At 38.8% G+C, this 72,089-nt stretch overlaps 2 protein-coding genes, 1 long non-coding RNA gene and 1 pseudogene across 9 annotated transcripts; all 4 read left to right on the top strand.

Annotated features, from left to right (window-relative positions):
• Positions 1 to 3,117: 3,117 nt before the first annotated feature.
• LOC110891133 lies at positions 3,118 to 6,789 on the top strand. 7 transcript variants are annotated; one of them, XR_004872996.1, is made up of 10 exons: positions 3,151 to 3,446; positions 3,534 to 3,625; positions 3,824 to 3,855; positions 3,924 to 5,247; positions 5,336 to 5,568; positions 5,656 to 5,839; positions 5,927 to 5,982; positions 6,060 to 6,104; positions 6,301 to 6,380; positions 6,532 to 6,789. It is a non-coding gene; the product is annotated as an uncharacterized LOC110891133 (long non-coding RNA). The 7 variants fall into 7 exon arrangements; XR_002565058.2 differs by having other exon boundaries at positions 3,154 to 3,446; positions 3,824 to 4,069; positions 4,158 to 5,247; XR_002565059.2 differs by having other exon boundaries at positions 3,163 to 3,446; positions 3,824 to 4,069; positions 4,722 to 5,247.
• A 6,208-nt stretch (positions 6,790 to 12,997) lies between these two features.
• LOC110888821 (FH protein interacting protein FIP2) lies at positions 12,998 to 15,766 on the top strand. Its single transcript, XM_022136326.2, has 6 exons — positions 12,998 to 13,056; positions 13,258 to 13,364; positions 13,575 to 13,715; positions 13,802 to 13,963; positions 15,484 to 15,567; positions 15,688 to 15,766. Exons 1-6 carry the CDS (start codon positions 13,008 to 13,010, stop codon positions 15,736 to 15,738), a joined length of 594 nt encoding a protein of 197 aa, XP_021992018.2. The 5' UTR covers positions 12,998 to 13,007; the 3' UTR covers positions 15,739 to 15,766.
• Positions 15,767 to 23,278: 7,512 nt separating this feature from the next.
• Positions 23,279 to 42,209, top strand: LOC110888822 (annotated as a pseudogene).
• Positions 42,210 to 45,276: 3,067 nt separating this feature from the next.
• On the top strand, positions 45,277 to 51,247 carry LOC110888823 (FH protein interacting protein FIP2). The gene is made up of 7 exons (XM_022136327.2): positions 45,277 to 45,319; positions 45,368 to 45,477; positions 49,131 to 49,271; positions 50,299 to 50,451; positions 50,775 to 50,858; positions 50,960 to 51,006; positions 51,166 to 51,247. Exons 1-7 carry the CDS (start codon positions 45,277 to 45,279, stop codon positions 51,245 to 51,247), a joined length of 660 nt encoding a protein of 219 aa, XP_021992019.2.
• The last annotated feature ends 20,842 nt before the right edge of the window (positions 51,248 to 72,089 follow it).

Raw genomic sequence — 72,089 nt, 5'->3', positions numbered from 1 at the left:
GTTGTAAGTGTCAATACTAAAGATTGAAAGGTAAAAAAAAATAAGTCAAAGTGCTATTCACAAAAGGTTGGTTATTATATTGTAACTAGGATTTCCCCACCACGTGTTGTGGCGAAAAATCCATGTACGAATAAAATGAAAAAAATCAGTTTTTAAAACAGTTATATTACATCATAATATATATTCAAAACCGACTTGTTCTAATTAATAAGAGTAAATTACAAGTTTTGTCCTTCATGTTTATACCAAATTGTGCGTTGTCCTTTACCTTTAAATTTGACGAGTTTTGTCCTTAACGTTTCAAAATCCTGCACGTTATGTCCTTTAGCCCTTAGTTAGATTTTATTGTTAAATATGGTCATGTGCCTTGCACATGAGGGTATTCTTGTCATTTAACATCCTTAGGGACTTTTTTATAAAATAACTTATAGAAAGGACTGTTGTGTAAAAGTGAAAAAATATTTACAAATTAGGGACATTTCACATCCTCTACACACACATCTCTCTCTCTAAATCCCCCCTTTCTCTTCTCTCTAGCCTTAAATGACCGCCCACCCTATTACCAGCCACCACCGCCTTCACCCTGCCACCACCGCCTGGTTCGCCTCCACCTGCTACCACCCTCTACCACTGTTATCACATCAAACCAATTGCAGTCATCGAAACCCTAACTCAAACGCCACACTCTTCGACGTCGTAATTCTCACATATCTCCAGCGACTCAAATGGGGTCCAATTGCAGGAGGAAACGGGGCGGGACGAGACAAGTGGGGTCGTCCTTCTCACATATCTCTGACGTCGTCCTTCTCACATATCTCCGGCGACTCGACCGGATACCTTGCATAGGTTTGGGTTGAAAGAGGAGTGGAAGTGATGGGGTTCATAGAAGCGGTGATGGGGTGGTGGTTAGGGAGATAAGAGTCAAGGAAGCTTGTGGTAGTGAGTGTTCTATCTAAGAAATTAGAACAGAGATATTATATAGAGTAGCAAATACTCACTGCAGTATACTGAACCAAATTCTTCAAATGCCCCATGGTGGTTTCTGCTTCTTCTTTTAGTTATTTCTAGGGAATTAGTTTTGATTCCAATCTAAACAATATAATAAACACATTAGGATCATGTGCAAATCAAATTCGACAAAATAGATGGCAAAACGGGTCAAAAGACTCAAAACATGTATTTTCTGGTACAAATCAGATTGAAAGGCTGAATTCTTAAAATACGCCATTTTAAATAAAAAACAATGATTTTATCATTGGATTTGTATGTAGTTGCAGCATTGGCGGTGGGTGGGTTGGGTAGGCGGTTTTGGTCTAGTTGCAATGGTGGTGGGTGGTTGGTGATGGTGGTTATGGTGGGGTTGCACTATTGCAGTGGTGGGGACTGGTTATGCGGGGTGAGGGTGGGGTGGTGGCGGCAGGTAATGGCAAGTGGTGGTTGGAGAGAGAGAGAGAGAGAGAGAGAGAGAGAGAGAGAGAGAGAGAGAGAGAGAGAGAGAGAGAGAGAGAGAAGTGAGAGAGAGAGAGAGAGAGTGGGTGTGTTTTGAGGGAGAAATTGCCGGATAGTTTTATTTGTTTTCTAAAATCATTTATAATTAGGATGTGAAAAGACAATACTACCCTCATGTGCAGTGCACATAACATAACTTAGGGGCTGTTTGGCAACATTTGAATCAATAAGTGCTGAATGAATAAGAGGTCTGAATGGATAAGAGGCTCTGAACCAGTAAGTGCTGAACCAGTAAAGTGCTGTTTGGTTGCACATCTGAATGACTGTGTAAAATGACATTTTTACCCCTTTTTCATTCATTTCTTTTCTAATTTGCTTCTTATATTTCAACTGCACCACCGATCTTCAACAACACCCATCACAACACCCACCACCGATCTTCAACAATTGTCCTTCTCATTCGGCCGCACACAAACACAGTGTCCCTTCTCTCTCTCATCCACTCCGGTGATCGGAGTTCGTAATTCCGGCGACTGCGCCGACCGATGATGGCTGCTCCTCCGACAAACCACCCCACTACAACCCTTATCACCCCTGGCTCCCCCCTCTCACTCTCTAACCAGAAACCGGAGGGAATTCTTGCGAGCCGAACATCACACACCCCCAGCTGATGGTAACTGTTGCTCTCACACACCCCATCTCGAAGAACAGGAGAGAAAGTGAGACAGAGTGACGGAGTGAGAAGGAAAGGGAAGCACGGCAGCGGCACCGCCGCTCACGGCGGCGACAGTGGAGGCGACGGTGGTGGTTTGTGGTGGTTTGAGGCTCCGACGACGAATTTCACCGGTAAAACTCCTCCTCGTCTTCTTTCGTCTCCTCATTTTTCTTGCGATTGATGACGATTTCTGTGTTATCGGTGATGATAAGGATTTGAAGGGTTGTTGTGGGGTGATGTGAGGGATATTGAAGTCTAATGTTCATTCAGTGATGAGTCAGACTTCACACAATGTATGATCCGGTCATAGGGTAATAAGAGGTTGGGTAAGTGTTAAGAGGCATGAAACAAACAATCTGAAATCTGACCCAGTCAGACATGACTTAATAAGAGGCTATTAAGTGCCAAACAAACAGGACCTTAATTGAAAATTATAACCCTAAAGAACATAACGTGCAACATTTTCAAACATTAAATACAAAAGTCATCAATTTTAAAGGTAAATGACAACGCCTGAAATTTGAGACAAACATAAATGACAAAACTTGTAATGCACTCAATTAATAATGACCGTTTAAAACATCAATTTATATAAAGTACTTTGAATTTCTTTAGTTTATTTGTTAAGAAAACTAAATAGTTAAACTAAATAGTTTGCTTTTCAGTTTGAAACGTCTAAAACTACAATGGGCTTATTTTAAGGCCCAGGTGATAAAGAGAAGGCGCATAAAACAAATAAAAAGAGCCCGTGTTCAAATGTATCTTTGTGCATATAAAAAGGGAGCTACATTTAAACTCACCTATCTATACTACTTTAATAAGCATATAGGAAGGGCAGAAATGGTCATTTGCCACTTTACAAGTCTTTAAAGCATATTGTATAACCAACTAAAGCACAAATGTTGAAACTGCTAAAGCAACAAAAGTTTGGGCGGCCAAACAAATTTTGGGCGGCCAAATGTGGATTCAAATTTTGAATCCCTTTACTCATCTCAACACGCTTTAATCGCCAGATCTGTCTGTTCCTATTCTTTCTTAGAGAAACCTAAAACACAAACCCTCCATCTACTCTCACTCTCTCTTGCGATTCTATACCTAGAATAAACTCATCTCTGGATCCACTTTCAAGTCGACCCCAATCACCGATTTCCTCTGGTTATGCTAAAAACGTCTAGGGATTTGCAGATCTTGAAAAGAGAAGAGAAATATAAAGAGAACGTTGCGGGCTATGACCTCCGACGACGATAAAGCAGGTCATCACCTAAGTTCAGCACATAAGCAGGTATTGACGGTCCGATAATGCAGACAACAACAGATGTATGTTCTTCCATGGCTTTTAACATTAAATCAGTTATTTTTGCCCATTTAGGGTTTGCTGTGTTAAGGGATGGCCAAAGAAGGGATTACATCATCATCCCAGCATCAGCAACTTTCTTTCTTTTCAAAACTGCAGCATACCAGGTAAAAGTTTGATTAATTGGGCTGCTTTTGTTAGTATTTTTATTGTAATTTGTTTACGGTCAGAAATTATTTTGATTATTTGTGATTGATGTGAGATTGTTTGGGTAGGGTTGGGGATTTAGGGTTTAGGATGTGAATTAGGGTTTGAACTGGTTTTATTCTGAGTTTAGAGCTAAAGTTGGTTTTTTGATATTGCAGGAGTATAATAAGACTAAACATCCACAACTTTTGTATGAAGCTAGGAGTACAATGTTCACTCTGAATGATATGATTTGTAATGTTTTAGTTTCACTTGTAGGTGGTATACCTTCCATAAGGTCCGGTGTAGATGGAGAGGATAATGTTTTAATTATTGATTTGCTAGGACCGAGTCTTGAGGACCCGTTTGTGTATTGTGGGAGGAACTTTCATTTGAAAACAGTCTTGATGTTGGCTGATTAAATGGTAAGTTGTGTATATACCATATTTGAACATTGTACCTCTTTTATATGGATGTCACCTTCCAGGTGGATTTATGGTTTTTCACAATCAGGTGCTAAAAACGCTCTGCACCAGCCTGAGTGGGCCTGAACCAGCCTTGTGGTTCCTTTGTTTGACTTAAATCCACTCTATAGTCATCTCTCTTGCCAAATTTCATTAAAACCACACTAAAAAATATAGTACACTTAAAAAATATATATGAGATCTATCATCTGTATGATCAGTATTTTACCCAGAGCGATCAGGAGAAGCTGCTTGCTAGGTACTCTTTTATAACTAAACTTGCATGGAATTTGTTTGATTGTCTGATTTTTCTGAATGCTATGGGGCTCTTTTTGTTTCTTTGTAAATATGGAGTATTTTTTAAGAACGGGTATCTGTAAGTTTGGAGCATCTTGTAAGTTTCACAATTCTAGACATACGGGTGGATCTTTGAGTGACGGTTTTAGTTTTTTATTTGAAGTTATTGGTCTAAATGATTACCTGGTAGCTAATGTTGTTATTTTTTACCATGTTGAGGTTAGTCAAAACTGTTTTTTCTATAATTATTTTTAATTTTTGAATTAAGTGATATTAACACTTGTATTGTGGAGGTTAAAATTGATCTAAGTTACAGGGTCTATGATGCTGGTCTTTATGGCGGATTTATGTGTGGCCGAGGGGTAGCCCGGTATACCCCTCAATTTTTTCCGCGAAGTGCAATTTTATGTTAGGTAAAGATAAAAATGAAAGGAAGTTTTGTGGTTGACGGAAACGAAAGTTTCCTATAGACTGCAGCGATGTTTTCCGATGGACTGCAGCAGCACTTGTTATTTATTGGAGAAGATGAAGTTATATGTTTATATTAATATATTTATATGGTCATGGGGAACATGAATGAAAATCAAACTGCAAAATCGAATTAATAAATTGGTCAAACTTGAATTATATTTATCCATGCAATATGGATTTGGGCTGGGTCGAAGTTGGGTATTATTTGAGTTCTTCTTTCAGTGTGAGGTGTGGTGGGTGACTTGGGTTTTGGGTTAGAAGATGACCCGACAGAAGAAGACGCTTGCGGTTGTCAATTTGGATAGTATTTATGTGAATTGCGTGCGTGTTTGATCCAATTGAAGATGACCCCACAGAAGAAGACGCTTGAGGTCGATAGTTTCTTAATTTTCTGTATTTTATTTCAATTAACTTTTTTTCTGGAATATAATTTTGTGAATTCTGTTTTTGAACCTGCAGGCGGGAATCCAGCCAATATAATTCAGTGCTTGAAACATGTGGACTTAAAGGATGTTGCAAGACCCGTTGCGTTTCTAGCCAAAATGACGGGTCATGGGCCACTGGTTGTACAACTCCTTGGCAAGGGTCTGCTGAATCCAAATTCAATGAGACGGTTACTTGATAATTCTTCACCAAGGGAAGTCAAACTGGATGTTCTAATGATAGTTTCAGATGTAGCTCGTATGCATAAGGTCTGTCACTCGGTCTTTATTGACTTGACTAAGTATGTTTTTGATATTGATTATTTATATATTATTAGGAATTTTAATCATACACAGGATTTTTATGAGCACATAAAGGGAGCAGACATCTTGGAACACTTGAAAGGCTTTCTTACACATGAAGATCCTAATATACGTGCTAAGTAGTGCAGTGCTCTAGGAAACATGTGCCGACATAACTCCTACTTCTATAGCTTGTTGTCTTTGACTAATACTCGGGCATTTTTTTCTTGGATTGTTGGTACTATCCTTTTGAATACCACAATTGCGTTTTAGTAGTCTTAACTTTCAATCGCACATGTGGTTAAAGCGTTTTGTGGTGGTGCAGAGCCTTCATTATTAATCTTGGGGATATGATGGAACGATGGACAAATTGTTGTTCAGGTAAGTTACTCTTTTTATGGTTGGAATTTTTCCCATTATAACACAAAATGAGCGTGTTCTGTATCTTTCTGTTGCAGATAACACTACGCCGAGTTATGCCAACTGGGAAAGAGCGATATTCTGTAATTACTTACTTATTAACCAATTACACTTACATCTGTTTTTGTGCTTTATTTAACCATTTTTTTTACATAAAAACCCACCCAATCTAAGGTTTTTCGTTTTGAAGTTATAGCATTTCATTCTATGGCTTGAAATAAACATGAGCTGGGCTATTGTTTTTTTCCAACTGTAAACAACTCACAATATGATATGCAGATGGCGTTGTTTTTGGATCCTAATCCCGATTGTATTGTTGAGTGCTTGAAAAGCTGCTGCAGCAACTCATCTCCTCCAAGGTATGTGTGTGCGCGCGCTACCATGAAAATGTGGCATTACTGAGTTACTGACCGCATTGTCATTTTATCTGTGCTTTAAAGCGGTAAACTTGAGTTCAATTCTTTGGTTAGTATGAAATTGTTGAAACATAAAGATCGGTTTGGTTTGTAGGTTTCCTCCAATACATAGTGGAGACCACCTGAGGGATCGTATCAATGCTGCCTATTCCTCTTCCTCATAGAATGTATTTGCAGTTGCTATCTTAAAAGTCTTGAGTTATTGTATAATCAAAGATATAACTTTATAAAAAATGTTTTATGTAGTATGGATACAAGATTTTTTACTACCCCAATGATTTTAGTTCTAGGTGTAACTAAATGTTCATTTTTATGTTTATTTATATAGTGATATCTATACGACTTTTTATCATCATAAATTACCATCATTTTTAGAGATGGTCTTTACTCTTCCGTAATCAAAACCATATGAACAACAAGATTCCAATTATTCAAACGTAGATGCCAAGAGATCTTAGAGTGCATGGCATACGACTTTTGTTTGTTGATATAATTTTAGTACATTGAAGTGCTATGTTCGTATTCACAATGAAGTCATCTGGGTTTTGTTGAAACCATTGATATCATCTACAAAGAGATTATTAACATCTTTTAAAGATGAATGAAGACTGAAGTTCATATTTGAGGATATGCTGGTACTGCATTACTCGGAGCACTTTATGAATGAAATGCGTTCACAACTTGGTGCACTTGATCTTGGAGTTTGGATTAATCATTACGTAAAAAGTCACAATCTTTCGTTAACTGTTGAGTTTGGATTAATCACTACGTAAAAAGTCACATTCTTTCTACAACTTGGTGCACCAGATATGCGAATTCCATATCTTGTGAATTAGAATCAAACATGGTTAATTAAACTCTCTCAAGCTTGACTTTGTTTTGTTAAACTCTCTCAAGTTTGACTTTGGTTTGTTGGAATTAATCCGAAAATGATTCAGTTGGTATTGCTGCGAGTTTGTCCATGTGTGATTGAACATATGCAAACGGAAAATACAATTCATGTTTAAGATTAATACATTGATTTTTACCTTATTTTTCTAATTTTCTGGGACAAACAAGTAACAAATTCGACTAAACATATTCGGTTGTTTATTAGCGTTTCTCAAAAAAAAAAAAAAAATCAGTTGTTTCTTTTTAGGTGAGCCTTTCAATTCAGTTGTTTAGGTGAGCTTTTAAAACGGGCCTTCAATGTTTTCTAGAAACCACATGACAAAATCAATGCAAAGTTGTTTGTGCTTTTTGGAGTCTAACCCAGTGCGAGTATTATAACATCGTCATTTGTTCTAATTATGTCAATAAAATCTTTTTTTTAATCTTTCTAAAGTCCCTAAAGTTTCGTTATAATACTATGTAATTATCGGGTTATTAGGTCATCAATGAAAGTGTGTCTGGTTTATTAAATTTTTTAATCTTAAGGCATTGTGTAGTCGTCATAAAGCCCTTTGGGGGGCGTTATGCGACAAGTGACGAAACGCGTAAGAGAGGGGCTTTATGAGACTTTGTATTACAAGAGGGTGTAGTGGTAAGGGAGTTATATAACCCCTTCAATTATACATACATATGTTTGTATATATATGTGTGTGAGTGGGGGATAAAGGGCAATGCCGCTATCACTATAACGGGAGATGCAAAAACCCATCCCATAGCGCCCGCCGTAGTGGTGTTGGTGGCACTATCGGGGTGCCATATTCAAATTTGGTGTGATATACTGCCCCATTACACATAGACTAAGAAGAAGCGGGTCGAATGCTTTTTTGCTTAAAAAGAAACAGGTCGAATGCCTTTTCAGTTAAAAATAAGCGGGTCAAATGCTTTTTCGGTTAAAAAGATACGGGTCGAATGCCTTTTCGATTAAAAAGAAATGGGTTGAATGCTTTTTCACTTAAAAAAACGTTCTTTCGCTTAAAAAGAAGCGGGTCAAATGCTTTTTCAAATGTATAAAATATGTAAGTTTTAGATTATTATTGAAATATATAACCTTTACCATACTACCTAACCAAGGATGGACCGATCGGTGATAAGAGCCATGTCTCGACTAGAGTCATGGGGACGTACGGATACACGGCTCCCGAGTATCTAGCCACCGGTATGCACATGGGGTTGTGTCAAAAAATCCAAAATTTATCTCTAATATTTTTTCGTGTTTTTCCCGTTATAGGTCATTTAACGTCTAAGAGTGATGTCTATAGCTTTGGGAAAATGGGCTGGTTGGGTCGATAGGTTTTGTGTGGACTTAAACATGCCTACTTACGTTGATTCAAGACACTTGTTCAACATATTTACCTTTTTAATAAATAATTACTCTTAGATATGATCAACACATATTCCCTAAACTAAATTTCCAAATAAAATAACTAAAAGAGGTTTTAGCATTAAAAGTATAAGTTGGACGGTTGTTGACGTTTTTCATTAAAATCAAGTTGTGAATATCCCATTTGGCATATCTTTTTGGATTGCTATACCGAATGTCGTACCAGTACTCTAAGGAGCCAAAACGACACAGGCGTACAATACAGTAAATTACGAAGTGATTGATAGACTAACTATAAACAACCTCCGTACATAGCCCAAAACTCACCAACCTAAGTGATATATGTCCCGCCGCATCGCGCGGGTAAATGACTAGTTCAATAATAGAAGGTTTTATATATTTCCTCATCTTAAGAGGGCTTATTACATATTTCTTCAAACAAAAAACTCAATTACATATTTCCCCTCCTAACCCACATGATTTACATATTTTCCTTTTTCATTAAAATTACTCTTAGGCTATAGGGTGTGGTTGGAGCCCCATGAGACTTTATCAAGTCCACGTAGGATCCACGTAGATCCACGTCAGCCATGGAGCCCCCCTTTAATTTGTAGGGTGTGGATGGAGCCCCCTATTAAATAAAATAAAAAAAAAATTTATTGGTTTACAAGTTATGGGCCCCACCTGATAAAGGCCTTCGAGCTCGTTACCATGGTGGCGAGACTTCAATGGCGCCCCGCCATAGCGCCTAGGGTGTGGTTCGATAGCACCTTGGGGCGCTATAGGTGCCCAGCTGGCGAGGGTGGCGCCCCCACACCCTCCAGCCTTATCAATTACTATTTTACCCTTAATAAACTTGTTAAGTGACTAATTACATATTTCTCTAATTCTTCTATTTTCTCAAAGGCTTTTCACATATGTCCCCGTTCTAAGACCCTTCCTAGTACGTCTATGTCGGTTTCAAATTACTGAATTAATTAATAGTTAGTCTCTGTAACTTGTTTCATGATATTGATGCATGTTGTGAATCATGCCTATTTAAAAAAAAAAAAAAGTATACACAATTAGAAAATAACCAAGTGCTATCAGCAATCATCCTGTCATCTTAACTTTTTATGTGATAATCATTCAGCGCAATAAATTATAAGTTCTACAATTCGTAGCTCTTGATCCAACAAAATAAAATAACAAAAAATTTAATCACAATGTAGCGTGTGTATTGTAAGAAAATAATATTATTACTTTCTAATACTCTTTTAAGTAGTAAGGTAAATTAGTTAGCATTGTTATTGTTAATCAAACAAAAGCATACTGTTACAAACAGTAATTATAAATTATATTTATATTTAAACGGTAGAAAGGGGAAATATGTAATTAGTCATTTAATAGGTTAATTAAGGGTAAAATAGTAAAAAGGGGAAATATGTAATACATATGGGTTACGAGGGGGAAATATATAAATGATTTTTTTGTTTAGGGAAATATGTAATAAGCCTTCTTAGGAGGGGGGAATATGTAAAAAACCTTTAATAATATTATCGAAACAGGTGGAATGAAATTCCGCACAACCGCTGATACACTACCTCACAGGGAGCCCCAATCAATGCTTGCTGCCATGTTCAGTGATCACCACACTGTTTGCAAGGATGACAAGGTAAGTATGTAATGCAGACACAACATGTTTGTTTGCGAGATCATGTGCGTTTCATATGTCTATTCTTGTTGACCTTGATATTTTCATATCTTGCTTTTGTCTGATGTGAGTAATACTTGCAGTGGCGTAGCTTAGTGGGAACCGGGGGTGCAACCCCCCATCCATCTCAATGTTCTAGTTCTTTTCATGATATTGTGAAATGTTTTCTATAAAAGAATCAGTTGGTGAAACCAAGACCCAAGTAATGATGAGATTGAGTTAGTGTTCGAATAGCTAGAAACTTGTTTGAAAAAAGCTTACTCCAAAATAACTCGAATATAGCTAGCTCGATCTTGACTAGGTTGTAAACAAGCCGAGTTCAAATTGACCCCACCTCGACTTAATTTGACTCGTTAAAGAGTTTATTTCCCCACATATATATCCACGTTATTTAGTTAATTTTCTCAAAATTTAAAATTTTGGAAAATTGTGAATTGACCACCACTTTAACCAACCCACTTTCTTTTTGCCTTTGATTTGTATCAATTGCGCTGAAAGTTTTAACTTTCTTTTATAAAGTTAACTAGGTTTATCATCATCGCCGCGTTGCGGCGAACTTTTTTTATTATTTAGTCTGTGTTTACATGTGTTTTGAAATTATTACGAGCGCGTTGAGTACGGAACCGCTGACAATAATGTAGAAAAAAAACACTAAAATATGACCAAAAGAAAATCAACCAAAAAAATTGTATGGTAATGTTGTTATTCATATTAAACCCGTGGTCAAAGATGAGCAAATGGTACTGGGTATCGATTCTGAATTTTCCAAACCGAAAGATCTTAAGTACCAATTCGGTACCGATTTTTGGCGTTCCTGGTACCGGTTCGCTACCAGTTTTTACCTTCATATACTAGTACCGTAACCGGTATTTTCGGTACCAGTATCGATTCGGTATCAGTTGGTACCGAGCTCATCCCTACCATTGAAACTAAAAAAAACATAAATCATTAAAAGTTGAAGTAAATCAACAAAAAAAAGTTGTACGACATAGTTGTTGTTCGTATGGTAGCCGTGATCAGTGATGAGCAAATGGTACCAGGTAGTAGTACCGAATTTCCCGAACTAAAAGATTTTCAATATCAATTCGATATCGACTTTTGGTGTTTTGTGTACCACGTTGGTGCCGTTTTTTTACTTTCATGTACAAATACCGAAAGGACCGTACCGGTATTTTTGATGTCGGTTGACCCCAAAGTTATCTCAACCCGTAATAAAAAAAATTATTAAAGTTAAGATAAAAATAAAAATGTATTTAACTTAAAAAGTAAAGAAAATAAATGTGTAAAAAACAATAACTTGTGATCAATTTGAAAAAAATAAAAAGCTAACTATTCCTAACCTTGATTTTTTAATAATATAGTAAAGTAATTTTTATAAAGGTTGGATTTAAGTAAACCATATATAATACGTTACGAATTTACATCGAGATAGTTGGTAAACGGGCAACAAGCTGCGCCGCTACCCCTTTTTGAACTCGACTAAGTAGGTCTACGGCCTCTGGCGCCAGAAAACCAAAAGTATAAAAAAATACTAAAAAAATAGTAAAATACAGTAGTATTAACAATTAGTGGTATTAATAAATAATATTTACAGATAAGTTTTCAATGGTTTGAGATTTTTTTTTCATGAAAAGTTCAAAAAAAAAATTAATTGAAATTTTCTAACTTTTCTTTAACCTTCAATAAATTTCCAATCTGTTCACTTTTGTAATTCCAACACCACCTACATGCAGAAAGACTCTTGAGTTTTCAATTTTGCCAACTTTTCACCTTCAATCTCATAGATGCTTTTCATTTCATCTTCAGTGTTCTTCAATTCCCTACTATTAGACCATGTGTAGTGGTGATCAACTATAATGCCCCCACCATGGGGCGTTTTGCGCCATGTGGCATCCTAGTCAGCATGGGGACATTATAGAAAAAGTGGTGTAGTGGTATAACGCCCCATAATGCCCCATTCAATCATTTTACAATCATTTCACAATTATCTTTTTTTTAATTTAAAACATAAAATAACATTCATTAATTTAAAAAAAAATTACATTACTTGAAAAAAAAAATTAAAAAAAAAATTAAAAAAAACCGAAACTGAAAAAAAAAAGCTGAAAATAAAAAAAAAAAACAGAAAAATAACTGAAAAAAATAAAAAAAAAACATTAAAAATTAATATCATCTAGAGTCCATATTTTTCTTTAATTTTTTGGCGACGCATTTGCGCAAGGATCAACGCATCGCCTTGTAGGTGGTAGAAGGTGGGTTTTTTTTTATAAAAGTGGGAAGAAAGTGGGAGAGTTTGTGAAGTTTTGTATAAAAAATGGTGAATGTGAGTTAAATATATATAGTGGGAATTATTTAAAATAAAAAAAAAAAATTAAAGAAAGTTACCGTTGAAGGCAACGGTCGAAAGATGTGGGCCCCCACCATTTTCAGCGTTATTTTTAAAACGCCGGAGTAAATTTTTTTCGAAAATAACGCTCCATAACGCCCCCTGTAATGGGGGGTGGGGCGTTATAGGGCGTTTTCTGGCAAAAAATTTTACAAAAAACGCCCCATTACGCATGGTCTTATATATAGCACAATTATATATCTTCATTGGTTGCACTGCGAATATCTCAGTCAGGAGGAGATGGCAATGTACTCCAACGCCTGTTCTTCCACTGTTTATCTTGATATAGGTCATAATTAATAACTATCATATTTCTTGGGGATGTAGTTGATTTTAATTGTTAATTCAAGAGGGTTGTGCTAAATGTACTTCTTCTTCTGATTTTTTGGCGAACAATCACATCATATTTCTACTTTTACTATAGGGGGTGCGTTTAGGATACAATGGAGGTACGTTTAGACTCACCTATTTAATATTGTTATCGATTCAGGTGGAACGAAATTCCGCACAACCGTTGATACACTAACTCATAGGGAGCCCCAATCAATGCTTGCTGCCATGTTCAGTGGTCACCACACTGTTTGCAAGGATGACAAGGTAAGTATGTAATGTAGACACAACATGTTTGTTTGGGAGATCATGTGCATTTCATATGTCTAATATTCTTGTTGACCTTGTTATTTTCATATCTTGGTTTTGTCTGATGTGAGTAATACTCGGGTCATGCTGGATTTCTTAGAGCATCAAACTATATTGACAATGAGTATTCAGATTTTTTGTGCTCAAAAGGAACATGTATCATTGCAGGGATATGTGTTTATTGACAGGGATGGGAAGCACTTTCGGCATATATTGAATTGGTTGAGAGATGGTGTAGCTCCGGTTTCCAACCTGTCTGATTTAGAGCGTGTAGAGCTTTTGCGGGAAGCGGAATACTATCAGCTTCTTGTAACTCATTCTTTTACCAATCTAAGTATCCTCAAGGATTTATTGTATAGTACTTTGTATATTAGTCACCCTTTTGAATATTTCAGGGACTGGTGGACATGATAAACGAGTTTTTGAATAAGAAGAAGGATGAGCAAACGCATACTGACTTAACGCGCACTGATATTATCAAATGTGTACAATATGCCAATGGCGGATGTGTCAGATTAATGGGAGTAAATCTCTCTGGGCTTGATCTTTCGAAATTGGTATGATCAAACACATCTTGTTTTGGAAGATACTTGATGTATGTTGTATCATTAGTAGAATTTTTGGACATGAAGTTACAAAGGATTGGCATATATTATAGATTTATAATATAGGAATATTGGATTTTAATAATTCAAACTATTCGCCGTTGGCCGCCAATAGTCCCAACTTCAAAAATAACCACCGGCAGTCCCAACTATTGACATATTGGCCACCAATGGACCCTGACTAACAGAACCTTAACGCCGTTAGTCCCCGGTCGCCGGAAAACCGTTTTTGTCCAGAAAAAGGTTTTAAAGGTCCGATCTAAGGTTACAAAGAGGTTTGAGACGAAAATGTTGAGTTTTTCGGCCAAAAAGTTGAGTTTTTTGGCGAAAAAGGAGTTTTCCGACGACTTTAATAATTGGGGCTATTACTAGAAAAAGGTTTCCAAATGTCCATAATAAGGTTACAAAGAGTTTCGGGTCAAAAATGTTGACTTTTCCGGCCAAGAACGTTTTTCCGGCGACCGGAGACTAACGGCGTTAGGGTTCTGTTAGTCAGGGTCTATTGGAGGCCAATATGTTAAAAGTTAGGACTGTCAGTGGTTATTTTTAAAGTTGGGATTGTTGGCGACCAACGGCGAATAGTTGAGATTATTAAAATCCAATATTCCTGTATTATATAAGCTCTAAAGAACAAATGGTTTCGGGCAGGCTTCCATCTAACATTCATATATTTAGAGTTGAAATACTTATTAGCAAGCTAAAACACAATAGCGAAATCCATCAAAAACGATTAGCGTAATTTCTTTTTTAGAAAGTATGCAAGTAAAACACATTTAGCATTTTTTGTTCATTTTTTTGTTTGAATGTTTGACTCTTAGACCACCCGTAGTGGTTGTAAATTTGGGCGTTTTTGGGGCTTAATCACGCCCAATATTGCCCCTTTGCCACTACGCATGGGCGTGATTGGGCTTTTTTTGGTTTGGGCGTTTTCTAAATCACGCTAAGAGGGGAAAGAATTGACCAAATAGATTTGAGCTTGCGTTGTTTTGTCCAATAACATTTTGTGAATTGTTTTTTTTTTATTTATTTTATTTGATTACAAACATAATGCCCAATAATGCCCCATCCCTACTACACTCATTTTAGAAAACGCCCAATAATGCCCCATTGCTGACTGGGCTGCCACATGACGCAAAACGCCCAAGGGTGAATATTGCCCACTACGCATGGTCTTATTGTATAAAAAGTTATTTGGCTATCCTGAACTTGATAGTAATTCTTCGTCGCTAAAGGTTTCAAACTTTGTATTTAGTAGAATTGGTTTTTCTATTCAAAAGGGGGTGGCGGCGCAACTTGTTGCCCGACTACCTGCCATTGCTTTGTAATTGCCCTTTTTCGTGTGGAATGAAAAGAATATCCATTTTTGTAAAAAAAAAAAAAAAAAAAAAAAAAAAAAAAAACTTGACATATATAAAATCAAAACATGCTGATGTTTGTGAGTGTTTAAATAAACCTGTTTTCCCATTATGCAGAAATTGTCCAGTGTGGACTTCAGCTTTGCATGCTTGAAAAATGTTATCTTCTCACGTGCTAATCTTTGTCATTCTAAATTTCAGGTACAATATGTGGCTTGTTTTTTTTTTTAATTAACGTAACTAGTTTTATATATGCCTAACGTTAGCGCCTTTTTATTGATTAATTTGATCCTACAATTATGTTTTCTGTTATTATTCCAGGAGGTAGATGCTGAAAAGACCATTTTTCACGATGCAACAATGAGCGAGTAAGATTTTGCAAACCTATTATCTGTTCTTGTTGTGATGCACAAAGTTTGCGTTTATTTTTGTAAATTTGCAGACCTTTTTAGTATCTTTTGTGAACCCTAGAATCAAACTTTTTTCCATTGTTAGTCAATTCAATTGATTTAATTAGTCTTGCCTATGGAAGTTGTGATTTCACAAGGGCTAATCTTCGTGGAGCTGTGCTGGCAGGAGCTGATCTTCAGAGTGCAAACTTACATTGTAAATATCTCTCAAAACTTGTATAATATCATTATATTATACAACAACTTCACCGCGTGTGTATAGGGGACGGCGGTGAAAGGGTCACTGCGCAGTGTCCGCACAGTGCACCCCATTCACCCTAAGTTTCCACGAGTATATTTGAAATTGCTATTTTGTTAAATGTTTGGTTTGCATATATGCTTGCATGGTAGGTTGTTGTTTATGTGATGCAGACCTGAGATCAGCACATCTCAAGGTATGTTAAATTCAGGATTAAACACACAAATTATTCTTAGTTCTAACATTTGGAGTATTTCTATATGTTCAGTGGGCCAAACTTACAGATGTGAATTTGGAGGGAGCCAATCTTGAAAAACCCAATCTGGAAAGAGCCGATTTAACGGTTTGTTAAAAATTTAAGGTTTAGTGTTTAGTGTTAGAGAAAAATTCTAATTAATTCTTTGTTCACTTTATTCGTTGGTACTTTTTTAGGGCGCTAAAATGAGTAAGGCAAATTTGAAGGGTGCAAATCTTCAAGGTGCTCGCCTTATTGGTGTTGAGCTTGAGGATACAGTAAGTAACTTTGATAGCTTGTAGTCTACCACACACATCTCATAAACGTTGAGATAATCGTTTTCTTTCTTAAACGCGAGACCACTAGTCATATGACTAAAATTCTCTTTAGAATTGTGTATAACTAAAACTTTTTTTTTATTGTAATTTTTTTAATCTTGTAGTGTTTAGAAGGCGCGAATTTACATGAGGTAATTTGGTGGACTGAGTATTAAAGACACAAGAAGGTTGGTGGTGATCTTTTCCTTTGCTCCATCTACTTCGGTCTTTTGTTATTGTATGGTCCTATGCACTATATGATTCAAGTGATTTTTGGTTTAACAGAAGCTTCGGTAGGTAGTTGTATGTAAGTACCAATTATCGGCTTTCTTGACAGAGGAGGAAAATTTATATAAATACATTTTGATTCGATCAACATTTTTATTTTTTAGTGATATGTCTCCATTAACTTTTCTAAACAAGTTAATGAATCATGTTGTATTACATGAAATTTTTGATGCCGCCGCCGCTGCCGCCGCTGCTGCTGCTGCTGCCGCCGCTGCTGCTGCTGCTGCTGTTGCTGCTAAGAAAATTAAATAGTTCGCATTTTAGTTTGAAACTTTTAAAACTACAAATGGGTTTTTCGAAGGTCGGAATGACAAAGAGAAGGTCCATAATATACATTTCTTTGTTCTTCACAATACTTTCTATCCAAAGTTAACCATTCATCTACAAAGGGTAAGGCCGTGGGGTATGGCGGGGCGGGAGTTTGGGTTTGGGTTGGGGCATTGGTTGACATGTGGAACCGGGTGGCAGACATGGGAAACCCACTACAACACACGGTATGGTGGGTGGGGGTTTGGGGGCGTGGGTTTGGTTGGCTTGTGGGCTGACCGGCTGGGCAGACCCAATAACACAAATTTACTATTTTTTTAATAATTTTAAATAAAGAAAATTACAAAAAAAGAAGATTACAAAAAAAAAAAAAAAAATTCCTGACTTTTATATTTGTTTTTTATCTCTTCTCTCAACGCCAAGACTATTTCTAACTCGTCACCCTGTAGGTGATCAATTGGCTGGGATAGAATTTTCAAATCATCCTGTCTTTGTTTCAGGGCATCTCTAGCGGCATCTCTAGCTTCTTTGCTCCTACGTATTTCGGCTCTTTGTTGTTAGAATACGTTGAATGTATCCAACTTGCATGAAATGTCATCCAACTGGTCGCTGTATATTCCCCTACGCGAGCCAGAACTCCCAGCTGAAGGCGACGCCGTTTGTTTTTGAGCACGCCTTCTTGAGGCATTTCTTCCATGCTCAGGCCGGTTTGGGCTTGGCGAATCATCCAAAAGGTCCTCAAATTAACTCTTGATCTCGTGCATCAGATTGGGCTTGGGATGAGGTCCTTGACCTTTTGGAAGACGAGTTAGTTTCGCTACCAATGGGGACAGTCGACCACTTTGGATGGAATTTACATATCTCCCAACAATGCATGAAACGGAAGTCGGCCTTCATATTTGACTTGTATCCGACGAGTGCATTTGTCAAAATGTCGGCTTCGGCTTCACCACTTTTAGGGTTTTGCTTTGCTTTATTTAAACACCCACTAAATTTTGTAAGTTGGGTGCTTATTTCGGTCCACTTTGAGGATAAGCTATCGTTTTCACGATAAGTCTCCCTACCCATTTCTTCATGGAATTTCCTACTAACGCATTTCCACAAGGCGGTTCGATGTTGCGGATTTCCTATTTTAATAAAAAGATATTAATATATTACAAACTCATATAAAAAATAATCATTCCATTAATATAAACTAAGGTTAAGAATACCTAAAGTTGAATGTTGAGATTGTTTACACCAAGCCCTCGCCAATGCAACATCTTCAGCATAGACCCATTTTTGTTGTTTTCGTTTGGCGGTTTCAACTACTTTATCCTCCTCGGTTTTTTTCTTATGACTTCTTTTTTTGATGGGTTTCGATGCGGAAGGACCCTCTTTGGGTGGTTGAGTTTCGGGAACGGACTCGTTTAGTGAAAGGTCGATGAAGGTTGGTGAAAGGTCGATGGGCGATTGTGAAAACGGGGTAGGTATTGAATCTTCGGTTTGTGGGAAGTTAGTATATATACGATTCCCGATATACGATGCATAACCTGCTAAATCGGGCGTAGGAGAGTGTATGAAAAACGGACGAGCTATTGGACGAGTGGGTGGTGGGCTAGGATTATTTTCATGGAATGCATACGGGTTGGTCGGGTCATAACCATGGTTATAAGAATGCATTTTTTCGTATTGTAGAAGGAGAATTTGAAGATGTATAGAAGATGTGGTTGATGAATGTGGTAAAAAATGGAAGAAAAATATGAGTTTTATAGTGAAAAAATGGAAGGTTTTTTTTTTTTTTTTTTTATTATAGCCGTTGGCCAACGGCTAGCCCAACGGCTCTTTTCTTTGGGCCATTCACAAACCGCCATGTCACCTCTTTGCCCCGCCCCACGCCCGGCTTGAAACCCAAGCCCCAAAGGGTCACGCCAAAACTCCCGCCCTCCCGGGGTGGTGACTTGAGCGTTTTGCCCCAACCCTCGCCCAAACTCCCGCCCCATACCCCATATTTTTGTCCCCTTTTGCCATGTAGTTTACAAATGTAGTCCCTTGGATGGGAGTATCGAATTGACATTTTGGACTACCGACTACTATCAAAAGATGAAGCAACACGATGCATGAAAACGGTTGTGTAAACTGTAAAACATATCATAGCATCATACCCAAGTTTTCTTTTTTGTTTCAAGTTTTAACCTATTTCTTGATCCCACCTTTGTCACTTTGTTTGACTTTCAATTTCACAAATCTCCAATAAACACCTATCATTTTTAGCATTGAGATTAAATAGTACAATATAACTTTTTTAATCAGCTTAATTTAAAAATTAACTACTCTTCCTACCATACTTCTTAAGTTAAACTATAATTTTAAGGTTAAAATTTTAAGCTTAAACTATAACAAATCTTTTAGTTTAAAGCAAAATATGAAGTTAATGAATCTTTTAGTATGGATTTGCATGTTAACAAACATAATACTCGAATAAACAAATATGAAACATGGAGTACTAAATGATATTTTGATTAAAAAGAATTTGAAATCCGGTCCCACCACCCGGTTCATATGGACTCAGCTGCAGGGGCGGATGTACCATATGAGAAGGGGTAGCCTCTGCTACCCATTGGCGCTCCGGCGGTAGTGTAAATTTTGGAAAAATTTAAACTTTTTTTAACGTTTTTTCGATTTCGTTACCCATTTCTTTTAAGACGTTACCCCTATGAAGGTTTTCTAGATCCGCCACTGCTCAGCTAGACCATTAGGGATGCATAATGATTATATTATTTATGGATCATGTTGTATTACAAGAATTAAAGATGAGATGAATAAAATTCCTACAGGGGTCGCTTTGAGGAAAAGAAACATCCCGATTGAAGATGTTTCATGTCCCCTCTGTAGCTTCGGAGATGAGACGGTGGAACATCTTTTTACATCGTGTTTGGTGGCTTCTACGGTGTGGCAACATGTGAGCACGTGGTGTAAGTTGCCAAGCATTTCTGCTTTCTCGTTTAGGGACCTCCTAGATCAATATAACATGGCTAGCTTGTTGGATATAAGGAAGGAAGCGGTCCAAGGTATCATCATTATTGGTTATGGAGCATTTGGAAGGCTAGTTACAGAGTTGAAGTTCTCAAATATACCGGTTAAATTGGAGAACATTATCAACGAGATAAAGGCGTTAAGTTTCTTGTGGTTTTCAAATAGGTCAAAACATAAAGAGGTTGATTGGGATAATTGGTGTAAATTTGTTTTGATATAATTATTGTTTGTTTGTGTTGTCCGTTACCGGCCTTGTGTCTGGTCACTTTGTTCCAATGAAGTTAACTTTTCAAAAAAGAAAAAAAAGATGATATTATAGTTTATCGAATTTCTTTTCGAATATTTGTTAAGAAAATTATATAGTTTGTTTTTTAGTTCGAAACGGAAAAAACCACAAATGGGCTTCTTCCAGGGCCATAGGCCCCCCAGAGTGACAAAGAGAAGGTCCATAATGGCATAATATAATTATGCTTCGTGTTTAGCTTGAGGGGCATATTAGAGTGTGTATAAGTATATAACAGTTTAGTAAGTTATGACAGCCGTGCCAGTTCATGCTGGCTGTCAGCCAACTGTTGATGGTTAGTTAGCTATGATTCAGATTAACACAAAAAAATACAGAAATCAATGAATACATATTAGTCTGATTATCTTCAGAAAGTCCTTTGTTGTGGTACTCACATTGATAGATAGTTAACCTATGTTTTTATAGCCAAATCGGACGTCTTACACTCCATAGACAAGACCACATTTAAAGCACGGGACGATCTCATAAATAATTTAAAACAATATATGAAACTAATATATCTTGGATTTGCAATGTTAGCTCAATAAAATACCCGAAAAAACAGAATATGAAACATGGAGTAGTATATGAGATTTTGATTGAATTAAAATGGATACCGTTTCAACCAGTAGGTTTGGTCTGTTGGTTTAACCGATCTGGCTGGCAACCGGGTGGTAAATGGACTTAGCTACTAGCAGGACCGATTATGTAGCCGGTTTCCATCCGGTTCTAAGAACATTGTATTTATACACCCAAGTTTGTCGGTTCAAACAATTTTATCTTATAAGCCATTCTACAATCCTTTCCATTCGTTTCTTCTAATATCGAGCTAAATATATGAACTCAAGTTTGATAATTGGGAATAAGCGATTTAAAAACAAAAAACAATTAGAAGTATACCAATACATAATAGGTTTCGGATGAGTTGAAGTAAGTGATTGTTTTTATAGTTTTCAGTCGACTTAAAATACGTGGTCAAATCCTTTTTAAAGACTTTATTTTTTGGTTTTTCGATTTTAGTTGCTATACTGAGTGTATGGATAATACCGTAATAAACTAAACCCATTATTACCCAATATCCTTCACTAACATATTTAACATTGTGTATAATTAAAGAGTTAAATGCCATTTTAGTCCTTATGGTTTGGGCCATTTTGCCAATTTAGTCCAAATGTTTCATTTTTAACTTGTAGGTCCAAAAAGGTTTCACAGTTGCCATTTTAGTCCACTTGGTTAACTTCATCCATTTTTTCTGTTAACGAGAAGGCCAATTCGGTCATTTCGTATGTAATTCTGTTAACTAAAAGGGCAATTCAGCCATATAAAATGACCGAATTGGCCTTCTCGTTAACAGAATAAATGGATGAAGTTAACCCAGTGGACTAAAATGGCAACTGTGAAACCTTTTTGGACCCACAGGTTAAAAATGAAACCTTTGGACTAAACTGGCAAAATGACTCAAACCACAGGGATTGAAATGACATTTAACTCATAATTAAATTTAGGCGCAATTAACAATTATTCAAAAAAAAAAAAAAAAATTCTTTTACTTTTCCTTATTCCACTTTTGTAGTTCCAAGTTCCCAAGACGTCACCGCCTATAGTCTATAGAACGACTTGTTGAGTTCACAATTTTGCCAACTTGTTTCCATTTTTCTTGTTTGCTAGCATCTGATCAGTAGGCAATGACGACGTCTTACGATGCGTGTTCTTCGAATGTTCGTCTCAATATAGGTCATAATAATAATATGATATATCTTGCTTTTCATTTTACTATTTTACTCATAATTATCTGTCATTTGGCTACGAGTTCATCGATAATTAGCTAGGTTTTCAGTTAAGTTTCTTATTTTTTATCGTTCTTGCTACCTGACCGTAGATTACGTGTGTTTATGTTGGTTGCCATATACGATTATTTGTTTGTCATAAGTTTATAAGTATTTATTAATGCATGATATTTGAAATTTAGGTTTAGCCGCTTAGCTGATTAGATTTTAACTAGGGATGACAATCAAACCCGAATCGGATGGATAAACCCGTAATCCGACACATTTGGGACAGGTAATCGGGTATGGTATTAATTATCATTTTTTACGCGGGTTTGGTATTTGGTGATATACCCATTTACCCGATTGTATATCCGATAGAAACCCAACGGATTTTGCGACGGGTTTAGGACGATCTAATTGAGGTTGGGGTTGGGATTACCTATACCCGTCCCAACTCCCAAACTCGCCCGTTGCCATCCCTAAATTTTTAACTCATGGATAACCCAAGGACATGAGTAATTAGGATTAGGTTAATTTGTCGTTATAAAACAATATTAGTGACATATTTAACGAGGTTTTGCTATACGTGTATACGCACCTCTTTCTTTTTCTTTTTCGAACGGCCAACAAAATATTATATAAAGTTATAAACCACCAAAAGAAGTCCAACAAGAAGCTAGACGCCTAGACTGCAACGAGTCATAAAAAACGGAAAAGGAACAAGCTAGAACAAACAAAAAACTAAGCACCACAGGCATTGAAGCTGCACCATTGTTCCCACATAAGCGCTAACTCCTTATACTAGTGTTTGACCCAAAGGAACGCTGAAGCTTTAGTCTCTTCGACGGCTCTAGCTAAAGACGCCTGCTTGTGATTGAAAAGCAAATCGTTTCTCATATGCAAATACACTCCATTCCGGATAGAATAACGGCATGGAAACCTTTTTTTTTTTATTTTTTCTTTTTCTCAGACCCCTTGAAGAAGACCATACATTTACATACACCCCCCCCCCCCCCCAACCTGTTAGCCCGGCTCATGAGAAACTCACACACGCCCAAAAGGTTCACCTGGCATGTGGCGTTAGCCCATAATGGATGGTGTTATTAAGTCAAACACATTATCTCTCTACTTTGGTAAGTGGTACATTTAGTCTCACCTATTTATAACTTTTGCCGAAACAGGGGGAAAGAAGTTTTGCACAACTGTTGAAACGCTAACTCATAGGGAGCCCCGTTCGATGCTTGCTGCCATGTTCAGTGGTCGCCACACTCTTTGCAAGGACTCTGAGAAGGTAAGTATGTAATGTAGACACAACATGTTGGCGGGCGTGTCAGTTTAATAGGAGTGAATCTCTCTGGGATTGATCTTTCAAAACTGGTATGATCAAATACATCTTGTTTCGGAAGGTACTTGATATATGTACTTGTTACTGATTTAACACGCACTAATAAACTAGTTCTTCGGATTGTAACCAATGCAGTGCTTGAAGGGTGTGGACTTCAGCTTTGCAAGCCTGAGAAAAGTTATCTTCTCAGGTGCTAATCTTCATCATGCTCAATTTCAGGTAAATTATGTGACTTGGTTTTTAACTTTTTCCACCTTAACTAATTATATATTTAATGTTATTGTTGGGTGCGTTGTGTACACGACTTTGTAATATAGTGGTTTATGGTTGTCTTAATAATTTGATCCATGGTTGTAAAAGTCCCGTCTAGGCTCCGATTACTCCCCGAGTACTTGCTACAAGGTCGGTTGCTAAGGCCCGACTATTGTTCGCCTAGGCCAATTACTCCCCGAGTAATCTGCGCCTAGGCCGAGTACTTCCCGAGTCCTCCCGAATCCGACTAGGGAGCGCCTAGCGACTTTTGCAACCATGATTTGATCTACAATTATGTTTTCTGTTTTTATTCCAGGGAGCAGATGCGGAAAATACCAATTTTCAAAATGCAACATTGACCGGGTAAGATTTTCATAACCTATTATATGTTCTTGTTATGAAGTTTTAATTTTCTTCCATTGTCAACTCAATTGATTTGATTTATTGTTGCCAATGGAAGATGTGAGTTCACAAAGGCTAATCTTCGTGGAGCGTTGCTGGCAGGGGCTAATCTTCGGAATGCAAACTTACATTGTAAATATCTCTTTTATATTTTTTTAATTCATTTTATAGCGATAGTTTTATATATTCCTCTTATTTACCCAAGTAAAATAAAATTAAAAATATTCAATATACCCAACTGCTATGCTAAGCCACGTGATCTTGTAAGCAATTGGACAAGTATGTGATGGAGATTTCGTTGTTACATCATTTTTCAAAAAAATTATATATTTGCAAATGCGTGTGTGGTAGGTTCTCAGTTATGTAATGTAGACTTGAGATCTGCACGTCTCGAGGTATGTTTAGCTCTGGCTTAAATACACAAATTATTCTTTGATCATTCTTAGTTCTAATTCTTGGAAAATTTCTATATTTTTAGAATGCTAGACTCACATATGCGAATTTGGAGGGGGCCAATCTCGAAGGAGCCAATTTAACGGTTTGTTAAATATTTAAGGTTTATGGTTTAGTGTTTAGGGAAAATTCTGACTAATTATTGGTTATCTTTATTCGTTGTACTTTTTAGGGCGCGAAAATGAGAAAGGCCAATTTGAAGGGTGCAAATCTTCAACATGCTCGTCTTGTAGGTGTTGATCTTACGGATACAGTAAGTAACTTTGATAGCTAGTAGTCTGTCACACACATCCCATAAAAGTTGAGATTGAGATAATAGGTTTCTTAAATGCGAGACCATTAATCAAATGACTAAAATGCTCTTTAATAGTGACAAATTGGTGGATAACCACTCATAGGTTTTTAATATTATTATCATTAAGAGCATCCACAATAAGGCCCATTAAAAACACCTAAAAATATGTACAGTCAGCTGACACATCAGAAAAACACTCACCCTTCAAAAATATCAAAAACTCACCCAATAAGAAAACACAAAAACACTTAAAAACATTACCACATCATCACCACCTTTTTAATTTTTGACCACACATTTACACCACTTATTCTCTCTCTCTATATTATATATATTAAAAGTACATGGGTCCCACCATTTTGTTGTTTTTAGTCGTTTTTGCAGACAAACATATCTAAAAAATGAGGTACAAAAACAAGGTCCACAATAAGAAAAAATGGATGATGTGGAAAAATGAGTAAAAACAACACCAAAAAATGTATTATTGTGGATGCTCTAAGACTTTTGTTTCAATCTTGTAGTGTTTGGAAGGCGCGAATTTACATGGGGCAAGATATGATTAGATTTAAGACACAAGAAAGTTGGCGGTAATCTTTTCTTTTATTTTCCTCTACCGAATTTCAGTCTTTTGTTACTCTGTGGTTCTGTGCATTGTATGATTTTAGTGGTTTTTGATATAAAACAAGCTTCCTGAACTTCTTGTATGTACACACTGATTACCGATTATCGACTTTTTAAGGATAAATAGATAATAATCCAAGACATCACCGTATATTAAAATTAGGGAAGCTGCAAATTGGGTGCACGATCGTGCTGTGTCGTATGTTTGCTGGCTGCAAATAGTGTACAAGTCATTAATTAATGTATATGATACAAGGAGATGTATATAAAAAAGAACCAACCATGCACCCCACCTTCTGTTTCTTCCCCATCCGAATCTTTAGACGACTTCCAAATTCGCTCTCCTCAAATGTTTCCTTCAACAGTGACGCCCAACCATCCGGCCCAAAAAAAAAAAAAAAAAAAAAAAAAAAAAAAAAAAACAGGTATGACTTAAAAAACAGCTTCGTGTATTTGTTGTTAAGAATTAAGTAGTTTTCTTTTTTAGTTTGAACTTTGAAACAAAGTGAAAGATTTCTACAATTTAACAAAATCGGATTTACTTTCTTTTTATTTCATTTTTCTTCACAACTTAACCCAAAGTTAACCACTTACACAAGCCATTAGTTGTGTGGTTTCCTACTCGGACGAGCCGTACGTTTGACTTTCGAGCCTAATGATCTCCACTGCTGTATGCATTTGACAATTGGGTGGATTGAAGGGCCAGATAATATTGCCCTAAATCGATGTACTCCGGTTTTGAACCCAGGTTTCCTGTTGACAATTGAAGTTTGATACGAAAGTCCAACCAGTTGCTCTACTTGGAGTTTAAAAATGATTTACAAAATGTAAAACAATATATTTTTTTCTTCTTCTTTTGCCATGCAGGAAGCAATAAAGTATTAGAGCTGTAATTTAAAATCTAGAAAATTCATTAAGGAGTAAATGATCATTGATCTACTTTGTAATTTACAAATTTAGTCCCTTGGATGGGAGTATCGAATTCACATTTTGGACTACTATTAAAAGTTGAAACAACACCATGCATAAAGATAGTTGCTTAAAAGATATCATGTTAACCAGTGGCGGACTCAGTAATTTTTTTCTAAGAGTGCGTATGAAGGGTTCAACCATATTTTCAAGGGGTGCGATCGGGATTTTTGTCTAAAAAATACACTATATTTTTTCAAAGGGTGCGACCGCCCACCCACCCGTCAAGGTAGGTCCACCCCTCAAATTGGTAACATAACCAACTAACCAAGTTTTCATCGTTACAAGTTTTAACCTGTTTCTTGACCCACCTTTGTCACTTTGTTTTACTTAGGGTGAGCAAATTAACCATCATAACCGATAACCGAACCATAACCGATATAACCGAACCACTAATAACCGATAACCAATATAACCAATGGTTATGGTTATGAAACTTTGTATAACCGCTCAATCGGTTATGGTTATAGTTAGAAAGCTTTGGTTAACCGGTATAACCGAAACCGAACCGAACTTGTGATGTTAACTTTACATAATGGATTTGTGTTTTACAAAACCATATAGAGGGTTTTTACTAAGATAAAAGTATGTTAGCAAAATGATCTTGATGTAGATGCCATTTATTTTGATAAAAAACTAAAAGTATCTTAGTAACAAAATGATCTTGATGTAGATGCAATTTATTTTGATAAAGAACTAAGGTGTTATGGCCATAATTGTTTTTTGTGAGAATTACTTAGAAAAAGAACCCTAAATCGGTAGTTTAACAAAAAAGTTTAGTCTCCGTTATCTTATAAAATAGGCTCAAGCTAAGTTCAAATCGTGCACAACCCTATTTATTTCAAACCTTGCTTGGTTACTTAACCGAAATTAACCAAAACCGAACCATAATCGACTTCATAACCGATTAACCGTAACCGAAGTTTAGTTATGGTTATGGTTACCAAAACTCCATAACCGAACTAGCGGTTATGGTTATGGTTAATAGTAAAAACCGAACCAAACCGACCCATTCACATTTTACTTTTAGTTTCACAAATCTCTAATAGACACCTATCATTTTTAGCGTAAAGATTAAACAGTACAATAGAACTTTTCTAAAGCAGCTTAATCTATAAATTCAACTACTCTACCTACTAATTTATTGTTGGTAATAAGCTACAGATATGAACTCAACAATCTTAGAGGGCTGGGGGTGGGGCTTGGGTTGGGGGATTGGATTGATATGTGATGGAGATGGGTTCCACCATACCACCCCAAAAGAGTGGGGTGTGATAGTGGCATGGGCTAGCTGGCATGAGGCCATGTGTAGTCATAAAGCCCCCAAAGGGGCGTTATGCGCCATATGGCATGCCACGTCATCCCGGGGCTTTATGGGGCTTGAGGCCGTAGTCATAAAGCCCTACCTCATCATAACCAAAGTGTAAAATGCAGGGACCAAAGTGTAAAATGCAGGGACCAAAGTGTTTTAATGCAGGGACCAAAGTGTAAAATGCAGGGACCAAAATGGAAAATGGAAACCTTCTCGCGCCGCGAATTTTTTCACGCCAGGCTTTTTTTTTTTGATCATCGCGCTGGGGGGGGGGGCGGTGTATGGGGCTCCATACCGGCGCTATGTTGTTGGTCGCGCCCCATTACATGTGGGCTGAGTGGACATGTGGCACTTGCTATTTTTTTTAAACTAATTAAAATTTCATTTAATTAAATTAACAAACTTGCTAAAAAACTACATAACCTTGTGGTTGGCCGTGGGGTATGTTGGTCGGGTTTAGTGGTTGGCGGTTTTGTGGCGGACTAGGGTTCGGGTTCTCTTGGATAGCGAAGGGTTGTTCGGGTCGAGGTTTCGGTTAAATGGATGCATTGTAGAGGATTATGGGTTGAAATTATAAAAAGATATAGAGATTGAAGAAGGTGAAAAGTAGAGAAGTGGTAAAAGTTTAAAAAATTTGGTGAATATCTATAAGTTTGAAAAAGACTTTTTTTTTTTAATCTAGCCGTTACCCAAATATTTATATTAGCGCCTACAAGAATACCCAAATAATAGAAAGGAAACATCCCGCTTTTGCATCCCAAAACCTCCGCTAAATCCTCCACTTCCATACCACTCACCCCAACCCAAACAAGTTGGATTTGTGAATATTTATTTTAAGTCCCGAGCAAAGATAAAACACCTTAAAACCCGAGCCGTACTCTCTAGATTGTTTCTATTCCACTCCCCCATGATCAACGCGTCATTAGCATAGAAAAGATGAGATAAAGCCACATTACCATTCCCAATCTTGATCCCGTGTAACTCATTTTTGCGGGAAGCAGAATACTATCAGCTTCTTGTAACTCATTTTTTACCATTCTAAGTATTCTTCTGGTTCTATTGTATAGTACTTAAAATAGTCTTTCTTTTGACTATGACAGGGATTGGTGAACAACATAAATGAGGTCTTAAATATAAAAGAAGATGAACAAATGGATATTGATTTAACACGCACTGATATTATCAAGATTGTACAATATGCAGTTGGCGGGCGTGTCAGTTTAATAGGAGTGAATCTCTCTGGGCTTGATCTTTCAAAACTGGTATGATCAAATACATCTTGTTTTGGAAGGTACTTGATATATGTTTTATCATGATCGAGTAGATTTTTTGGACATGAAGTTACAAATGATTGGCATATGTTATATAAGCTCTAATGAACAAATGATTTCGGGCAGGCTTCCATGTAACATTGATATACTTATTAGCAAGCTAAAACATGATAGCAAAATCCATCAAAAAGGATAGTAATTTTATCTCTATAGTTACTAGGGCAAAATATAATGTATATATGTGTGGGCGCTCGAGGGGGCAAAAGTGAAATGGTACTAACTTTAACGTTATTTTACTAATTTCGAGAAAATAACGTTAAAAGCGGCGGATGATTAATCATGTGGTGACGTTGATAGCTGAAAGACACGGGGTACATGTACCAATCAATCTCTGTCCCGATTGTTTGAGTGTTATGTGTGTTAGGTCTAAGGTTTGATACAAAACTACAATCGAGCCGGGGGTCTCGCTGTAAGCAGCCTCTCTATTCCTACGGTGTAGAGGTAAGGTTGTCTACATCTACCCTCCTCAGATCCTACTTTAGCTTTGCTATTGGTGGGATTTACTGAGTATGATGATGATGAGTTACAGGGGTAAAACACATGTAACATTTTTTATTCATGTTTTTGTTTCAATGTTTGACTCTTATTGTCCATTACACGTAAAACAATATTTGGCTATTACATGCTGATATTTGTGAGTGTTTAAATAAACCTGTTTTTCCCATTATATCTTATGCAGAAATTGTCCAGTGTGGACTTTAGCTTTGCATGCTTGAAAAATGTTATCTTCTCACGTGCTAATCTTTGTCATTCTAAATTTCAGGTACAATATGTGGCTTGTTTTTTTTTTTTTTTTTTTTTAATTCCAACGTAACTAGTTTTATATATACCTAACGTTAGCGCCTTTTTGTTGATTAATTTGATCCTACAATTATGTTTTATGTTATTATTCCAGGAGGTAGATGCTGAAAATACCATTTTTCACGATGCAACAGTGAGCGAGTAAGATTTTGCAAATCTATTATCTGTTCTTGTTGTTAAGCACAAAGTTTGCGTTTATTTCTGTAAATTTGCAGACTTTTTAGTATCTTTTGTGAATCAAACTTTTTTCCATTGTTAGTCAATTCAATTGATTTAATTAGTCTTGCCTATGGAAGTTGTGATTTCACAAGGGCTAATCTTCGTGGAGCTGTGTAGTGGCGGATCCAGGAACTTCTTTTAGTGGGTTCGTTTTGGGAGATTCTCATTATTTTTTCCAAATCATACGAAGTTCTTACTAATTTTTCCAAACCACGTGGGTTCATGTGAACCCACAAAATAGGGTTGGATCTGCCATTGGCTGTGCTGGCAGGGGCTGATCTTCAGAGTGCAAACTTACATTGTAAATATCTCTCAAAACTTGTATAATATCATTATATTATACAACAACTTCACCGCGTGTGTATAGGGGACGGCGGTGAAAGGGTCACTGCGCAGTGTCCGCAGTGCACCCCATTCACCCTAAGTTTCCACGGGTATATTTGAAATTGCTATTTTGTTAAATGTTTGGTTTGCATATATGCTTGCATGGTAGGTTGTTGTTTATGTGATGCAGACCTGAGATCAGCACATCTCCAGGTATGTTAAATTCAGGATTAAACACACAAATTATTCTTAGTTCTAACATTTGGAGTATTTCTATATGTTCAGTGGGCCGAACTTACAGATGTGAATTTGGAGGGAGCCAATCTTGAAAAAGCCAATCTGGAAAGAGCCAATTTAACGGTTTGTTAAAAATTTAAGGTTTAGTGTTTAGTGTTAGAGAAAAAATCTAATTAATTCTTGGTTCACTTTATTCGTTGGTACTTTTTTAGGGCGCTAAAATGAGTAAGGCAAATTTGAAGGGTGCAAATCTTCAAGGTGCTCGCCTTATTGGTGTTGAGCTTGAGGATACAGTAAGTAACTTTGATAGCTTGTAGTCTACCACACACATCTCATAAACGTTGAGATAATCGTTTTCTTTCTTAAACGCGAGACCACTAGTCAGATGACTAAAATTCTCTTTAGAATTGTGTATAACTAAAACTTTTTTTTTATTGTAATTTTTTTTTAATCTTGTAGTGTTTGGAAGGCGCGAATTTACATGAGGTAATTTGGTGGACTGAGTATTAAAGACACAAGAAGGTTGGTGGTGATCTTTTCCTTTGCTCCATCTACTTCGGTCTTTTGTTATTGTATGGTCCTATGCACTATATGATTCAAGTGATTTTTGGTTTAACAGAAGCTTCGGTAGGTAGTTGTATGTAAGTACCAATTATCGATTATCGGCTTTCTTGACAGAGGAGAAAAATTATATAAATACATTTTGATTCGATCAACATTTTTATTTTTTAGTGATATGTCTCCATTAACTTTTCTAAACAAGTTAATGAATCATGTTGTATTACATGAAATTTTTGATGACGTACGAAATAAACCAAGGCATATTATTATTATTATTATTATTTGTTGATGCATTTTTGTGTCTGTCACTAATCTTGTACTTTACGTTGTATGTTGTATGGTCTTTTATCGTTTATCGAGTTTGTATTCGCAGTCGACCAAGTCGGATATCCTCCTATCCGCTTGTGTCCGACTTGTTTGTCTCCTTTTGGTATGTAAAGATATATGAACGATGCATGTTAACATGCAAGGGTAATTCTGTCCATATGTAAGTGTTTGTTTGTGCCTTTTGTTTGTTGTCTGTTTGCAGCAAACAGATTACATTTTGCAGCCTTCGACGAAACAGGTTTGTTTCGTCGAACACATGTCGACGAAACAGACCTGGTTATGTTTGATTCTGTTTCGTCAAAGTCAACAACGAAACTGATCTATTTCGTCATCTGATGGGCTTATTCTTGGGCCTTGTTCCGTTTCGTCGGCCCAAGATGTGTTTCGTCGAGATCTTTAGCCCAGCTGCTATATAAAGGCACAGATAGTCACAGTTTCAAGGAAGAGATGAGAGAATACCCTTCAAGTCTGTAAATTGTGTTTGTATCAGTTGTGCATTCTCATCCAGTTAATCAAACGATTGTGTTTCTTTGGTTAACCACTGTTCTTGTGTTGTTCTATGTTTTGGTTTGGCTTAGTTAAGTGGATTCCGCACACTTAACTTTGTTGTTATAAACAAGGGTTTGGTAGTGAAAATCGATCCTCCGATTTAGGGATCTACATTATTATTATTATTATTATTATTATTGTTGTTGTTGTTGTTGTTGTTGTTGTTGTTGTTGTGGTTGCTAAGAAAATTAAATAGTTCGCATTTTAGTTTGAAACTTTTAAAACTACAAATGGGCTTTTCGAAGGTCGGAATGACAAAGAGAAGGTCCATAATATACATTTCTTTGTTCTTCACAATACTTTCTATCCAAAGTTAACCATTCATCTACAAAGGGTAAAACAATATTTTTGTCACCTTTTGCCATGTAGTTTACAAATGTAGTCCCTTGGATGGGAGTATCGAATTGACATTTTGGACTACCGACTACTATCAAAAGATGAAGCAACATGATGCATGAAAACGGTTGTGTAAACTGTAAAACATATCATTGCATCATACCCAAGTTTTCTTTTTTGTTTCAAGTTTTAACCTATTTCTTGATCCCACCTTTGTCACTTTGTTTGACTTTCCATTTCACAAATCTCCAATAAACACCTATCATTTTTAGCATTGAGATTAAATAGTACAATATAACTTTTTTAATCAGCTTAATTTAAAAATTAACTACTCTACCTACCATAATTTCTAAAGTTAAACTATAATTTTAAGGTTAAAATTTTAAGCTTAAACTATAACAAAACTTTTAGTTTAAAGCAAAATATGAAGTTAATGCAGCTGCGGATGTACCATATGAGAAGGGTGTAGGTCCCTGTTTCGCGGAGGATTACGAACCTAAACCTTGTTATACAAACCTACTAGCGAGTGCGGAATCCAAGCTAGCAAGCAAACCGAGTTAGTAGCAAGTAGAGAAACAAACACACAAAGATTCACCGATTAACACTAGTCGTATTAATGCAAATGAAGGTTCGGTTACAAGCTCAATGTTTACAGAAGTGTTCTATAAACTCTCTAAGTGTGTGTGTGAGTTCTGGGCAGAATGCTCTCTAAGCTTCTATCTCTTGGTGTGTAAAATGGCAGAACTAACTCTCACACAACACATGCATGGGTATATATACCCAGCTCAGCAGGTCTGCTCGAAGGATCCGAAAGATGGGCCGAAGGATCATCTTTCGGATACAATGCTTTCGAAGGATAAGCAGGGACCTCGAAGGATAGTCTTTCGAGGTCTATCGTTCGAAGCATATCTTTCGATGAGATCGAAGGATCCAAATTATCCTTCGATCTCTACATCATCCTTCGATCAGAACATCTCTCAACATACAATCTGTTGTCCAAGTCAAACCGGAGGATGGTTGACTTGGTCAACTTACAACACAAATCATGTCATCGTTACATAAGACCGAATACAGACAAAGTACAGACACAAGTGCACCAACAAACTCCCCCTTGGCTGTAGCTTTGTCTTTGATCTCTAAGCTTTGTCTTGTTCTTCTAAAAGTGTAGACTCGTCTTGAACTTCGACGGTCTTTGGTCTTCAAGTCTTCAAGACTCTGATGTCCTATCATGTCTTCAATGTCGGAGGATCTTCAAAGTCTTCACGTCTTGAAAGTAGAAAGTGTATCAACAAACTACCCGTATCATGTAGGAAGTGTGTTGACAAACTCCCCCTTAACATAAGCTCCCCCTTGAGTTATGCTCGTGAAATACTTTAACTTTATGAAGTAAGATCCTTGTGGTGTTGATGATGGCCAGCGGCAACTCGATCATCTTCATCTTTTGAGCGCCTTCTCGTCGTGTCTTCATTCCAAGGCTTGTCATCGACCATGTTCTCCTAGCCTTTAGAATCTGCACATGCAAGAAATCTAAACGCGTAATGAGAACAACTGCTTGGAATAGTATAAACAAATGACACACGAGTGACCATGTCAAAATCAAACACCGTCCGACAGTTTGAAAGTTTAATAAATTTATCAATTTTAAATTCTAACTTTCAAAATCTGCAAATTTTGACCGTTTATGAAGATTTAGTCAGTTCGGTTTTCAGTCAGGTTTCAGGTAACGAAGACTTGAGCTCCAACATCGTACGATCGAAAATAAAGCAGAAATAAAATCTTTTTGGCTTTTATAAAGTTTATATTAAAACAAGCCTAAAATCTTTTTGGTATTTTTGAAATTAAAAGACAACAATTTAAAATCCTTTGAGTGTTATCAAACGACATCACCGCTAATGTCGTGCTGATATGCACCAAACGACGAAACTGTTTAAAAGAAATAATAAAAGTTAAGCAGTAAATAAATATAGACAGACATTCTTTTTGTGAGTTTCGAGGGTAAGAGAATCATGTCAGTGTACGGTCATGCCAAAACACTCTTGTTGTTTAGTTAGTTAACATTAAGATAAGCATCCTATAACAATTATCGGTATTGTTGTCCACTTAAGCTCAACTTATCAGATGTAATCATGTTTAGAGGATACGTTAATGTATGATTTATACTTACCGACCGGTGTTCATCCACATCACGACACATTCCCGTATCAAGGTATGCACGAGAGTTCATCTTACCGGTGAGTATACCGATTATCATCTGTTTGACCGTATAAATTGTGAGATACTCACTTATTTTGATTCGAAAACAAGCCCTTTGTGATATAATCACTTATTGATGAGGAACTTGATTTTCGTATGCATGAGGGCACAGGTGCAAGTCCGTGAACAGGTCAGTACTTCCGTACAGCAGAGAGACGAACTTGACACCCGGATAAATGTGATATTTTATCACTTATTTGATATGGACATGTGATTGTTTATCACTTATTGAGGTCGAATGCAGTATGCAATATGTACACGTATGTATAGTATCATGGAAGATCTAGACTTGCGTCCCCGTTATTTTTCGGTAAAAGATACAACCATGATACCCAGATGATAAGCAGCATAAAGACCGAATATCTCAGAACCTCGGCAATCTATCAAACGAAATTTCGGTACTAAGACCATATGCCAATGAATGGTTCCCACCTGATCTTCAGTCGATTAAGATTTATATCACCCTGCACACTTTAAAATGATTGTGAGCCTACCGATACATCTTATATAGAGCTGCTTATCGTTTTGCATTTAAGGTTTAAAGAGGTTTGGATAGACCACTGATGTACTATCATTTTCTTTTTTGCTCGCCAGGAAACTCTTTTTTGTTTTTCTATTGTTTTTGTGTTTTTGAAATTTTTCGATGTTTTTGGATTTTCTGATTTTTGGATTTACTCCCCCTAAAATCAATAAACTAAGACAAATTTAAAAGACACAAAGATATTTTCAAAAATGATTTTCCGATGTTGGTTTACTCTTGTGCTTGACCTTAATGCCGTTTACCAAAATTAAGTTTTATCAGAAAAGATTTAACAAATTTTGGAAAAATGAGTTGGCATGTCGGTAAGCGGTGCGGACCATGACAACATTGATGAGTTTCATATTGAAACAATCACTTGTGAGGTGATATCCGAGATCAACGTGTCAGGTCAAAGAGTGCTGTACGAGACAATAACAATTCAGAAAGCAGTTAAAATATCGACAAGTATAGGAGAGATTAAGAATTTAAAGGCGTATCCTGCAACTGTTCCGTGCATTGCAAGGAATCTAAGCACTCTCCCAACTGGATATCCACCCGGTGTGGACTTCAAGGTCGAATTTGCAACTACTGAAAAATCTCTTGACAGCAACAAGCTCATAAACCTCCGGGTCCGGCTGGTCTTCCACATTTCACCAGCGAAGGTCTTTGACTTTCTCTTTCAGAAATGGTGTGCGGATGTTCAATGCACTCCAAGGCATCGACACACATTTCACTTCATTCGTTCCTGTGGACCCGATCAAAAACCAGAATGACCAAATTTTTGGCACGTTCTTCAGTTGGTCGAATTTTGCAACTTCATTCAAACACATTCTCTTTTTCTTTCCTCTCTCTCCATCAAAGGCAACAATTTCTTCTGTCGCCTATCTTGTGCAAGGACATTCCACTATCAACAATCCTAAGACTATCAATAGTTCCTCCTGGAACTTCCTGCACACTCACTCAGAGATTAGTTGGAGAGGGGGACCCAAGCCATTGTGGTCTTGGGTCTTCCATTTTCATCAATGACAATAACTTCTTGTCTTTGATGGTTTGTAAATTGTGATGGTCCCCCTGATTCAGTAACCGATTTAGGTTTCCATGTCTGTTTTGTTTTATCAGTGTCATTCTTTAAAATTTTAACTTCATTACAGTTTGAAGTTTTTGAATGTGTTGATTTTACAGAAACAGATTGTTTTTGAACCACATCGGTTTTAATTGCTTTTTCAATCCTTTTGACCTGTTGGCGTTTCTGCTTCTTCTCCCTTTCTTTTACAAGTCGGGGATCTTGTTTTGTGGAAGTAGATGGCTTACGGTCAGTCTTGTCACGGGGATCATCAACCTTCCCTTTTTGCTTATGAAGGTAAGGGCAATTTCGAATTATATGCCCAATGGTTCCACACTCAAAACATGATCTTCGTTCAACATACCTCGAAGAATCATGTGTTCTCTTAGCCGATGATGTTGAACCTTGTGAACTCGAGGTACTAGGCTTTGAGCTGTTTTGTTCATTCCTTTTCAAAACAGTAGCTTTCTTGACAAAATCTAAGTTAGATTTATTTTCAAACGTTTCAATTGTGTCCGTTCCCGTCGATTTCACAAAGTTAACATTTTTCTTCTTCTTTTGATTCGGCTTCTTCTGGACTTGAGCCGGTGCCTTTCCTTTGGGCTTGGTGTGATTTTGCTGTTTTGGCATTGCTGGTAATTTCTTGTTGCCAAATTGTTTTCGAACTTCAGCCTTTGGGATTGGAGGACACTGTGTAACTGTAACATGTGGTCCTTTCTTCCCCAAAAACTTACTTGTCGAATTTTCAAAGACTTTATCGATTAGGGATTGATTAACGTTCTTAATAGGAAAATCTTTGTCTGAGTAAATTTTATCATCACCAACCAAAGTGTACAGCAAGGTCACACTCTCCGACTCCTTCTCAGACGAGGACTCAGTTGCAACAGTCTTAGCGGGTGTGACAGGGGGATCACATAGAATGTGATTCTCAAGAGGTATGTCCTCATTTTTGACTACCGCATCAGACTTTGCTGGAGCAGCATCATCAGATTCATCATCTGAAGAATCAGCATCCTCAACCTCAACTGGAGGATCCTGTTTCTGTTCAGCAGTTACAGATGTATCTGCTGACACATCCGAATCTGAGGATACTTCTTTCTGGTATCCGAGTCCTGCTGCAAACTCCTTCACATCAAGAGGAACAGATGGTTCGAAGAACACTCTATCCTCCTCATCAGGCATGGCATCATAATTGTGTCTGACTGGTGGTGGACATTTTTTGTATCCTATGCATGTGACATCCCGTTTTTCTTTCTGAACGTCAATGATGTGATCCAACACGTAGCTAGAGCTCAAATAGCTGTCTAGCTTGAGTTGGATTGCCTCACTTTCCGTTTTTACACAGACCATTTCTTTTTGCATTGCCTCAAGACGTGAGATGTACAAATTAATGTCCGTTTGTTTTCTGGAAACCATTTTAGTCAATTCAGTTTTGTCTTTCTTTAATGTCTCAATCATTGACTTAAATTCCTTTTCATGGTTTTCATAAAACATATTGGCTTCTGTGCATTTTGAAAGATCCACAGTCAACTTCTGATTGTGGATGAATGTCACATCATATTTTTCTTGCAAAGCCTCGTGTTTGCTTTGCAATGCACACCACTCAGCATTCAAGGAATCATGTTTGTCTTGCAAGTCAAACAAACTAGCTTGTAAAGCATCATGTTTGGCTTGCAACTCAGACATGCTTGCCTCAAACTCAGCACATTTAGCCTGTAAGCTATCACAATTATCACAGTTTACAGCAATGGGTTCATCGACACATACCTGACTTGAAGAACTGTCGACATTAGCCATAAAGGCTGAATGGAGAGAAGACGAAGTACAAGCAGCTTGATCCATCAGAACAGATCTTCTTTGAGTTTCTGCTGCAGCTTCCTCCAAAAGTTCATCAATATCAGCATCAACTGAGACACCAGATGTCTCACCCATATTCTCATCGCCTGACCCAGATGAATCTTCATCAACACTTCTGCTGTACCCAGAAGAGTCTTCATCTTCAGACGATTCACCACCACTGGCGGAAGATTCTCCACCACTGGTGTTAACTACATCCTTCACAACTTGAGCAAAGCAAGCTGTACCATTAGGAGCATCACCACCAAACTGGATTGTCCAGTCGCAACCTTCATCCATCTGAACTACAAGTGCCCGGTTGTCTTGATTGTTGACAGGCACTAATGTACGTTCATTATTCCTGTTCTGGTTCTGCTGGTTGCCCTGGTTTCTGAAGGGGTTCTGGTTTCCATGCTGTGCTGGCTTTGCACATTCCCGTTTAAAGTGACCCCGTTCACCACAGTTGAAGCACTTTACAGCTTGCTTATCGAACCCATACTTGGTGTCTCGCTTACTTTCCAAGCTGGTTCTTCCAGTACTTTCCATCCAATCCTTTGCTCTTCTCACAGCACTAGCAAAGGCCCACTTGATATCCATCAAGTCCATCTCTTCTTTATCTATCTGCCGATAGTCTTCCTGTGTCAGATTAATGTTGCCAATCTGACCTTCTATCAATCCACAGTACGCGCTCACTATAGTGTTAAGTAGCTCCATGTGTTCCTTGGCTACTTCTACACTGACTTTTGAGAAGCTTGAAGTGTCGAGCTGTACTGTATTTGGCTTTGATTGTTGACCAGCAGATGATGTTCCTCCATAACATGCACGTTGTTGTTGAGCAGGAGGCGGAGGAGGAGGTGGTTGGATTGGATTTCCAAATATGTCTGTGGTGGGAGGCGGCTTAACAGGAACTTGTATTGGATTGCCAAAACAATCTGTACTTGTGACAAACGCCGTTTGAATTGGAGCATGTGAACCAGTTCTTGCAGACGAAGAGCTGGAAGTTCCATAATACACTTCTGGATTCTGTGGCAATGGAACTCTCTTCGCCTTCAAGGTTTCCTCCTGATCCTTGTTTTCCAAAAGCTGCACGAAGTCGTTAAAAGTTGTAGTTCTCAACGCTCCGTTATACTTAAGAATTTCCAAGAAACTACTCCATTGAGGAGGTAAGGCATCAGCAAACTTCTTCACCACCTCTGCTTGAGTTGTTGTAACTCCAAAATTGTTCAACTCAGTAAGCAGGTGATAGAAACGACTTGTCATGTCTCCCAGAGACTCCTTATCCATGCAAGCGAAGCTGTCAAATTCTTTCTTGAGTAGGTCATGACGCAGCTGACGTGTTGCTTCATTCCCTACTCCTCTTGTTTTCAACCCGTCCCACAACTTCTTAGTTGTCTTGAAGCTGACAAACTGGTGATAAATATCCTTGCTCAAAGCCTGGGTGAGAATGGCGTATGCTTTCTTTTCCAGATCATACGTTTTCTTTTTATCTTCGGGAAGATCAGCAAATGACGCAGTCTCTGAAGCAGCAACCTCTATGGCTTGATCGAAATCTGTGGTGAAACGTATCCACAGTTCCGTATTTTGACCTAAAACATATGTTTTAAACCTCTCAGCCCATCCTGGATATTCATTCAAACTCATCAGTTTTGGGGGTCGATTCAAACTTCCTGTTTCGCTTTCGCTTAATAAGATACTTTGTACACTCGGAGTTTGACCCGTTACTAATGCCCATTGATTTGATGGTAAAGCATTTGCTTGTGAAGATGTAGATACTGGAGATTCGGCCCATGATGGTGATAGACTTGTACACGTGTACTTTCCACTATCAGGAGCCGGTGTACCCCACCATGAAGGAGTAACTCCTGAACTTGTATATTTACCACTGTCTGGGGCAGGATTCCACCAACTCGGATTCATCTTTGACAAGAAAAATAAATTCTAAGTGAATAATCCGAGAGATCACACAGCCGAACGATCCTGTTCGAAAGATCTGAAATCACAGAAACTTGTTAACAATAAACAGACCACAATCGAAAGATCAACTACTGTTCGAAGGATCAACAGTACTCGAAGGATTACTGTTGAGTCTTGAACAATAATTTCGAAAGATTCAAGAACTCGAAGGATTCCCTTTTGAAAGATCCTTATCTTTCGAGTCAATCCCTATCTTTCGGACACTTATCTTTCGAATAGCTAACTTCCGAAGGATCACACTTGTTCGAATGATCAACAGTGTTCGAAGGATCACTGTTGACTTTCGAGCACTGGCTTCGAAAGACTCAAAATCTCGAAAGATTCACACTTGAAAGATCCTTATCTTTCGAGATAAAACAACTATCTTTCGAAAAGATTCCCTGATCGAAAGATATGTTTCGAACTTCGAAGGACTACTCGAAAGATGTTTATCTATCGAGCTGTCACTGATCGAAGGATGGACTTTCGATGTCGAAGGATATCTTTCGATGTCGAAGGATATCTTTCGAATGAGCACTGACACACTGACACAGATGTGACGGGTTGGTGAAAAGGTGATGGGTAGGTAAGTCAACTTTCGGCAGAATGGTATGGGCAGGCTGTCCTATCACCACCAACTTTGAAAGTTTGCCAAAAATGACAACCCTATCTTCAACACCAGTCACCGGAATTTTAAACCGGAATATAGCCGGAAAATTCAAAATCACTTAAAACAATTTTTCAAGTTACCCAACCCCACTTTAAACACTCCCGGTTAGTTTAGACACGTTTTTACTCAAAGAAAAAGCAAGAAAACCAGTAAAAACAGGTGCAAAAACCAAGTGTTTCAACACACCAAAACTTGTAAAAACCCGGTTTTAAACAAGGTTAAGAGCCTTAGCTCTGATACCACTTGTAGGTCCCTGTTTCGCGGAGGATTACGAACCTAAACCTTGTTATACAAACCTACTAGCGAGTGCGGAATCCAAGCTAGCAAGCAAACCGAGTTAGTAGCAAGTAGAGAAACAAACACACAAAGATTCACCGATTAACACTAGTCGTATTAATGCAAATGAAGGTTCGGTTACAAGCTCAATGTTTACAGAAGTGTTCTATAAACTCTCTAAGTGTGTGTGTGAGTTCTGGGCAGAATGCTCTCTAAGCTTCTATCTCTTGGTGTGTAAAATGGCAGAACTAACTCTCACACAACACATGCATGGGTATATATACCCAGCTCAGCAGGTCTGCTCGAAGGATCCGAAAGATGGGCCGAAGGATCATCTTTCGGATACAATGCTTTCGAAGGATAAGCAGGGACCTCGAAGGATAGTCTTTCGAGGTCTATCGTTCGAAGCATATCTTTCGATGAGATCGAAGGATCCAAATTATCCTTCGATCTCTACATCATCCTTCGATCAGAACATCTCTCAACATACAATCTGTTGTCCAAGTCAAACCGGAGGATGGTTGACTTGGTCAACTTACAACACAAATCAGGTCATCGTTACATAAGACCGAATACAGACAAAGTACAGACACAAGTGCACCAACAAAGGGGTAGCCTCTGCTACCCATTGGCGCTTCGGCGGTAGTGTAAATTTTGGAAAAATTTGACCTTTTTTAACGTTTTTTCGATTTCGTTACCCCTTTCTTTTAAGACGTTACCCCTATGAAGGTTTTCTAGATCCGCCACTGCTCAGCTAGACCGTTAGGGATGCATAATGATTATATTATTTATGGATCATGTTGTATTACAAGAATTAAAGATGAGATGAATAAAATTCCTACGAGGGTCGCTTTGAGGAAAAGAAACATCCCGATTGAAGATGTTTCATGTCCCCTCTGTAGCTTCGGAGATGAAACGGTGGAACATCTTTTTACATCGTGTTTGGTGGCTTCTACGGTGTGGCAACATGTGAGCACGTGGTTTAAGTTGCCAAGCATTTCTGCTTTCTCGTTTAGGGACCTCCTAGATCAACATAACATGGCTAGCTTGTCGGATATAAGGAAGGAAGCGGTCCAAGGTATCATCATATTGGTTATGGAGCATTTGGAAGGCTAGGAACAGAGTTGAAGTTCTCAAATATACCGGTTAAATTGGAGAACATTATCAACGAGATAAAGCCGTTAAGTTTCTTGTGGTTTTCAAATAGGTCAAAACATAAAGAGGTTGATTGGGATAGTTGGTGTAAATTTGTTTTGATATAATTATTGTTTGTTTGTGTTGTCCGTTACCGGCCTTGTGTCTGGTCACTTTGTTCCAATGAAGTTAACTTTTCAAAAAAGAAAAAAAAGATGATATTATAGTTTATCGAATTTCTTTTCGAATATTTGTTAAGAAAATTATATAGTTTGTTTTTTAGTTCGAAACGGAAAAAACCACAAATGGGCTTCTTCCAGGGCCATAGGCCCCCCAGAGTGACAAAGAGAAGGTCCATAATGGCATAATATAATTATGCTTCGTGTTTAGCTTGAGGGGCATATTAGAGTGTGTATAAGTATATAACAGTTTAGTAAGTTATGACAGCCGTGCCAGTTCATGCTGGCTGTCAGCCAACTGTTGATGGTTAGTTAGCTATGATTCAGATTAACACAAAAAAATACAGAAATCAATGAATACATATTAGTCTGATTATCTTCAGAAAGTCCTTTGTTGTGGTACTCACATTGATAGATAGTTAACCTATGTTTTTATAGCCAAATCGGACGTCTTACACTCCATAGACAAGACCACATTTAAAGCACGGGACGATCTCATAAATAATTTAAAACAATATATGAAACTAATATATCTTGGATTTGCAATGTTAGCTCAATAAAATACCCGAAAAAACAGAATATGAAACATGGAGTAGTATATGAGATTTTGATTGAATTAAAATGGATACCGTTTCAACCAGTAGGTTTGGTCTGTTGGTTTAACCGATCTGGCTGGCAACCGGGTGGTAAATGGACTTAGCTACTAGCAGGACCGATTATGTAGCCGGTTTCCATCCGGTTCTAAGAACATTGTATTTATACACCCAAGTTTGTCGGTTCAAACAATTTTATCTTATAAGCCATTCTACAATCCTTTCCATTCGTTTCTTCTAATATCGAGCTAAATATATGAACTCAAGTTTGATAATTGGGAATAAGCGATTTAAAAACAAAAAACAATTAGAAGTATACCAATACATAATAGGTTTCGGATGAGTTGAAGTAAGTGATTGTTTTTATAGTTTTCAGTCGACTTAAAATACGTGGTCAAATCCTTTTTAAAGACTTTATTTTTTGGTTTTTCGATTTTAGTTGCTATACTGAGTGTATGGATAATACCGTAATAAACTAAACCCATTATTACCCAATATCCTTCACTAACATATTTAACATTGTGTATAATTAAAGAGTTAAATGCCATTTTAGTCCTTATGGTTTGGGCCATTTTGCCAATTTAGTCCAAATGTTTCATTTTTAACTTGTAGGTCCAAAAAGGTTTCACAGTTGCCATTTTAGTCCACTTGGTTAACTTCATCCATTTTTTCTGTTAACGAGAAGGCCAATTCGGTCATTTCGTATGTAATTCTGTTAACTAAAAGGGCAATTCAGCCATATAAAATGACCGAATTGGCCTTCTCGTTAACAGAATAAATGGATGAAGTTAACCCAGTGGACTAAAATGGCAACTGTGAAACCTTTTTGGACCCACAGGTTAAAAATGAAACCTTTGGACTAAACTGGCAAAATGACTCAAACCACAGGGATTGAAATGACATTTAACTCATAATTAAATTTAGGCGCAATTAACAATTATTCAAAAAAAAAAAAAAAAATTCTTTTACTTTTCCTTATTCCACTTTTGTAGTTCCAAGTTCCCAAGACGTCACCGCCTATAGTCTATAGAACGACTTGTTGAGTTCACAATTTTGCCAACTTGTTTCCATTTTTCTTGTTTGCTAGCATCTGATCAGTAGGCAATGACGACGTCTTACGATGCGTGTTCTTCGAATGTTCGTCTCAATATAGGTCATAATAATAATATGATATATCTTGCTTTTCATTTTACTATTTTACTCATAATTATCTGTCATTTGGCTACGAGTTCATCGATAATTAGCTAGGTTTTCAGTTAAGTTTCTTATTTTTTATCGTTCTTGCTACCTGACCGTAGATTACGTGTGTTTATGTTGGTTGCCATATACGATTATTTGTTTGTCATAAGTTTATAAGTATTTATTAATGCATGATATTTGAAATTTAGGTTTAGCCGCTTAGCTGATTAGATTTTAACTAGGGATGACAATCAAACCCGAATCGGATGGATAAACCCGTAATCCGACACATTTGGGACAGGTAATCGGGTATGGTATTAATTATCATTTTTTACGCGGGTTTGGTATTTGGTGATATACCCATTTACCCGATTGTATATCCGATAGAAACCCAACGGATTTTGCGACGGGTTTAGGACGATCTAATTGAGGTTGGGGTTGGGATTACCTATACCCGTCCCAACTCCCAAACTCGCCCGTTGCCATCCCTAAATTTTTAACTCATGGATAACCCAAGGACATGAGTAATTAGGATTAGGTTAATTTGTCGTTATAAAACAATATTAGTGACATATTTAACGAGGTTTTGCTATACGTGTATACGCACCTCTTTCTTTTTCTTTTTCGAACGGCCAACAAAATATTATATAAAGTTATAAACCACCAAAAGAAGTCCAACAAGAAGCTAGACGCCTAGACTGCAACGAGTCATAAAAAACGGAAAAGGAACAAGCTAGAACAAACAAAAAACTAAGCACCACAGGCATTGAAGCTGCACCATTGTTCCCACATAAGCGCTAACTCCTTATACTAGTGTTTGACCCAAAGGAACGCTGAAGCTTTAGTCTCTTCGACGGCTCTAGCTAAAGACGCCTGCTTGTGATTGAAAAGCAAATCGTTTCTCATATGCAAATACACTCCATTCCGGATAGAATAACGGCATGGAAACCTTTTTTTTTTTATTTTTTCTTTTTCTCAGACCCCTTGAAGAAGACCATACATTTACATACACCCCCCCCCCCCCCAACCTGTTAGCCCGGCTCATGAGAAACTCACACACGCCCAAAAGGTTCACCTGGCATGTGGCGTTAGCCCATAATGGATGGTGTTATTAAGTCAAACACATTATCTCTCTACTTTGGTAAGTGGTACATTTAGTCTCACCTATTTATAACTTTTGCCGAAACAGGGGGAAAGAAGTTTTGCACAACTGTTGAAACGCTAACTCATAGGGAGCCCCGTTCGATGCTTGCTGCCATGTTCAGTGGTCGCCACACTCTTTGCAAGGACTCTGAGAAGGTAAGTATGTAATGTAGACACAACATGTTGGCGGGCGTGTCAGTTTAATAGGAGTGAATCTCTCTGGGATTGATCTTTCAAAACTGGTATGATCAAATACATCTTGTTTCGGAAGGTACTTGATATATGTACTTGTTACTGATTTAACACGCACTAATAAACTAGTTCTTCGGATTGTAACCAATGCAGTGCTTGAAGGGTGTGGACTTCAGCTTTGCAAGCCTGAGAAAAGTTATCTTCTCAGGTGCTAATCTTCATCATGCTCAATTTCAGGTAAATTATGTGACTTGGTTTTTAACTTTTTCCACCTTAACTAATTATATATTTAATGTTATTGTTGGGTGCGTTGTGTACACGACTTTGTAATATAGTGGTTTATGGTTGTCTTAATAATTTGATCCATGGTTGTAAAAGTCCCGTCTAGGCTCCGATTACTCCCCGAGTACTTGCTACAAGGTCGGTTGCTAAGGCCCGACTATTGTTCGCCTAGGCCAATTACTCCCCGAGTAATCTGCGCCTAGGCCGAGTACTTCCCGAGTCCTCCCGAATCCGACTAGGGAGCGCCTAGCGACTTTTGCAACCATGATTTGATCTACAATTATGTTTTCTGTTTTTATTCCAGGGAGCAGATGCGGAAAATACCAATTTTCAAAATGCAACATTGACCGGGTAAGATTTTCATAACCTATTATATGTTCTTGTTATGAAGTTTTAATTTTCTTCCATTGTCAACTCAATTGATTTGATTTATTGTTGCCAATGGAAGATGTGAGTTCACAAAGGCTAATCTTCGTGGAGCGTTGCTGGCAGGGGCTAATCTTCGGAATGCAAACTTACATTGTAAATATCTCTTTTATATTTTTTTAATTCATTTTATAGCGATAGTTTTATATATTCCTCTTATTTACCCAAGTAAAATAAAATTAAAAATATTCAATATACCCAACTGCTATGCTAAGCCACGTGATCTTGTAAGCAATTGGACAAGTATGTGATGGAGATTTCGTTGTTACATCATTTTTCAAAAAAATTATATATTTGCAAATGCGTGTGTGGTAGGTTCTCAGTTATGTAATGTAGACTTGAGATCTGCACGTCTCGAGGTATGTTTAGCTCTGGCTTAAATACACAAATTATTCTTTGATCATTCTTAGTTCTAATTCTTGGAAAATTTCTATAATTTTAGAATGCTAGATTCACATATGCGAATTTGGAGGGGGCCAATCTCGAAGGAGCCAATTTAACGGTTTGTTAAATATTTAAGGTTTATGGTTTAGTGTTTAGGGAAAATTCTGATTAATTATTGGTTCTCTTTATTCGTTGTACTTTTTAGGGCGCTAAAATGAGAAAGGCCAATTTGAAGGGTGCAAATCTTCAACGTGCTTGTCTTGTAGGTGTTGATCTTACGGATACAGTAAGCAACTTTGATAGCTAGTAGTCTGTCACACACATCCCATAAAAGTTGAGATTCAGATAATAGGTTTCTTAAAGACGAGACTGTTAATCAAATGACTAAAATGCTCTTTAATAGTGACAAATTGGTGCATAACCACTCATAGATTTTTAAAATTATTATTATTAAGACTTTTATTTCAATCTTGTAGTGTTTGGAAGGCGCGAATTTACGTGGGGCAAGGAGGTAATCTATATATGATATTTAAGACACAAGAAAGTTGGCGGTAATCTTTTCTTTTATTTTCGTCTACCGAATTTCAATCTTCTGTTACTCTATGGTTCTGTGCATTGTATGATTTTAGTGGTTTTTGATTTAAAACAAGCTTCCTGAACTTCTTGTATGTACATACTGATCATTGGCGAAGCTTGAGATTTCCGACCAGGGGTCGAAAATGTATATACCCAAAATATTCTATAAAACGGGGGGTCGAAAACGTATATACCAAAAAATTTCTATACGAAAACTATACATACTCTTCACTACTGAGCGAAAAGTTCGGGGGGTCGGCCGCCCCCTCCCGTCCCCACAATGCTGCACCACTGATACTGATTACCGATTATCGACTTTTTAGACAGTAGAAAATTCGTACAAAGGATAGATAATAATCCAAGACATCACCGTATATTAAAATTAGGGAAACTACAAATTGGGTGCACGACCGTGCTGTGTCGAATGTTTGCTACTTAGTTTGCTGGCTGCAAATAGTGTACAAGTCATTAATGCATATAATACAAGGAGATGTATATAAAAAAGAACCAACCATGCACCCCACCTTCTGTTTCTTCCCCATCCGAATTTTTAGACGAATTCCAAATTCGCTCTCCTCAAATGTTTCCTTCAACAGCGACGCCCAGCCATCCGGCCGAACGAACAAAGCTCTTGAGATGGTCTCATGTGAGTAAACTGTGAAAGCAAAGTATATTGTACATAGGTTAGGGTGGCTGGACACATATTGGGTGTACGAGTGACAGTTACATCCATTAAGACCACCCGTATATTAAATTTATTTCATACGTTAACTATATATTATCCGGCTTCCATATATATTAATTTTATTTCTTACTAAATTTAGCAAAAAAAAAAAAAAAAAAAAACAGGTATGACTTAAAAAACAGCTTCGTATATTTGTTGTTAAGAATTAAGTAGTTTTCTTTTTTAGTTTGAACTTTGAAACGTATATAATAAAAATGGGCTTCTTCCAAGGCCAGAGACCAGTCACCAGAGTGACAAACAGAAGGCCCACAATATAAATAAGATTTGAGGGTGGAGGAGCTTGGGTTGGGGGCATTGCTCGACACGTGACGAGTGTGGGATCCAAAAGCTTATGGTGAAAAATGAGGGGTGTGGCGTGGCGTGGCCAGCCATGTGATTTTTTAATTAAAGTAGCCAACCAAAGCCAGCCATATTGAACCAGCCAACCAAAGCCAACCAAGTCACCTGTCCCCCGCCCCACGCCAGGCTGAATACCCACGCCAAAGGGGCACCGCCCCAACCAACGCTAGTATATATATTTAACAAAATTAATTTATATATTATTTTTTATGTTTATTTATTTTAGTATTTAGGGTAAAATGACTAAAATACCCTTATGTAGGGTCCAGTTGATCAAATTTAATTATAAAAATTAACTAAGTTAGGGTAAGGGACATAATTTGTGAGTGTTTGAATACATAGAGTACGTTTTTGTAATTTTTGAAGGTAAAGGACATAGTTTGCAATTTGGTGTATAAATAAATGAGTTTTTTTTTTTTTTTAATTTACTCATTTTATAAAGTGTGGGTTTTTATATTTTTGGTGAAACCAAAGGTTAGAGCATTCACATCCAATCCATCAAATTATACATACATTCCACTAAAAAACAACTCCTATATCAATATATTTTCACTAAAAACAAATACTTTTTCTCTCTCCTTTTAAATTAAATAATATTATCATTACATTTTTCTATCTCCTTCACTCACAACCACTTTCAATATATATTAAAAAAATTATACTGGGTGAACAGTGTCCCCTCAAATATACAGATGAACAGTAATATTTTCTCTCCTCCACTCACAACCACTTTTTATACCCTTTATTAACAATTAGCCTTCTACTCATTTTACTGATTTCTTAGAGCATCAAACTTTATTAACAATGAGCATGCAGATTATTTTTGTGCTCAAAAGGAACATGCTTTGAACATGTGTTATTGCAGGGATATGTGTTTATTGACAGGGATGGGAAGCATTTTCGGCATATTTTGAATTGGCTGAGAGATGGTGTAGCTCCCATTCCCAAATTGTCTGATTTGGAGCGTTCAGAGCTTTTGCAGGAAGCAGAGTACTATCGGCTTCTTGTAAGTTTCTTCATGGATCTATTGTATGGTAGCAACTGTGTATACATGTTTAGTAGGCTTGAGCTCGGCTCGTTTAACTTAAAAGTACGAGTGCTCGAGCTCAGCTCATATTGAACTCTATTTCGCTTGAGCTCGACTTGTGAGTAGTTTTCCAAGCTCATATTTTTTTCTATTCCTTTATTGTAATATAAATATATAATAACATATATAATATAGTTATTTTTATCATAATTTTATAGTTAACAATGTATATGCTATATAAATATCATCATCATACTCAGTAAATCCCATGAATAGCAAAACTAAGGTAGGGTCTGAGGAGGGTAAGATGTAGACAACCTTACCTCTACCTCGTAGGAATAGAGAGCCTACTTCCAGTGAGACCTCCCCCCCCCCTCGGGCTCGATAGTAGTTTTGCATCATGCTATGGACATAAGGCACATGCCACTCAACAATTAAAACAAAGCAACAAAGGCCGATTAGTGCATCTATCACCGCGACCACATGATGCATGATTAAACGTTCGCCGCTTTTAATGTATCTTCTCGAAATTAGTAAAATAATGTTAAGATTAGTGCACTTTCACTATTGCCCCCTGAGTGCCCACACACAGTGGCGAAGCTTGAGATTTCCGACCGGGGGGTCGAAAACGTATATACCTAAAAAATTCTATACGAAAACTACATACCGGACACTACTGAGCGAAAAGTTCAGGGGTCGGGCGCCCCCGGCCCCTACAAAGCTGCGCCCCTGCCCACACATATATACATTATATGCGCACACCACAAGCGGGGCCTTATATAAATAAATATCTAATTGTTAAATAAAATATATATAATGATTAAATGTTTAGGCTCGTGAGACAGCTTGGGCCCGACACTTTTAAACAAATTTACTTTTCAGACTCAACTCGTTTAACCTCGGCTTGATTCGAGCTTTGAGTTAAGTGATCTCGAGTTGTTCACGATCGGCTGGGCTGGTTTAGATCATTCCGTATATGGTACTTCGTAATATTTTACTATTTCAGGGATTGGTGGATGAAATAAATGAAGTCTTGAATAGGAAGAAGGATGAAGAAGTGGAAAGTGAATTAACACGCACTGATATTATCAAATGTATACAATCTGAAAAAGTCAGATTAAGAGGAGTGAATCTTTCTGGGCTTGATCTTTCAAAACTGGTATGATCAAATACATCTTGTATTTGAAGATACTTGATGTATGTTGTATCATGCATGAGTAGTATTTTTGGACATTGCAGGAATAAAATATATTCTATATATTATAGGTTTAGAAGCCCTAATAAAATTTGGGCTGGCTTCCATATAGCTTTAATATATTTAGAGCTGAAATACTTCTAACCAAGCTAAAATACAAATCATTTGCATGCTATATATTAAGATAATTTTTTTTTTCTTAACCGTGAGAATCCGTCACTAGAAAACTCACAGCCCGACTATTAAAAAACCCGCTATTTCTAATTAATTCATTATAACTTATGCAGGACTTGTCGGGTGTGGACTTCAGCTTTGCATGCCTGAAAAATGTGAATTTCTCATGTGCTAACCTTTATCGTGCTAAATTTCAGGTAAATTATGCGACTTAATTTTTATTTCATTCACCCTGATTAATTATATATTTAACATAGTGCTTTATTATTGTCTTCTTATTAATTAAGTTGATCCACAGGAGGTAGATGCTGAAAATATCCTTTTTCACAATGCAACATTGAGCTAGTAAGATTCTGCAAACCACCTATTATTTCTTATTGTTATGAAGGCAGTCATAGAATATGAATACGCGTTTCACCTAGCAGTTTTTAGTGATTTTTAGAGCCAACTTTTTTTTTTTTCCATTATTAGTCAACTCACATGATTTGGTCTTGCTTGTGGAAGTTGTGAGTTCACAAGAGCTAAACTTCGTGGAGCTTCTCTGGAGGCGGCTAATCTTTCGTGTGCAAATTTACAGGGCCAGTAGTTTTTCTTTTAACTTTATTAAATTCAGTATTAGGGATATTTTCCTATGTCCTCTCAACACATGGTATAATTTAATATTTACCCAAAAAAAAACTAGATGACTATGTAATGACATTTGTGGCGTTTTCTTTAACGCTTTTTGGTTTTTTAAATATAATGTTATTCAAGTTTCCAGAGGTATTTATGTAATTTTTTCAAATATCTGGTTTGTATCAAAATGTCTCTTGACCAAGTGCATTTTCAAAATTGTCACCTTCTTGCGTCTTTGGAAGGTCCTCCCAGCCTCGGAAGCGTCCGTCTTTCATGTTGAAGCGTCCGTTTCCTTTTAAGCAACACGTGTCCGATGTTGAAGCGTCCGCCTCAGGCGCAATGCGTCCGTGAGCTTCTGAAGCGTCGGTCAACGACGTAGATTCCGTATCTTTGTCCACTTTTTTTTTATAACTTATAAACATTTCTAACATGGGATCATGTGCATGCTCTTTATAAAAACTATATGTATGTTAACAGAGCAAATTTTAAACGATATAAAATATGTTATTTTTTAGTTAAAATTTTTTATATTAAACATCAAAACATAACATAATAAAAAACAAAAAAAAAGAACCAAACAACACATAATATTATATCTAAAACCATATCCTAATAGCCTCCCACTCCGAGACATGTTTGAAGTCATGTCTCTCTTCATGACGGTAGTTGATGAGGGCCACCTCCTTCTGATCGTCCTCACCAAGGTCCGGCATTTCTGTCTCCACTTTCTTGAAATATCGATCAAATCTCTCACATTCCAACCGCAGCACACGGAACCTGGACGATAGTGCGTCAACGGTCCGATTGTGTTCCGGACCACGTAGTTGGGCGAAATTCTGTTGAACACGGACCCAAAGCCCACCATGTCCTCGAGGTGGAGGATCGATCATGGCCTGCTCCCATGCTTCGCATAGAGCAATGTCTTCAACATCAGTCCAGGAGGTGGCCATTTTCGGGTCGTTGACGGCGTCGGATTTTCTAGTGAAATGGCTGATTTTGTTTGAAAACGGCGGGTGTTTTGATTTTGATAAGTGATAAGTGAACGGGTTATATAGTGGGGTAAATGTGTGCAACGGTAAAAGTTAAACGGCTTTTGAGTTTCCAATGTTTTTTTTCGGAAGCGTCGGGAAGCGTCGGTCAAGCATCGGGGGAGCGTCGGGTCAAGCCTCGGAAGCGTCGTCCAGGCCTCGGAAGCGTACACATGGACGCATTAAAAAATTATGGTTATCATGCGTCGGTGACTGACGCAATTTCGTAACGGAACGGACGCTTCAACACGTGTCGCTTGAAAGGGAACGGACGCTTCAACGTGACAGGCGGACGCTTAAACGCGAAAGGCGGACGCTTCCGATGCTTGGAGGACCTTCCAAGGACGCATGAAGGTGACAATTTTACAAATGCACTTGGTCAAGAGACATTTTGATAATTTTCCCTAATAATTAGTTATGAGATGCAATGCTATGTAGTTGTACTTATTAATAAACTAAGCTAAGTGACTGTGCAAGTCTCTAGGTTAAGTATGCAGTTAAGATTATGATTTTTTGTGACCTTTTAAGATGAATTACTATTTATTTATTTATTTTTTTTTGATATTTGCAGATGCTTGCTTGATAGAATGTAGTTTATGTGGCGCAGACTTGCGGTCTGTGCATCTGGAGGTATGTTCAACTTTGGATTAAATACACATTTTATTTAGCAATTCTAGATCTTTAGAGTAATTAATTTATCAGACAGCTGATCTCACATATGCGGATTTGATGGGAGCCAACCTAGAAAAAGCTTTTTTACAGGTTTGTATGATATTTAAGATTTTGGGTTTAGTGTTTTAGAGTAAAATCTAACTAATTTTTGTTTCTCTGTATTTGTTCTACTTTCATAGAGTGCCAAGTTGAATAATGCCAATTTGATGGATGCAAATCTTCAACGTGCTTATCTTTGTAGTGCGGATCTTCAGGATGCAGTAAGTACCGTTGATATATAGTAGTTTGTTACATGCATCACATGAAAACTGAGAATATTGGTTCAGTAAATTAATAACTAAATGGGAGATACATCAATGATTTTGATTATTAGTGATAAATGTCCGACATACCTCGTTGTAGCATTTTGAAGGGGCGATAATGGATGAGGCGAATTTGAAAGGCGCGATTGTAGACCCGTCAAATTTTTTTGGAGCTATTAGGGAGGGCCGGACTTTGGGGGCCCAAAGCGAATAAAAAAAATTGAGGCCCTTTTTAATTTTTTTAGGTTCGTAATTTCGGTTTGTATTTGACATGAAATATATTAGGAAGAAACTTTTAAAGCACTTAGGCCATGTGTAGTCATAAAGCCCTTTTGTGGGCGTTATGCGACACGTGTCGTGCCACGTCACACAGGGGCTTTATGGGGCGTTATGTCACTAGAGCCCGTAGTCATAAAGCCCCTACCTCATCATAACCAAAGTGTAAAATGCAGGGACCAAAGTGTAAAATGCAGGGACCAAAGTGTTTTAATGCAGGGACCAAAGTGTAAAATGCAGGGACCAAAGTGGAAAATGCAGAACAAATCACCACCATCTCGCGCCGCTATAAATATCACGCCATTTGTTTTTTTTGGCATAGCGCCCAGGGGGGTGGTGTGGGCGGCGCTATGTGGGCGCTATAGCCCCACTTCGCGCCCCACTACGTTCAACCTTAACCATTATATAAACTAGATGATTTCCCTAATCAAATAATGTTAGGATCTAATACATAAATCAAATCTAAATTGGTCAAAAGAGTTTAATCTAACAAATAACAACCTACGTTGTGTGAAAGGAATTAAAACATGCTATTTATTTTAAGTATACTATTGTTATTAGTTAGAAACGATTTTTTTGAATAAAATTTTACATGGACGTATCATGTTAAAAATTGTGTGGACAAAATATTTTAAATTATTAATTAAGAGAGGTGATTAGAAAATGGGTAACGGGTGGGATTCGAACCCAACCCTCTACAAAAACCAAATCTTGTTCTTATCACCAGACTACACTTGTATTAACATTAACAAATATCACCGTAAATATAATATTCTCTTTTTATAAATACAGATATATTTCCTTTAATTTTGGAGGCCCTATTTTTTCGGAGGCCCTAAGCCGTCGCCTAGCCCAATTACACTAACAGGCCGGCCCTGATATTTGGTCATTTAGACGCTTAGATGACTAAGAACTCATTTACGTCATTGCAAGATGACTGCTGTTTTTTTTATATATATATTTTTCTTTGTTTTAAGTACATACCTAATTTTGGTCTACCTGAGACTGCTTTTTATGCATCGCTTGATTCAGGTAGTTTGTGGTTCAATATAATTTGCTTAACATTGTGTACGTATATCTGGCAACCAAGAGGGTTTTTTCCCTTTCCACTCACTACAAGAAATACAAGCAATAGAGGCGACCTTTTTGGCGACGACTTCAGAAAAGTCGCCACTAATGGTTAACACCTTTAGCGACGACATCTTTAGCGGCGACAAAGGGCTCTTTAGCTACGGATCTATAGCGGCGACGGATCTAGTGCTTAGTTTTCTTGTAGTGCTGGGGTTAGTTTTTTTCCAATGCTAGGATATCTGTCAACTTAAAGTTCGAACATTCAGGTCGGTGGACATAACTAATGATAGCTTACCTTCGCAACCAATAAAAGACATTTTTATGTTTTTCAGATGCAACATGTATAATTTGATATTTTCCAAGTAAGTTTAAAAATATTGGGCTCAACATCTAAAAATTCGAATGAATAGCTGAAAACCCATGATACACATTCCATATAAAGAATAGTTGCACCCGATATACTATATATGTTGCCCATGTACATACTGATTGTCTTGACGTTTGAAATATGGATTTGAAAAAAATATAAGAGTAATCCAAGAATCAGATTCGGCAAGTTAGAATGGCATATGCGATATTGCGCTTTGCCTTCGGGTGGATGTTGCAGGATGTGTGAGAGGTACAACATTTAAGAATAAATATATAGGATAAGGATCCTAAGAGAACCACATGGAATTTGAAAACCGTAGGAACTAATGTGGGCCACTCATTTTCTCTAAGACTGCCATTAATCATACTTTTTTTTGGAAGATCAACTTCATTAAAAACAACGGATGGGCCACGAAGCGTGGACCACAACCACACCGATTACATCATATACAAAGGGTTTTTGCACCACTCATCCCAAATAAGACTAGTACAACCAAACTGGTGTTTATACCAAAAAAAAAAAGAACCGAGTCCGACCCATCTTCACACATAACATATCCCGCATCATCAACATGAACCCTCCTTTTTCCAACTCATCCTTTGTCGGTAACCTATGCATCTAGAACACCACACATGGATATTGCACTTGAGAGGAACCCACCTCATCCATTTCATTTTAAACCACCCAACATCTCGGCCTTCCTCATAAACATTCCTAATGGATTTCACCGAGAAGCCAGCACCACCCGGGCCCTCCCAAACCCACGTATCTTTCGTACTACTAAATGTGACGCCCGATAGAATTAAGTTGCACTCCTGCAGATCCGATAATTCTTGAGTCAATTCAGAGGGCTTCCTCTAGTTCCACCGAAGATGCAGCCTGCCTTCTATTGTATCCACTTTATCAACAACAGAACTAAACTTATCTTTGTCAAGAATGAAAATACTAGGCCATCTGTATCGGAGTGGAGAGTTACCAAACCAAATATCATACCAAAACCTCACACTTCTACCATTACCCAACTTAGATTTAATAAGATTATTTAAATACCTCCCATCTTCCAGCTTCGAATCACATTGTTTCATAATATTTGCCCAACAACTTGTCAAATATCGATTACAAGGGATAGAAGACCAGCAAGTTCGCGTGTAGTTAATACCATCAATCACTTTCCTCCAGAGGCTCTCTTCTTCATACCTGTATCGCCACACCCACTTAAAAAGAAGGGTGTTATTCATATCGACAAGCCTAGTGATCTCCAAACCACCTAAATGAATAGATAAAGTGACCCGTTCCCAAGCGACCCAATGAATTTTATTTGCCTCACTAGTACCCGACCATAAAAATCTTATCATAATCTTTTCAATCTTGTCTATCACACCTTTAGGAGCTTTATAAATAGAAAAGAAGTATAATGGTAAGCTTGTGACAACTCGAGTTTCCAAGATTTCATTCTTCGCATTTATTACGCGTTCACTGTCTGTTTAGTACTTACCTGCACAATTTGTTTGCATTGTAACTGTATACGTTGTGGCTCGATAAAGTGTATTATGAATATTGCAAGGTTACGTGTTATTTTATGAAAGATTTGACAACTACATGAATTTGGTGGTGAAACTGTAAATTATGTTGTGATGGGTGTGCTTTATGTAAAAGGTGATACTTAGGGGTGTGCAGAGTAGTTAGTGAAATTTTAATCACCCTTAACCCTAACCTCCTCCCTAATCATTCACTAATCATCTCACAAACCATCATACGTATCTTCAAGACTTCTCTACAACCCTCTCTTGCAATCATCTTCTTTCTCATTGGCACAAGTTCTCTTGCATCAATCTTGATCTTTTATTCCATCTAGAATCAATCCAAGGTAATCGTTTTATGACTGTTTGTTGTTAATCGTTGATTGATTGATTCATGCTAAAACCCTAGTTCTTCATATGATAGTTCTGTGCTTATTGATTTATTCTGATTATTGAGAAATGAATATGATTGTTGTGTAATCATTTGCTGAATGTTAAGATGCCTGTTATGATAGAATGGTTGATTGTTGATTTGATTTCTGCACTGTGAAAGTATGAAATTAGGGTTTTCTGGATCGTGAGAACGTAACTGTTATATTGAGCTTGGTTAATACGCATGTTGTTAGTCCGTAGATTATGTGAAGTCACAAAGATCTGAGTTTTGGAAATACTTGTGGTCCGAACTTTATTAATGAAACATGTCTGAGTTTTATAAGCATGATCTGGTCCGACTTTGTAAAGGGTGCAGGAGTCCGAATTTTTAACCAGGGACAAGGAGGCAGACTTTTAAGGGGGATGGGGTCCGACCTTTTTGAAAGGCACAAGGGGTCCGAGTTTTAAAGGGGCAAGCCCCTTGTCCGAATTTGTGAAGGGGAAGCCCCCTTGTCCGAATTTGTGAAGGGGGCCCCCTTGTCCGAGTTTTGTGGGGGGATAACCCCTGTCCGAGTTTTAAAGGGGGGAACCCCCTTGGTCCGAGTTTTCATGTATAGGGGATGTTAGTCCGACTTTTTGATAAGGGATAACATTTGTCCGATTTTGATTACATGTTGGCCCGAGTTTCGTTGTCTGTTAAGTGATTTACCCTGCTAACTGTTAAGTGTTAACTGTGTGTTCTGTTATGTATGTCAGATATGTTAAGTATGTAATTGAGTTATGTTAACCATGTATGTAAGCTCAGTATGTGCGATAACCCTAATAGTTCTGATTTACTCTGTCGTATGATGTATAGTTTGATGAACGTGAAATAACTGTTATGTGCTACATGACAATGATCGCTTAAACACTTCGTGACATATATTGTATGCGAATTCATGCGAGCTTACCTGATTGGGTATACATGCATAACTATAGGACTTGACTGATTTCTTGTGAGCACATAGTATAGCATACCGAGCAAACCAAGGTGAGTTCACACTTTTACTAAGGCATGGGATTCCCAGGGCTTGGGAATGGGATTGAAGGAATGGGATGGAATAGATTTGTACTTACACTGTTACTAGACTACCTACCATCGTCCTTGGTTGTGCAGGACACATAAGTAAAACCTACGTATACTTGTACTCATCACTGTCCTCAGGTTGCGAAGGACACTCACGTAAAACCTACGTGAACTTATACTCACTACTGCCTCGGTTGTGTCAGGAACTTACGTAAAACCTACATAAACCCCCACGTACCCTTGTCCTCGGTTTGTGAAGGACACTTACGTAAATCCTACGTAAACCTTGTACGTACTACTGTTCTCAGGTTAAGAAGAACACTTATGTGTCAAATAGTCTAGTGTATATGCAACATGGGAAGCCCCCACCAATAGAACATACTAGTGGCCCAGTAGAGCCACACGTTACAAACGAACTTACTATTATGCATTTACTTTCTGTGAACTCGCTCAACTAGTTGTTGACTCTCTGTTACATGCCTTGCAGGTCGTTAGGTATGCATGGAGCTTGCATGGGGAGGCGCGGTCGTTGTGGACAAGGATCGTGATGTTTTGATTAAACACTATGACGTTACATACTTTATTTACATTGGGCTTTTACTCAATTGCTTCCGCTAAACTTTGTTATTATACATGTGTTTTGGAACACCTTTCATATGGATTGGTATGGTTTAAATACAATTACTTTTACTTTTTACATTGTTCTATATGATTGGTGGCTTGATCCTGGTCAGTCACGCTCCCAAGCGGTGATACTCCGCGTGTGGATTTTGGGGGTGTGACAGATTGGTATCAGAGCCATTGGTTATAGAGAACTTGGTTTTAATAAGGGAAAAACGTTTTATTAAAACCAGACTATAACTAGTACAGTGCTCAACGATCCACAACGACGCCTCGCTCCACGTGCAAGACTCAACATCTTAGGTAATAAGGTTTATGTTTATTGCCTATATGCTAGAATTACATAGAACTTTGCTCGTGGTATGCTTAGATTACATTGCTCACTATTTGTTATTGCTTGAGAACACTTGTGTGCTTACACTATTCTGTCATCGCACTATTCGCGAACCTTTCTCACTTATGTTTCCTTTGATGTGAAGATCAATGGCCGGACGTATTAACTTGACTCAAGCCCAGTTGACGGCTCTTATCAACGAACAAGTTGCTGCGGCACTTGCAGCTGCAAACGCAAGAGGTATACCCTGCAGTCGTAACTCATACTAGGATCCTTAGATCCTACATTCCTAAATCAACTCTTGTGTTTAACCTTGTCCTATTCTTACACATTAGGTCAACACGCTCCACAACCTGTCTGCACTTTCAAGAATTTCATGGACTGTCGTCCAAGTACGTTCAGTGGCACAGAAGGAGCGGTTGGACTTCTACATTGGTTCGAAAAGCTTGAGTCGGTATTCGAAATGTGTGAATGCCCTGAAGCTCGCAGGTCAAGTACGCCACTGGTACTTTGGAAGGGATCGCGCTGACTTGGTGGAATGCGCAGGTCCAACTCTTGGGATTGGCAGCTGCTAACGCCACTCCCTGGAATGATTTCAAAGAGCTGATTAAGCGAGAGTACTGCTCACGAGACGATATCCACAAGTTAGAGGTGGAGTTCTTCAATATGAAAATGACTGGGTCGGAAATCGAGGCTTATACTAAAAGGTCGAATGAGCTGGCCGTTCTGTGTCCAACTATGGTGGACCCTCCTATCAGACGCATTGAGTTGTATCTCAAGGGGTTGGCACCAGAAATTCAAAGCCACGTGACATCGGCCAACCTTGCTAACATTCAGGATATCCAGCGCCTTGCTCATCTCCTTCCTGAAGGCTCAGAAATGTCTGCGAAAAGGTCACACCGCCATTTTGGCACTTGTTACTGATGCATCAACGAAAGAGAAGAGAATAGAGGATATCCCAGTTGTACGCGATTTTCCTCAAGTGTTTCCTGAAGATTTACCTGGGCTACCGCCTCATCGCCAGGTCGAGTTTCAAGTCGAGCTAGCTCCTGGAGCAGCACCTATAGCTCGTGCACCATATCGTTTAGCTCCAACTGAACTGGAAGAACTGTCAAAACAACTGCAAGAGCTCTTGGATAAGGGTTTTATTCGTCCTAGCTCTTCGCCTTGGGGAGCTCCGGTATTATTTGTGAAAAAGAAGGACGGTACCTTCAGGATGTGCATTGATTACCGCGAACTGAACAAGGTCACAGTGAAGAACCGCTATCCTTTTCCACGTATTGACGACTTATTCGACCAGTTGCAAGGGTCGAGCTACTACTCCAAGATTGATCTGAGGTCAGGGTATCATCAGCTGAGAGTCCGCGATGAGGACGTCTCTAAGACAGCATTCAGAACTCGCTACGGTCACTACGAGTTTCTAGTCATGCCATTCGGGTTAACAAACGCGCCTGCAGTATTCATGGATCTTATGAACAGGGTGTGCAAGCCTTATTTAGACAAGTTTGTGATTGTTTTTATCGACGACATCTTGATCTACTCCAAGAGTCAGGAGGAACACGAGCAGCACCTGCGTCTTATCTTGGAGCTTCTTCGAAAGGAACAACTGTACGCCAAGTTTTCAAAATGCGACTTTTGGCTTCGTGAAGTCCACTTTCTAGGCCATGTGGTAAACAAGGATGGGATTCATGTAGATCCATCCAAGGTAGATTCTATCAGAAACTGGCCTGCGCCTCGCACTCCAACGGAAATACGCCAATTTTTTGGTTTGGCGGGTTATTACAGGCGGTTCATCAAAGACTTCTCCAAGATCGCACAGCCGCTTACATTACTAACGCAGAAAGGTGTTACCTATCGTTGGGGTAATACACAAGAAACGACTTTTCAGTACCTGAAGTGTCACACCCCAACCGATGGCGGAATCATCGGGGCGCGGCACTGAGCGAAACAGATTGTCCAGAAGTTTCCACAACAACTATCATACAAATTCAGTTTAAATGATACGTCCCATACCGTATCCCAAATAAATAACAAGTTATTACAGAAAGCATCTAGGCAATAAATCCTGTTCCGACAACTCAGATTTAATTATTACAAACCAAATAAAATATTGTTCGATGTTTCTAAGACCCCTATTCTGTTGACTCCCCTGGCTATAGTGCCTGTGGACAAGAACTACAGATAACCATGACCCAGGAGCTTGTTCAGGGCCAACAACTATCTGTTGAGGATTCCTAGAAACTTATTTATGCCTCGCTTCCCTAGCAAGCTAACACCTTAAACACCTGTCACATGCGTTAAAATAAAGTCAATACATATAATGTAAAGGTGAGTACACAAGTTTGATACTAGCATATAGAGTTCAAATAGTTTACGCATAACCAGGCACGTACACAGAGGAAAACGATGCATGTAAATTATCAACATGGGACCACCGGTACCAACGACTGCGGGTTGACTGTCCGAGACAGTTCGCAATACATGATTACCACCGTAATCCATGCAAGTAATTGTCCTTAGCAACCCCCGTGTGAACGGGTGCTGAGTCCAAACTATAGTACTATGTTGCTAAAGCAGGTAGATAGCACTCCACGTGTAAACATAATAAACAGCAATCATTTAGTCAAGTAGCACATGCGATTAGGTTAGCGTTCAAATAGTTTGTGTTTGATTGTGATTTGATAGATAACGTATGTAACACCCAAAAGTGCTAAAAGCAAAAAGGGATCGAGTATACTCACTATGATTTGGTATGGATTGAAGGGAGCGCTGAGAGTAAGTTAGCCTGAATAGTTCGATAGTATAACGATGAGTAACGCGGAAATGCAAACAAGTGATAATTGATCGATTGGGCCGTTCAATCGGACAACTGGCTCGATCGGACGGGCTGTTCGTTCGGCTTGAAAGTCCGTTTGAACATTCCCATTCGATCGGCCGGTAGGCTCGATCGGCTGGTCCTTTCGAGTGGATTGTTTCTTCCTTTAGGAAAGGATGTGTTTGTGTATGATGGTTTGAACTTTTGAAGTTTTTGCAGCATTACCTTTCAAGTTGGCCGATCGAACGGACTGTTCGATCGGTTAGCCCAACCGATCGGTTAGCATCTTCAGTGTTATCAAATTGGCAATGTGCCACTCGATCGGGTGACATTCCAATGTTTCGAAAAGGCTAAGTGTTGAAGTGTAATATCTCATGATTCGATGAGTAATGTTACAATCGAGTGGCGTAATCGATCGAACATCACTTCGTCAATACTACACTTTGTGAAATTGTGGGTCCATGTGTTAGCCGATCGGCTGGCCCGGTCGATCGGCTGGGTAGTCCGTTCGGTTGGGCTGTTCGGTCGAACAACCTAACCGTTCGGCCAGCATTTCTAACCTGGTTAGCCTATCTTCTAACACTTGGTTGTTCTGGTTAACTTGATGTGATTTTGAGGTAGTTTGATAACGAGTTGCACCACAAAAGCCTAAGTCCTTACTTGGTTCACTGGTTCGGGCAGGAATCACCCAAGTCCGGTCAGTGAACGGTTTGGGACCTTAGCTTAACGTTTAACCCGGAACCGGTGAACCTCGTAGGTAGAATCCGAATCTTGAACCATGTGTTTGTTTAGGATGATTTGTAAGTTGGTTCAAGCTCCGTTTTCACCGGTTGAGTGTAAAAGAGTTGAAAGATAGTTGAAATTCGTCTTTCAATTCTTTTCCACCGTGAAATGTTAAGATCTTTGGTAGATTTTAGGTTGTTTATGTGGAAATCGGTTAGATCTAAGCTAATCGTGATGGAATGATGCCAAGACTTGATGTTCTTGAAGAACACCATGATGACATCACCCAAGAACACCTAGATCTTGGTGATTTCACGGTTGGAATCCAAGTTTTGAAAGATAGAAAGGTGTAGAATCGTCAAATGAACAAGAACGTACAAGATTTAGAGTGAAAACTTTCCGGATCGGAGAGAAATCTGAGAATAGTGAAGAACAAGGGGCTGGTCGGTCAGAGCTTTCCAAAAGTGGTAAAGATGACAATGACAACCCTATTTACAGGCTTCCAAAATAGGAAAGGCCCAACCGTTCGAACAGGATTCTTGGTCGAATGGGCTGCTCGATCGAACAGCCTGTTCGATCGGCTAGCCTGTTCGATCGGAGGTCCTGTTCGATCAGGATGTTCCTTTTTGAGAATTTCGTGACGATTTTTGATATTTCGATTCCGATGAACGATGATTTGAGTATGATAGAGTTCTAAGCCAAATTACTTTTAATCCTAACCACTATATCTAACATATAAGCATCCTTACTTCACAATTCGGGTTCGATTTCGATTGAGTTCGATTGTCCTTCGAGTTTCGATTTGATTTGATTGATTCACCACACATAACGACGTAAAATAAACATGCACAAGTAACACGTAAGGCACACACACACGTATAAAAGTACCAAAATTTCCGTATTCGAGCTCGATGATTGATTCAATTAGCTTGATTATTGATTGATTAACTTTATCGTATTGTTACTTCCTATTATTCACAGTCGATCGTTGGTTCGCAGTTAGGTTATCGATCGATTAATTTGGTTATACAACACTTACTCAACATAATACAAAAATAAAAATTAAATTAACTTTAATTCCAATAACAGTCAACATTTGACTTTGACTTTGACATTTGGAAAATACGGGGTGTTACAGCCTCCCCTTGTTTAGGGAATTTCGTCCCGAAATTAGGCTGAGAGCCGTACATCGCCGTGATTTTACCAATTTGATGCTTCAGATCTATCTGAACAACTGCGGGTACTTGGCCTTCATGTCGCTTTCGAGTTCCCAAGTGAACTCCGCGCCTCGTTTGCCTTCCCATCGGACCTTCACGATTGGAATGCGAGAGCGTCTGAGTTGCTTGGTCTGGCGATCCATGATCTCGACAGGCTTTTCCACGAAGTGTAACGTTTCGTTGACCTGAAGATCGTCAAGTGGTATGACTGTATCGGGATCAGCTATGCACTTTCGAAGGTTTGACACATGGAAAGTCGGGTGGACGTTATTGAGTTCCTCCGGTAACTCGAGTCTGTAGGCGACTTTTCCGATCCTTTCCAGAATCCTAAAAGGTCCAACATATCGAGGCGCAAGTTTCCCTCTCTTGCCGTGTCACACCCCAACCGATGGCGGAATCATCGGGGCATGGCACTGAGCGAAACATATTGTTCAGAAGTTTCCATAACAACTATTAATACCATTCAATTTAATTAGTACGTCCCATACCGTACCTCAAACGATAAACAAGTTATTACAGATCAACATCTAAACAAATACTCTGTCCCGACGACTCAGATTTCAAATAAACATAACATAAATTGTCTTTTTGGTTTCTAGACATCCCCCTATGTCTTGACTTCCAATTAGCTAGCAATCAGACATCCTAAGCACCTGTCACATACGTTAAAGTAAAGTCAATACATATAATGTAAAGGTGAGTACACAAGTTTGATATAGCATATAGAGTTTAGAATTGTTTGCGAATAACTAGCATGTTCACGTAATATAATGCAGCATGTTCGCTAATCGACATGAATTCTATCAATACCAGTGACTTCGAGTTGACTGCTACTGCAGTTCGAGTGCATGGTCGCCACTGCGCACACGCAAATTGAATTGTCCCTAACAACCCCCGAATGAACGGGCGCCGAGTCCAGACTATAGTACTATCATTGTTAAGGCAGGTAGACAGCATTCATGGTACACACATAACAAACAGGCGTCATATTAGATCACGTATAGCATGCGTAGATTGGTTATCGATAAGATAGTATTGAGTTGTGTGATTGATGTGTTTGAATAGTTGAACGTATGTAACACCCAAAAGTGCTAAAAGCAAAAAGGGATCGAGTATACTCACAGTGATTTGGTATGGATTGAAGGGAGCGCTGAGAGTAAGTTAGCCTGAATAGTTCGATAGCATAACGATGAGTAACGCGGAAATGTAAACAAGTGTTAATGGATCGAGTGGGCCGTTCGATCGGACAGCTGGTTCGATCGGATGGGTTGTTCGGTTGGTTTGAAAGTCCGTTTGAACATTTCCCATTCGATCGGCCGGCAGGCTCGATCGGCTGGTCCTTTCAAGTGGATTGTTTCTTCCTTTAAGGAAAGGATGTGTTTGTGTATGATGGTTTGAACTTTTGAAGTTTTAGTTGCAGCATTTGAAAACACCAAAGTGTTCTTACCTTTCTAGTCGGTCGATCGAACGGGCCGTTCGATCGGTTAGCCCAACCGATCGGTTAGTCACTTCATTTGTTTATCAAAATGGCAATGTGTCACTCGATCGGGTAGCATGCTCGATCGGGTGACATTCCAATGTTTCGAAAAGGCTAAGTGTTGAAGTGTAATATCTCATGATTCGATGAGTAATGTTTACAATCGAATGGCGTGATCGATCGAACATCACTTCGTCAATACCACATTTTGTGAATTTGTGGGTCCATGTGTTAGCCGATCGGCTAGCCCGATCGATCGGCTGGGCTGTCCGTTCGGTTGGGCTGTTCGATCGAACAGCCTAACCGTTCGGCCAGCCTTTCTGACCTGGTTAGCCTATCTTCTAACACTTGGTTATTCCCGTTAACTTAATGTGATCTCGAGGTAGTTTGACTACGAGTTGAACCACAAAGCTGAAATCCTTACTTAGTTCACTGGCTCGGGCAGGAATCACCCAAGTCCGGCCAGAGAACGGTTTGGGACCTTAGCTTAACGTTTAACCCAAAATCGGTGAACCTCGTAGGTAGAATCCGAACCTTGAAGCATGTGTTTGTTTTAGAATAATTTGTAAGTCGGTTCAAGCTCCGTTTCCACTGGTTGAGTGTAAAAGAGTTGAAAGATTGATGAAAATCCATCTTTCAATCCTTTTCCACCGTGAAATGTTAAGATCTTTGGTAGATTTTAGGTTATTTATGTGGAAATCGGTTAGATCTAAGCCAATCATGGTGGATTGATGCCAAAACTTGATGTTCTTGAAGAACACCATGATGACATCACCCAAGAACACTTAGATCTTGGTGATTTCACGGTTGAAATCCAAGTTTTGAAAGATAGAAAGGTGTAGAATCATTAGATGAACAAAATCGTACAAGAATTAGAGTGAAAACTTACCGGATCGGAGAGAAATCTGAGAAATAGTGAAGAACAAAGGCTGGTCGGTCAGAGCTTTTCCAAAAGTGGAAAGAATGACAATGACAGCCCTATTTATAGGCTTCCAAAAGAGGAAAGGCCCAACCGATCGGCCAGGATTCCTGACCGAATGGGCTGCTCGATCGAACAGCGTGTTCGATCGGCTAGCCTGTTCGATCGGAAGTGCTGTTCGATCAGGTTTGTTCCTTTTTGAGATTTTCGCGACGATTTTTGGTATTTCGATTTCGATGAATGATGAATTGAGTATGATGGAATTCTAATTCAAATTACTTTTAGTCCCAACCACTATATCTAATATCTAAGCATCCTTATACTACAATTCGGGTTTGATTTCGATTGAGTTTGATTATCCTTCGAGTTTCGATTTGAGTTGATTGATTCACCACTCATAACAACGTAAAATAAACATGCACAAGTAACACGTAAGGCACACACACACGTATAAAAGTACCAAACTTCCCACACTTGAGTTCGATGATCGATTCGATTTGCTTGATTATTGATTGATTAACTTTATCGCATTCTTACTTCCTATTATTCAAGGTCGATCGTTGATTTGCGGTTAGATTATCGGTCGATTAATTTGCTTATACAACACTTACTCAACATAATACGAAAATATAAATAAAACTAAATAAAATAAAATTTAAATTAACTTTAATTCCAATAAAAGTCAACATTTGACTTTGACTTTGACTTTTGGAAAACACGGGGTGTTACAGCCACCCCTCCTTTAGGGAATTTCGTCCCGAAATTAGGCTGTGAGCCGTACATCGCCGTGATTTTACCAATTTGATGCTTCAGATCTATCTGAACAACTGCGGGTACTTGGCCTTCATGTCGCTTTCGAGTTCCCAAGTGAACTCCGCGCCTCGTTTGCCTTCCCATCGGACCTTCACGATTGGAATGCGAGAGCGTCTGAGTTGCTTGGTCTGGCGATCCATGATATCGACTGGCTTTTCAACGAAGTGCAACGTTTCGTTGACCTGAAGATCGTCAAGTGGTATGACTGTATCGGGATCGGCTATACACTTTCAAAGGTTTGACACATGGAAAGTCGGGTGGAAGTTACTGAGTTCCTCCGGTAATTCGAGTCTGTAGGCCACTCTTCCGATCCTTTCCAGGATTCTGAATGGTCCAACAAATCGAGGCGCAAGTTTCCCTCGTTTGCCGAATCGGACTACACCCTTCCAAGGGGATACCTTTAGAAGTACGTAGTCACCAACTTCAAATTCGAGAGGTTTGCGTCGGTTATCGGCGTAACTTTTCTGTCTTTCCCGGGCCTTTACCAAGTTTTCTCTTATTTGGTGGATTTTGTCAGTCGTTTCTTGTAGTATCTCGGGACCGGTTAATTGCGAATGACCGATCTCGTGCCACACAATAGGCGAACGACATCTCCTACATACAAGGCTTCGAAAGGTGCCATCTGAATGCTGGAATGGTAGCTATTATTGTACGAGAATTCGACCAATGGCAGGTGTTTGCTCCAACTACCACCAAAATCAATAACACACGCACGGAGCATGTCTTCCAGAGTACGGATCGTTCTTTCAGTCTGTCCGTCGGTTTGTGGATGGAATGCGGTACTCAAGTTCAGCGTCGTACCAAGAGCCGCTTGAAATGTTTCCCACAATCTCGAAGTAAACCGAGCGTCACGGTCAGAGATGATGTCTCGAGGCGTACCATGGTTTTTAATGATCTCGTCGGTGTAGATTTGGGCTAGTTTGGCCACCTTATAGTCTTCTCATATTGGCAGAAAGTGAGCTGATTTGGTTAGACGGTCGACTATAACCCAAATACTGTCGTGACCTGATGGCGTGGTCGGAAGCTTAGTTATGAAGTCCATAGCTATGCTCTCCCACTTCCATACGGGTATCGGCGGTTGTTCGAGTAAGCCGGAAGGTCTTTGATGTTCAGCCTTAACTCTTGCACAGGTTAAGCAGCTACCAACATAGAGAGCGATATCTCGTTTCATCCCAGGCCACCAGTACTTGTAGCGAAGATCTTGGTACATCTTGTCTGCACCGGGATGAATGGAGTATCGGGATTTGTGGGCTTCATTCATGATAATCTTTTGCAAATCTGTTCTCCTCGGAACCCAGATTCGGTCTAGATAGTAGAATATCCCATTAGCTTTGCTCACAAGATGAGCTCCATCGTGACAGATTCTCTCTCTCTTCAATGTACGCTCATTAAAGCAAGCATGCTGAGCTTCACGGATGAGAGCTTCGAGATTATACTGCGCTTGGATGTTTCGGACACCTAACACATAATTTTTCTTGCTGAGCGCGTCAGCAACTACATTCGCCTTGCCTGGGTGATAACGGATCTCACAGTCGTAATCGTTGAGGAGTTCTACCCATCGGCGTTGACGCATGTTGAGTTCTCTCTGATTAAAGATATGTTGTAAGCTCTTGTGATCGGTGAAGATCGTACACTTTGTACCGTATAGGTAGTGTCGCCAAATCTTTAATGCAAAGACAACTGCGCCTAGCTCGAGGTCATGGGTTGTATAGTTCTTCTCGTGGATTTTGAGCTGTCGAGATGCGTAGGCTATAACCTTGTCTCGTTGCATAAGAACACAGCCAAGACCAAGGTTTGAAGCATCACAGTAGACAACGAAGTCATTGATTCCGTCGGGCAGTGTAAGAATCGGTGCATTGCACAGCATATGTTTGAGGGTTTGAAAGGCAGTCTGTTGCGCAGTTCCCCACACAAAAGGCTTGTCTTTATGAGTAAGGGTGGTAAGCGGCACAACGATTTTAGAGAATCCTTCGATGAATCGTCGGTAATAACCTGCTAATCCGAGAAAAGAGCGAACTTCTGACGGATTCTTAGGCGTGATCCAACCTTTAACTGCTTCTATCTTCGCGGGATCAACGTGTATACCTTGACTATTCACAATGTGACCCAGAAATTGAACCTCCTCCAACCAGAATTCACACTTGGAGAACTTGGCGTAGAGTTGATTCCCCTGAAGTAACTCGAGAACCAAACGCAGATGCTGCGCATGTTCGGTCCTCGACTTGGAATAGATCAAGACATCGTCGATAAACACGATGACAAAACGGTCTAGGAAGGGCTTACACACGCGATTCATTAGATCCATGAAAACCGCGGGTGCGTTCGTCAAACCAAAAGGCATGACAACGAATTCGTAATGGCCATAACGGGTACGAAAAGCGGTTTTTGGTATATCTTCCTCTTGAATCCGCAACTGATGATAGCCTGAGCGTAGATCGATCTTGGAGAAACACTGAGCACCTTGTAGCTGGTCAAATAAATCGTCGATTCGGGGTAATGGGTATCGGTTCTTGATAGTCAGCTTATTCAACTCCCGATAATCGATGCACATCCGGAACGACCCATCCTTCTTTTTGACGAAAAGGACTGGTGCGCCCCAAGGAGAAGTGCTCGGGCGAATAAAGCCTTTTTCGAGTAGTTCCTGGAGTTGGTTCGATAGTTCTCGCATCTCAGAGGGAGCGAGTCGGTAAGGGGCTTTGGCTACAGGGTTAGCTCCAGGAATAAGGTCGATTCGAAAGTCGATATCACGACTTGGAGGTAATCCAGGGAGATCATCAGGGAACACCTGAGGAAACTCTCGGACAACTGGAACGTCTTTAACTTCAACTTTCTTTTTCTTTTCCTCCTCCGCTACTACAATATTGGCCAAAAGGCACGATATTCTTTGCGAAGATACTTGCTGGCTTGAAGACATGACATAAGCTTGAGACCTTTCGTAGCAGTTTCACCATAGACACACAGAATATCACCATTGGCTAGCACAAATCGAATCATCTTTTTGAAGCACACGACTTCAGCATGGTTTTCGCGAAGAAAGTCCATGCCTACTATGACATCAAAACTTCCGAGTTGCATCGGAATAAGGTTGATTGGGAAGATGTGATTGTTGAGCTCGAGAGTACAATCACGGAGTACAGAATTAACCATGATAGATTTCCCAGTAGCGACTTCGACTTCAAACGACGATGATAGATAAGAGCGCTTACGACTAAGGAGCTTCTCGAATTCGAACGATACAAAACTATTATCAGCTCCAGTATCAAATAAATATGAAGCATATATACCATTCACGAGGAACATACCATTAACCACATTGTTGTCTGCTTGAGCCTGGTTCACGTTGATGTTGAATGTTCTGGCTCGGGCTGCTGGTTGCTGCTGCTGAGGCTGCTGCTGAGGCTGCTGTTGGAGCTCCTGCTTGACAACCCTGTTCGGGCATCTGTTGGCGAAATGATTGGGATCGCCACAGTTATAGCAGACTCGAGCATTTACTGCCGGTGCTTGAGCTGCTGGTTGGCCTTGCGGGGCTGGAAGTAGAGCTTGGTTGGCAACAGCTTGAGTAGGGGCTTGGCGAGGACCATAGCGGCATTGCGCGGTATAGTGGTTGTACACCTGACAGTGAGCGCAGTAACAGCAGGCGACACCCACCGGATGATGATAGGAGCAAGTAGGACATGCAGGGTGGGGTCGTGTATACGCACGCTTGGCTGGCGGTGCACTTGCCACTGGCGCAACTAGAGCCGGTACGGCTTGCTGAGGAGCAGCTGTGATTGCGCAGTTCTTGTTGGAGTGATTCTTTCTCTTGTTCTTCTTCTTGCTTGGAGTGGCAGAGTCGGTTGTTGATGAGGTAGCTTGATGCAAAGACTTGACTTGCTTATCCCAGACACCAGCCTTTACCCGCTTGTCATTAATTTTAGCGGCTAGCAGGTAGGTTTCCTCAATCGTTGCGGGCTTGGAGGGGTGAACGAAATCCGCGACACAGTCTGGAAGAGCACGGATGTATTTCTTGATGGTCATATCCGGAGTCTTGACCTGATCGGGACAAATGATGCTCAACTGCTTGAAACGAGCGGTGAGACCAGCGTTGTCTCCCTCTTTCTGCTTGATACCCCAAAATTCATCCTCCAGCTTTTGGCGTTTGTGAGGAGGACAGAACTCGTCGATCATGATTGCTTTCAGTTCCTCCCACGTCAGCTCGTACGCTGCGTCGTTCCCGCGCTTGTTTCGCTCCGCGGTCCACCAGTCCAAAGCACGTGACTGAAAGACGCCGGTAGCGTTGAGAGTACGGAGGTGATCAGGGCATCCGCTTTGTCGGAGGGTGACTTCCACCGAGTCAAACCAATGAAACATGGCGGTAGGGCCATCCTCACCGGTGAACTCTTTTGGTCCACACGCCTTGAATTGCTTAAAGCTGAAAGCAGCCTTGTTGAAATCTTTGGGGACATCGGCTCGAGATTCCTCCGATGATTTGCTTGCGTTCTCGTACACATCACTGACAGCCTTCGCTACAGTTTTGGAGATGATCGCAGCAAGACGTCGGTCCCTCTTTTCCTGACGAGTAAGACGTTGGCGTGACATGGATGATGACGACATGGTCTGCAATAGACATCGCTACAGGGCTCAACACAACGAATTCGAATCTCGCCTCACACGTCTTAGATTACTAAAGCTTAGAATCACGCCGTAACATATAACACATAACACATAAGCACAAAACACCGAATGCACATAGTCACAGAAGCACATAAGCAAGTAGAGCACGAAACACTCAAACACATACGCTATTTAGCACAGAGGCATTCAAATCGAGTATCTTTCGTGTTATGGGTGAAATTCTGAGCCCATATCCTGGAAAATATCTTGATATATGTCTTGTTTATTGTATCTGTATACATCCGGGATGCTGACTCAGGATATTGGTAACATCCTGAATGGTATCCTCAGGATCACTAACGGATTAAGTGCAGGTGCGTGGGTTAGAAGCTAGCAACGTTCATGAAGACCTTTTCTACTGAAGACTCGGTCCAAGTCGTTCACAAGAAGCCGTTGAAGCCGCACTACTCGGTCTACAATGTTCACATTGGAGTATTCGGAGCATCCCATGTTTATAGGAATTTTAGTTTATAATTTGTTACTATAAATAGAGGGTACATCAGATCAACTAGGACATCACAATCACACTCTCTACACTCTCAACACTTGCTCTCTCGCAACTTA

This window comes from Helianthus annuus, chromosome 11 (genome assembly GCF_002127325.2).
Source record: "Helianthus annuus cultivar XRQ/B chromosome 11, HanXRQr2.0-SUNRISE, whole genome shotgun sequence".
NCBI classification, from domain to species: domain Eukaryota; kingdom Viridiplantae; phylum Streptophyta; class Magnoliopsida; order Asterales; family Asteraceae; genus Helianthus; species Helianthus annuus.
Note: the sequence above shows the minus strand (reverse complement) of the source record. Positions and strands in the feature narration are given on the sequence as shown.

Coding starts and splice junctions, on each gene's coding strand:
- LOC110888823 (XM_022136327.2), top strand. CDS start 45,277: ATGGATGGTGTTATTAAGTCAAACACATTATCTCTCTACTTTG. Junction 45,478..49,130: donor TTTGCAAGGACTCTGAGAAG/GTAAGTATGTAA, acceptor GTGTTATTGCAG/GGATATGTGTTTATTGACAG. Junction 50,452..50,774: donor GGCTTGATCTTTCAAAACTG/GTATGATCAAAT, acceptor TAACTTATGCAG/GACTTGTCGGGTGTGGACTT.
- LOC110888821 (XM_022136326.2), top strand. CDS start 13,008: ATGGCAATGTACTCCAACGCCTGTTCTTCCACTGTTTATCTTGATATA. Junction 13,365..13,574: donor CTGTTTGCAAGGATGACAAG/GTAAGTATGTAA, acceptor GTATCATTGCAG/GGATATGTGTTTATTGACAG. Junction 13,964..15,483: donor GGCTTGATCTTTCGAAATTG/GTATGATCAAAC, acceptor CCCATTATGCAG/AAATTGTCCAGTGTGGACTT.